Consider the following 72,089-nt stretch of genomic DNA (forward strand, 5'->3'; position numbering starts at 1 on the left):
GTTCAGGGTTTCAGGTCAGTTTCATCTGTAAAGATGCTTTTTTTGTCTTTGTTTTTTTAATCAAGCAGCAGCACGTTGCTCATCAGTCATCGCTCAAAATACTATATAAAGGACATCATTATTATCTGTTGCAATGTTACAGTAGTAATTTAGCTGAAAAAAAATTCTGATTTTTTTTTTATAGCCTAGGTTTAGGGGGAGCTACGACAGACAACAACACAACCCTTACGAAAATTAACATTTAAATATTTAACTAAAAATCCAGAGAAAATGGCTACTATTGTTTAACTGTGATAACCAGTTTATGTCAGGTCCATACAAAAAATAGTTTTGTCCATGAATTTGTTTGTATGAGTTTGAATTTTCCAGTCTGAATTTTTTCCCCCTTCCGCCCCTCCTGTAAATTAATGGCAAAGACATGGTTTCATTTACTACACATAGGCCTACTGAAGCTCGCAGTGTTTTCAACCTCTGCCGCCTCAATATAGGAGTACACAAGCACATAAACATAATTTCTAGAACTGTTTTATGTCACTTTATGTGCATTTTACTTTTTTTGAGAAAACGATCATCATATACAGAGACAGCAGTTTCAAAAAAACACCAATGTTTCAGGAGTTTATTACACAGAATACGTCACATGCTTATTAGATAACTGTATTGATAAGTTTATGTATATGCTTTCATTTATTATTCTTTAATTTTCACAAATTTAGAAAAGTAATCAAAAAGTACTCAAAAGTAATTAGTTACATTACTTTAATAAAGTAATTGAAAAAGTTACACTACTATTACATTTTAAACAGGGTAACTTGTAATCTGTAACCTATTACATTTCCAAAGTAACCTTCCCAACACTGTTTACCAGCCATTTATACATCTAAAACTCTCGTTAATTCAGTTACTGAATGATACGATTTACTTCTTTTGAGTCAAAATGGTTTTGTGAGAAGGCTCTCCAGGTGTGAGTAGCGCTCAGGTTGAGTGTGCTTCAGCATGATCATGGGATCAGTTTGCTTTAGTAAAGACTGAGCAACTCCCAGCTCACCCAACTCAATCAACTCCAGCACAATCTACACATACAACCAGACTTCACTCAGTTCGTTAAGAAAGCAGTATGAAACTGAGTAGTATAGTCTGCATAAAGACAAATTCTGCACTTAAGATATGCATGACAGTGATTGAATTGTAATGACACTTTTATGACAAACTTTACCTGTTCGTACAGGTCAATGAGCAGCTTGTCAGGAAGTTTCAGATACTGGATTGCTAGCAGCACTATATCCCATTGCCCGTTGTTGATATCGGAGATGAAGCTTTCGATGCTGTCGACTGTGTGGAGAGAGACTGCTGTCTCCTCTTGAAGCATCGCCAGAGTGCGATGCAAATGATTTTTCTTCAGGTATTGCATGATCAGACGAATCACGCTGCAAAAAGTGACCGGCGCCGTGAATACGAGATGTCACCTAAACTTCACAAAAACGGTATCTCTGTATTTCACTGAAGGGTTACATTACTTTTACAAGCTGTTGTGGTTGTGAAAAAGAAAAAAAAAATTCCTTAACTAAATGTGCTGAGACCGGTAACGTTGGCGGTTTTAATTATTAAATTCTACTCGAAACTTTATTTTAGCGCAGTGACTGATCAAATGTTTATTTTATTCCCGATGTCATCCAGTATGTGCTATTACAAAATAATAATTCCAAATCACAAACTTCGTTAGTTGTATCAGTCCTTAATAAAACATTTGTATTTTTTATTTTTCTGGATCTATAAGATCATTAAATGTAGTAAAGGTTAAAATCACATCCATTGCATTAGAGGTGAATAACGCTTTACTTACTCTGCGGATTCCACTTCAGGTCCATGGCTGCGAGGCTGTCGATGAAATAGATTCATCAATTCGGCAGCGCTGCATTGTTTTGGTCCTCAGCCACGTGAACACCGTGTGGCCGTGACCGCCCAATACACGTGCTGTTGTATTTATTTCTCACACAAATTGTTGAGGATTTTTGGGAGGGGGGATAATGACGCGTCTCGAGAAATAAATGGGTAAAAAAATACCCGTAAAGTTTCCATCAGGTGCGATCGCGAGACCGTGCGGTGCATCAAAGCCATAAAGCTGATGTAATATAATCAGCACAATGAGTATGGTTCAATCAACCATCATTTATAAAGAGCAAATACGCAACTTTACAGACGTTCATCATCTTTAACAGAATATATAAAAATATATTTTAGCAATCAAAAAAAAATTCTATTGTCCATTTTTTCAACAGAATACAGAAGAATCCATTTAGAATACAGAACACATCACAGAGGTCGCACCCCATCATGGTCTGATATGGCAAGCCATATCAAACATAAGTATCTGTTATGTTATTATTAATAATAGCCTACTTATTTTTCAGTTAATATGTCATTCAGTGACTTTTTCCACTTTAACTATTTATTAGAGCTACTAGTTATTCCAATTGTCTATTATCTATTCAAGTAGATGTTACTACTTGTTGCTTTCCTTTCCAAAGAATTTAGGATTACTCACTTTTAGCTAATAGTTTTACTATTATAAACACCTGCGACACTATTATCAAATACTATATAACCATGCACTGAATTCAGTGGCTAAAATACCTATGTGCTATTAATAAGGTTATGACTTGACTACTAGCATATATATACACACACACACACAGTGTGTGTGATTTTGTAAACTTATTTTTCTCTCTCCATAGGCGGAGGTGGACCCAACTCCAGAGTAAGGCTTTAAATTAACCTAATGTTAGTGTAATCTGTTGAAGCACATCATTAAACCAGTCTTTTTAGGCAAGTACCAAATAATGTGTCATGTCATTAAATATTTTTAATATGACGGAAACTGTAGGCTAATTAATGTGATGATTTAATAATAACATTAGGCCGATTATTTAATTTCCACGGTTATTCAAACTGCGAATCATTTTTATAAGTGAGCAAAGAAAATTAACAGTATCAACAGAGCTTTTAGAAACTCTGAATCAGTTGTGTCGCAAAATGATTCACTGTTTTGCAGCTCTCCCATCAGATCATGTATCACGAATCATTTGATTCAGTATTTTTTTGGAGTTTTCCCCAGACACAACACAAGCTGTGTGTACATATATAGGTAGGGATAGGTAGGGATTGAGTTAAGTCTATATTTTTGGACAATGATGTTGATCCAGCAACACGTCTTAACTTGGCAAAATCACAGGAAGCGTTAGTATACAGCATTAAATGTTAAATGGCCTTCCATATCTCTAGCGCCCACGTTTGTTAGTATGAACGCACTGCCCCCCTCTGGTAGCACAGAGAATACATTTACTCTATCAAAATTAGTGAAAACAGTAAAGCATAAACATTATTTTACAGTATTATGTCAGAATTATTGAAAAACGTTCTACATGCAAGAGCATTCAGAAAATGTCTTTGTGTCCGAGTTTGAATAGTTTGTAATTTTTTTTACATTTTGATCAGTAGGCTAGATCTGAACTTTATCATAATCCTCACATAAACCCCATTGAGAATTATGAATCATTTAAACTCGCTGGTTAAAAAGGGTATACAGCTGACCAAAGTCATCTTGATTGCCAACCCTCAATGTCTTACCTCAAAGTTAGTTGCAAAATAAAATGTAGAATGGCCAAAATAAACAGACTAACAAAATTCAACTTGTTACAAACGTACCACTTTACGGAGTAATGGAAAAACAATACACAATTTAGAACGTTCAACAAAATCATATTTTATTTGTGAGGCACATGTCTCACTTCTGGCTTGACTCGGACTTGGATGTGGAGGCTCTCAGAGAGGAGAGACGGCGTCTCTTGGCAACCTTTTCTTGACGTTTCTCTTTGGCATCCTATAAAAAAAAAAAAAAAACATTGATATCCTGCTTTTACTACACACTTTTCATTTACACAACGTGTGCCATTTCTGTAATGAGGAATCAATTGATGTATTTATTTTTCAGTAGTCAACAAAAAACTTTATTCATACATATAGCCAGGTTAAATTGTAGGAAGACACGCTCATTTGGAATAATCACTAAACAGCCTCGTACCTTCATCCTCTTGGCCAGCAGTTTGGTGTATTCTGCGGCCTCCTCCTTGTTCTTCAGTGTGCGCTGCTTCTTGAGAGCAATGCGTCTGCGCTTGTGCTGCAACACGCGAGGTGTAACCAGGCGCTGAATCTTAGGGGCCTTAGTTCTGGGCTTCTTGCCTGTCAGAAAGAGCATGGTCAGTCTCTGGATACATTTAAAATGTGACATTCTTGTCCATAGCTTCAGTAATTAATTAGATGCAGACAATCTAGTTAAAATGATTAATTGAATACAAGCTGAGAAGCCACTTGTGACAGTGCAAATGGCGAAAAATAAGCAATTGTTGCATTTATGTACAACAAATCTAAAAAGCCTGTATTTCCAAATGAAACATCACTCTAGAAAGTTTCCCTTCAGCTTTTATTATTTAGAATTAGAAAAAGCAGTATCACCAAAAGTTAACTCAAATGAATTTGGACAACTTTTAATGAATGTAAACCCAAAAGGACATTTGCATAAAGACTATACCCTAGTTATGTTAATGCACTGCAGAAAGTCTGACAGTCTAATTCAGTACGACCAGCCACTAATAACATGAATGGGGTTGTTATCCGGTTAGCAGCTCCACTGTTGCTGTTGGCACTACATTATCCCCTTCTTTAAGCAGCTGATCAGCCAAATAGGGCTTGCAATTGTGCCTCAAATTATGCATACCTTTCATAATACCTTTCACCTTTAAGCAACCATAATAAATCGATTGACTAAATATTCAAAAAATCAGGTTCAGTCTCTTGATGAAATATTACCTTCTTTAGTGAGAGGTCTCCTGACCACATACTGCCTGACATCATCCTCTTTGGACAGGTTGAAGAGCTTACGGATCCTGCTAGCTCTTTTGGGTCCAAGGCGGCGGGGGACCGTGCTATCAGTCAGCCCAGGAATGTCCTTCTCACCTAAAGGAAAGGGGGAAAATCTATCAAACAGATGATGTGGAACAGGCCACTTGTGGTGTAGACTGTAAAGAAACCAGTTTCTAGGGACAGAATCATCTAGTATAAAGCTTTGTCTCACTTGTGCACAGAGTAGTTACACTTTGTGTGAAAACATGGCAGAAAGATAGGTTTTAAAAGAGTGCTAAGGGAATTATTAGCATTAACTGCTGTTCCAAAATGGCCACCTAGTGTCAGAGAGTGGATTTACAGAGCGTTATGTTCACATTCAGCCCGAGCGGTTTTTGTCTGGTTAAAAAAAAGGGGGGCAGTATTTGCATGCCCTGCCAACCGGTTGAGAAAAACGAGCTTCTATGTCTCTAGAACTATTGATTAGTTATTTAATTGGATTAATTCATTATTATTAAACAGTTATATTGACATAACCCTTTATTTAAAGGCTGAAATGTGAGCTCTACCATTTTATTAAACCTTTTCACAGTTTTATTTGAACATCTCACACATTATTAGATAAACTGTTGTCAATTCATTAGTAATGCTATTAAGTGTTTATGCAAACAAAAACAATTTTATCAGGTTGTTGATTTTAAATAAAAAAGTGAGAATACTGATAACCGTAACCATTTTGGTCACTTTAATCCGAATTAAGAAATTTTCATACGGTTACATCTCTACTGGTTTCATGATTTCTATGTAGTCCCTGCTCCTATTCACAAACAATATGCAAAGCAATAATTTTGGCAGAGCAATGCAGTACAACCAGCCACTAAGAACATGATCAGGTCGTTATCCGTTAGCAACTCCACTGTTGCTGTAGGCACCACACTGTCCCCCCTTTGAGGTACCATTCAACCAGAAAGGGTCTGCTGGTGTGCCATCTATGAATCAGTAGTCCACCATTTGCCCTTTTAATGAAATGGTTCCTAAAGGTGCTGTATGTAAGATTGATACAAAGTGGTTGAACTAGGTTATTGCAGTAGAAACTCAAAATATTGGAGCATTTTTTTTTTTTTTTACCTGGTCACCCCTTATCAGACTTTATCCACACACAGGTTGCCAGATTGACGATACTAATGACGATTCGGGTTTCATAAAACAAAACAAAAGACCCACTTTCCAGCCCTCATTTTCAAAGGAGAATAACTGACTGTAGTATTGTTTTTCAGATAAACAAGTATGTTAACTTAGCCTGTTTCTTAAATATCTGCAAACATATTACGGTATTTGTATTTATTTTTTTTTTTATTTTTTTTTCACCATACATTAGGTGTCAATCGGATCTAAACTGTTTGGTAACCACCATCTTGCTAAATATCTTCTATTGTGTTCCACTGAAGTCAGTCAGTCATAGAGACTTAGTAAAGCGAGTAAAGTACTCTTATTTTTACACTATAGAACCTCGAGTAGCTCAGAGTATACTCACCCTTTCTGATAATGACCAAGTTGAGAACGCTGAGGTTGGCATCAACGATGCAGCCGCGGACAGACTTGCGTTTACGCTCACCAGTACGGCGAGGGCGGTAACAGGAGTGACCCTTGCTGAGGAGGAGACGCACACGTCCTTGGGTCAGCACACCCTGCTTCATGGGGAAGCCTTGTTTGTCATTGCCTCCACTGATGCGCACAACATATCCCTACAACATAAACACAGTTATGCCAATGTTCAGGTCAGTTTGAAGAAGTTTTTCAAGTTACAAGTGAAGCACTGTAAACACTGCCATTGTCAAGTCCACTTAAATCTGGAACACACTACAAAACTTTTGCCCCAAATTGCACTCTGGAGAAGATGAAGCTAGTTGCCAAATGTCAGAACAAGTTGCAGATTCTGAGCATTCGGCAGGGCAGCTCCGATCACAATCGGCTGATCGTTAATGCGCATCTCATCAGTAAAGCCGGTTCTCTAATCAGCTGTAAATTCCCTCAGGTGCATGATTTCACATAGAGCAGCTGTTACTACACAGAGCCGTTGTTAACTGAGAAGATGCACAAATAAACGCTGAAAATGAACGTGGATTTGCGCATCTTCTCAGTTAACAATGGCTCCGTGTAGTAACAGCTGCTCTATGTGAAATCACGCACCTGATGGAATTAACCGCTGATTAGAGAACCGGCTTTACTGACGAGATGCGCTTAACAATCGGCCGATCGTGATCGGAGTAGCCCTAGCATTCGGAGTTCACCAATTTCACAGAAAATCACACAGGGAGCAAAGAGCTTCAGATTATCATTACATTTAGTCAGAGGACATCAAACACGTTCGATATTTTGAGTTGATTTAAAGGCTGGACACTACACGACTTCTGCCAGATTTGGAGTGTGGGGGCAGTCTGCAGATTTTGAACAGTCCAAGTCGACAGATTTAACAAAAAGAGCATGATATAAGACTGAAATAAACTTTGACCAAAAGCCTGAACAATTCTCTGAACAATGCACTTAAGAACATTTGACAAAGCGATGCAATACAACCAGCCACTAATAATATGAACAGGTTGTTATCCGGATAGCAGCTCCACTGTTGCTTTTGGCACCACTGTCCCTCCTTTTAAGCTACTGATCAGCCAAAAAGGACTTGCTAAAGTGCCACAAAAATAAAACTCACTAGGCTGTGACCGTGATTTCAATCCACTAGACGACTTCATATTTTGACTCGATCTTAATGATGGAATGCACTACACACTTGTCATTGAATCGTTGCTAGTTTAGAAGTTGAAGTTCAACTTGGCAGTCCAAAGTTGACAGATTTTGACAGTAAACTGCATAGCATATTAACAGATTTTATTAGTTTCAAGTCTATGATTTCATCCAGTTTGAGCATAGCAAGCATGTTTGATATTTGAGCCGATTTTGGAATGCACAGTTCTCATCTGGCATGTTAATTTGATGCATTTAGAATGACTTGAAAGTGTGAGAGCCGTCGTTTAGATTACCCTTGTTTTCTAATATAATCAAATTAGCAAGAAAATACCAAGTGTTTATAATGTATTTAGATTAAGAAATCCTTTAGTGTATTTCAATATGTTGTTAAATGTACGGTCTTAACCATGTAGCATAGGTCAAAAGGGAATCTAAACAATCAAGACTTAATCAAGCGTTAAGCCTTTCTGCTTTACATGAAACATTAAAGTGTTGAAATATACACACGATTAAGGCTGCAATTACTTACCTTCCACTCATCGCCCAGAGAGTCTGCTGCTACCTCTGTGGCCATGCGCTTCTCATAGAAGATCCTCAGTTTGCGCTCATCATCGACTTCTATCAGCTTTTGACAGCCAGTGGCGGGGAACGAGATATTGAGCTAGGTGGAAAAGTAAAAAATATAGATAATTAAGCTGCATGCTGCAATTTAATAAAAAAAAAAAACTGGCCTCTTCATTTGACACGTATCTGCTAGCTAACAGGCGCTAATGCTACAGCAGCGGATGACAGTTCGACACTCAACACAGATCTGCTAGAACGTTTCCCAAAGTAATAACTCAAGCTAGGACATTGGCGACTTATTTCCCTCAGCTCGCATGAATTTTCTCTTTCTCTAATGTGTTCACTGCATGTCTGTTGCGGGCGCTGCCATGTTGCCTCACTTCCACCGCTGTGCTGCTAACCTAACAAAATCAACATCCATCCCTCATGCTGTTTGGGCCTAACCCGGTTACCAAAAACTCATCGGTTTGTTTGGAGACTGTAAAACTGAACTCTTTCGGTATTTCCGGCACAATGTGAAATATAAACTTATAATTTGACTTTGTCCAGTCCTCCTACCTTCATTATGGAGGACTTTCTCGTCTAGAGTCCGCCACCGAAAAGAGACCGGATATCCCACTCGTAGTCTCACATAGACTTCCAGGTTATCGCGAGAATAGAGGATAGGCATGACGTCACGGCTCTAGCGCAACGAAGGCTGATGGGAAAAATCTTTTTCATTCAGGTAAGAGTAAAAAATCACTAAGCAAATGATTGTGTTCTCATTTTGTTCTGTTCCATAGAGGAGTAGACTTAGGTTCCTTTTCGTTTTGTAACACTTAGCACTATTCTGTCGACATTGCGGCACAGTGAACAAGCTAAGTTAGGCTAGTTCAAATAAAGTGCGCTAAACGAATGTGCTAAAAAAAAAAAAGAATTTCTGAGGTGTAACGTTAACTTAACTCATCCAGAACTAGAGAGCTATTTTGATCAAGGTGACTGAAGCACGAGAAATTCTCTTAACACTTGTATGTTTGCCAACTGTGAGTATTGTTTGCCACACGAGTTAAGTTGGAACTGGAGTATATAGTATTTCCACTGTTGATTGCAATATTTTGTTTTAAATTCAAATAATTTTGTATCCCCAAAGTTAAACCAGCATATGAAATGGATGAGTCTCATCCAGACTGGACTCCAGCCCTGCACCTGGGTCACTCTGAAGACACAGCCACAGTGTCAGATCGGCTTGCCCTCACACAGCATAGATATCATTTGAGGGAATCTGAGGGAGGAGGCCACATTGAACAAAACATCATGAACAAAGATCAGAGAGACGACGTACAAGAAGATGCAGCAGAAGAAGAGGGATATAGGGATCAAGCAGAGGCAGGGGCTGCAGAAGAAGAGCATGGGGATCAAGCAGAGGCAGCTGTGGTAGAAGAGGAATACAGGGAAACGACAGAAACAGACGAAATAACGGATAAGAGACTAAGAGCAGAATGCCAGTTCTGTGAGCAAAGCAGTGCAGAAGTAACCCGCCTTTTGCAGGAAAATAGGGAGCTTAGGTCTGAGTTAAACAAACAGAAGATGGATGAAGAGTTTTTCAAAGATAATACAGAAAAAGTACAATATTATACAGGACTTCCATGTTTTGCAGTTTTGTTTTCAATGTTTACTACTGTTAAGCCCTTCCTGCCAGTTGCAAAGAAGCTGTCACAATTTCAAATGGTTTTACTGACACTCATTCGTCTAAGGCTTGATCTTCCAATCCAGCATCTTTCACACATTTTTAATGTGTCACATAGAACTCTTTCTGCTACCTTTGCTGACACCATAGATGTGCTGTATGCACACCTTACTCCCTTGTTGTACTGGCCTGAGCGACACTGTTTACAAGCCACAATGCCACACATCAATTTTTGGAAACTTTTGGAAAGCGTGTACCGATTATTGTTGACTGTTTTGAAATACGTACAGAGACCCCATCAAATTTAATGGCATGCACTCAATCCTCTTCCCACTACAAAGGTATACACACAATAAAATACTTGATACACCCCAAGGCCTAATTTCATTTGTTTCAAAGGGATGGGAGGGGCGAGCATCTGACAAGCACATAACTGAAAATTGTGGACTTCTTAACAAACTGTTGCCTGGTGATGTAGTGTTAGCAGACAGAGGCTTTGATATTAAAGGCAGAGTGGGAATGATGTGCGCGGAAGTTACAATTCCTCCATTCAATAAACGCAGATGTCAACTCGATACTAAGGATGAGGAAGACACACTTGCTATAGCACACATTAGGATACATGTAGAAAGGATAATAGGTAGCTTGCGCAGTAAGTACACACTATTACATAACACAATACCAATTAGTTTGTTGCTTCCCTGTAAGGATGAAGAATTTACCCTGCTTGATAAGATAGTTAATGTTTGTTGTATTCTAGTTAACATGTGTCCAAGTGTTGTTGTAAGGCCAGATGAAACAGAAAAGAGTGCATATTAAATGATAAAAAGATCCTTGGAGAAATGTGGTGTTTGTGAGTGTGTGGTACCCTCCTGATATTGAAAATGTTTGTATTTGGTGTGTGTATGTGTATGTACTTTCTTTAGGATGAACATGGTATGCTATTTGTACATTAAATACTTCAGATGAAAATGGATGACAATTTGAACATTATAATTTTTTTAATACAAAAAAAATCCTGCGAAGTGCAATGATTAGTTTCTTGTGTTGAACTACTTTGAAACACTGAATTTCAAGTAACAAGTTTCAAGTAACAACAGGCTGATACTCTGAATCAAGTAAAACACTTAAAAAAAACTAAACTGAGTAGGCCTAAGTACAATTCTTTCATGAACAACAGCCACTTCTTTACTACTGCTCTCTTTCATTTGGAACTTGCGGCTGCATGTCCTTTGAGTGATATTTTGCAACAAGTTTTGAGAGGCACACATTTTTGAAGAATTCTTGTGCTTTCTGTAGACGAGGTTCCCAGAACTCCTGGTCTGGAAAGACACGCACCACTGTGAAATCATTTTCGGTCCAAACAACAAGATCACAGTGATTTGATCTGTGTGTAGAAGCGATGGTGTCTTTTCAACTGAAGGTTGTCTGATGACAGCTGGAGACAAAAGTCGTTGTCCTTCATGTCCAATGCCTGTTGGATGTTGCAGGACCAATACTTGAAAGGACATTTCACCTCCAGGCAGCCCTTCCCACAGCATTCACACATAGTCAGGCCATCCGGTGATGCTCCGACTTCAGGGAAGCTACTGTTAATTATGAAGCCACACGGTTCGATTTTGAAGTTTGTGTGAGATGCAGCTCTGGATTCAGTGTAGACCTTTCTAGCAATCCCCTTCATGACTGTACCCCACCTGGTTTGGACAGTTGATACTGTGTGCTGTGCTGTGTGTGTAGGTAACACACCTACTTAAAAACTATCGGCTATCCCTGCCATGCAGGTACAGGGCACAGGCCACCTTCCCAGTGCTGCTCACAATGACCCAGGGCTTTAGAGGAGGCTCATTCAATCTCTGTGAGTGCATAACCTGTGTACATAAAGAACAACAGTAAATGAAAAGAGCAGTGGGCACAAGTATATATATATATATATTGGTTGAATTACAGTACAGACCAAAAGTTTGGAAACATTACTATTTTTAATGTTTTTGAAAAAAGTTTCTTCTGCTCATCAAGCCTGCATTTTTTTGATCAAAAATACAGAAAAAAATGTAATATTGTGAAATATTATTACAATTTAACAGAATTGTTTTTAAATTTATTATACTTTAAATTATCATTTATTTCTGTGATGCAAAGCTGAATTTTTAGGATCATTATCACATGATCCTTTAGAAATCATTCTAATATGATGATTCATTATCAAAGTTGGAAACAGTTCTGCTGCTTAATATTTTTTCAGAACATGTGATACTTTTTTAGGATACTTTGATGAATAAAAAGTAAAAAAAAATAAAAATAAAAAATAAAAGCTATGTTTTTAAAATATAAATATTTTGTAATAACAATATACACTACTGGTCAGTAATTTGGGGTCAGTAATTTTTTTTTCTTTTTTTTAAATAAAATTAATACTTTTATTCAGCAAGGATGTGTTAAATTGATAAAAAGTGATAGTAAAGAAAATATATTATTAGAATATATATTATTAGAATTTTTTTTTATAATAAATGCAGTTCTTTTTAACCTTTTATTCATCAAATATATTAGACAGCAGAACTGTTTCAACACTCATAATAAATCAGAATATTAGAATGATTTCTAAATGATCATGTGATCTTGTGACTGGATGTTACATGTGACACTGAAGGCTGGAGTAATGATGCTGAAAATTCAGCTTTGCATCACAGTAATAAATAATTTTTTTAAAGTATATTCAAATAGAAAACTATTATTTTAAGTTGTAATAATATTTCACAATATTACTGTTTTTTCTGTATTTTTTATCAAATAAATGCAGGCTTGATGAGCAGAAGAAACTTCTTTCAAAAACATTATAAATAGTAATGTTTCCAAACTTTATTATCTTTAGGTTTACTCTAGGTCTGTACTGTATATTTAAAAATAATAATAAATGGGTTGTGGTTATTATCTTTATAATAACCCTTTTAAGTTTTGTTTAATGAAAAAGTAATTTTTTGTTGTTGTTTTTTTTTTTTACTATTATTTACAAGCTCCTTTTTTTCCTTCTTGGGCCTGAAATGGAGGAATTTTGGTCAATATATTGACAATTAAACAATATTTTGCTAAATGTGCTTTTGTGCTAAAACCTTGCCTAACGACCAGTAGGTGGAAGCAAGCCCGTTTTGGTAAATTATATATTGAACCATTCAATTCAATTCAGTTCAAGTTTATTTGTATAGCGCTTTTTACAATACAAATCGTTACAAAGCAACTTTACAGAAAATTATGTTTCTACAATATTTAGTAGTAGCTTATAAGTGGTGACTGTCAGTTTGTGCACATATGACAGGACTTTTAGAAAAATTAATACAAGGTGTCGTCAGCCAGACGATGAACATTATTAATATTATTAATAATGAATAATTACTATATGATGCAGTCACGCTTGTAGCAATATTTGTTAGTTCTGTTTGTTGATTCAGGGTAAGCATCATCTGAGGTCCTCTGAGGGTCAACATCATCTCTTCTCAGGTGTTCTGGATCCAAACTGGAGCTTGTGTAAATCCTAGTTATCCTAGTAATCCTAAAACATAGAAACAAATAGAGACATCATTAGCATAGCTGCTGATCCAACAAAGTAAAATTAATTAGTTTAACCCAAGCTAAAGAATAATAATGCGCATTTGATCAGATGCAACTACACTCATAATTTAAAAGATACATTATTCGAATGCTTGGCGAAAGAGATGCGTTTTTAATCTAGATTTAAACAGAGAGAGTGTGTCTGAACCCCGAACATTATCAGGAAGGCTATTCCAGAGTTTGGGAGCCAAATCTGAAAAAGCTCTACCTCCTTTAGTGGACTTTGCTATCCTAGGAACTACCAAAAGTCCAGCGTTTTGTGACCTTAGGGAGCGTGATGGGTATGCAGGAGCTAAACCATTTAGGGCCTTATAGGTAAGTAATGATAATTTGTAACTGATACAGAACTTAATAGGTAGCCAGTGCAGAGACTGTAAAATTGGGGTAATATGATGATATTTTCTTGACCTCGTAAGGACTCTAGCTGCTGCATTTTGGACTACCTGTAGCTTGTTTATTGAAGAAGCAGGACAACCACCTAGCAGTGCATTACAATAGTCCAGTCTAGAGATCATGATTGCATGAACTAGCTTTTCTGCATCAGAAACAGACAACATGTTTTGTAGCTTGGCAATGTTTCAAAGATGGAAGAATGCAGTTTTTGTAACATGGGAAATATGATTTTCAAAAGACAAGTTGCTGTCTAATCTAACACCCAGATTTTTGACTGTAGAGGAAGTAACAGTACATCCGTCTAGTTGCAGATTGTAATCTACAAGATTCTGTGTAGTTTTTTTGTCCAATAATTAATACCTCTGTATAATTAATTAATATAATTAATATTCAAATCAAACGACTAATTCAAAACGGCTGATTCAATTAGAATCGAAACAAGCCAATTTGCATTGTGTACAATCCATCCTAAATTCTATGTCATATTAGTTATTTTCAATACTATTTAGGGCAGATAGACTGGATAGTATGCACACTGGGAGGCAGGAAAAATGTCCATCTGAATGGGCGATTGAATCACTGGCTCACTCGTTTCGTTCAAAACCTTTTTCATTCAAGTAACGAGACACCATGTTACTAAGCACTTTTGAATATAATTTATAGGCCATTTGTGATCGCGCATATTAAATATTGTGTAAAGATGTGTGTTTCACAAATTTTTGAATTTCCAGTGTTCAAATACGGTTTATAACATGCAAAGCTGATGTAAAGATATGAGTCCTACAGCAAACATTTACTATTCAACAGCAACCAGAAACAACAATATAAGACAATTGACACAGAAACAGTTCGTTTTATTTTATAACTTTTATTTTATTTACATTTTGTTTTTCTTTTGTTCTGTTGATATTATACGTTCATGTATTCATCCACTGCTTGCACACTGGCTAGTGCAAAAGGTGTAATCGTTCATTATATTTCATCGGTTTTAAAGGTAACTTAGCTACTGATGAACGTTTGGATCAACCAGCACTGGAATGTTATGATGTGAATATTATGCTTTTTTTGTTTTGCATTGACAGTCCTCTGTTATTTTCCCAACTTTCTTCTTTTCTGTGTTGTCAGAGCATTTCAGTTTCACAGTCTTGGAAGTGATGATAAGCGGTGAGCAGACAGAACAAGGAAAGGATCCTCCTTCATCGTCACTGGAGGGCAACTTGTCACATTTAACGAAACACACGTTGTTCAGCTCCAACGTTTCACAGTTTTCATGGAAGATCCTCTGTGAAATTAAAATTAATGTGTTAAATGTACAAAATAAAACATTTATAAGAAGAAAACATCTACATAATCTTTATGCAATATAAAACTTTTATGCAATATAAAAACTAACATTAAAATTCTCTGCCCACAGACAGTAACTGAGAGTGAGTGCTCGACACTTTTCTTGAAAGACCTCGATGTTCCTAATTGGCAAAACATATCTGAAGTCAGATTTTCCAACTGATTTCAGAATCCCCTTTGCGTTTGTAGAAGATGACCTGTGAGCTGAATTGACTACTGGATTGGAGATCTTAAATTTATACAGTTAAACAGTTGAGTTGCATTTCCCAACATCACCACACTTCTCAGATATCCAATCCTGCTGCCCCTTTTCAGATCGGGTGGTGAAATTTCACTTTATTTACCTGTGCGATGTGAGTCAAACTTTTCACCCAAATGTGACTGAAAGAAGATTCAGAATACCTGCATCTGTAAGATAAAAAAATACAATTAAATGAGCGGAAAGCGAGCTCTCTTTACGGAGGGTCGCAGTACAAATGTGAGGTCAGTGCAAGCGGTGTTTGCTTTATCAGGTGTGAAACCTTGCACCTTCGCAGACATCAGAGACACAATATCTGAGACTGGCATATTGAAGTGAAGTGAAAGTCAAATACAGCCAAGTATGGTGACACATACTCAGAATTTGTGCTCTGCATTTTACCCATCCAAAAGTGCACACACACAGCAGTGAACACACACACGCAGTTTCTTTCTTTCAAAGTATAGGGTCTAACTGGCATACATGTTTCACAAACAATATTATCAAAGCACCCATACTCACAGTAACATAAATAAAAATAAAGGTAATGTTGATGATGGTAATAAAATGGCAGAAAAGATTTTAAAATGAAATGCAAATAAAATATTTTCAAATAAAAAACAAATTAATGCTCCATAAGATAATGCTTATAAATATTCTAGTCTTTTATGTGACTTTAAAAAAGTATTATTGTGAGTTTGAATTTTAGAATGAATAGATGTTACTCAGTTATGCACAAATAAAATGTATTTACCACATTTTAGTTGCTTACGTGTAAGCACAATATTAGTTAATAACTAATAACTGTTAATAACTGTGGTAACTGTGGTGTGTTAATAACGGTGTGTGAAAAAGGTTTCTTTTACACAATTAAACCTTAAGAATTTTTTTTTTCTTTTTTGCATTCTGTTCCTAATGTGCTTGTCACTTCTACTTAAGAAGTGCGAGGGTTGAAAGTGTAGAAGTAGGCCTAAGGCAGTAACAGACCCATAAAAGCTCTCAATTAGTCTGGCATTAATGAAAGACACACTAAAGAGATCAAAGGATCATTTAACATAACAGAACAATAACATGATCACCAATACATGTTATTATGTATCAGAAGAAGAAAGGTGATTGAAAAATTTGTGGGGGCCTTTAGTTTAAACATTCATATTCTCATTTATTTTTAATTGACATGCTGTGTTCAAGGTACAAAGTCCCTTTTTATTAATGACCAAAATTAACCCTTCAAACACAAGTAATCAGGGACTGTAAATAATGATGATGCCTCTTGTCTTTTGTCTTTATGAATATGTTATGAATGAAACAATCAAAAAACTGATCTTATTTTTTATTTTATTTTTTGTCAGTCATTCTTAGAAATGAGAAGCAAACATTACTTTCTATTTTCATATTTCTTTTGTCACCTACAGTGAAATCACACAATGAACTCATTTTGAGACAGCATGTGTTAATCGAAATAAAACATTTAAAACTGATGAAAAAATCTTAAAAGCCTTAAAATCTCTAAACAAATAAAAATAATAAAGATCTGTACTTGACTGACTGGTTGGATCAGCAGCCAGGGGTGTGCTTGGCCTGTTGGTATGCGGACATACCTGTTTCCAGGAGGTCTCCACTTCATATGTGCCACATCCTGAGCGGAACAGAAGAGAAGAGCAAAGGACAGACAAGAGGTGCGTTTTTAAATGAGTATGTATGTAGGTGAATTTTTCTTTTAGATAATATTTCCATATACTCATATACTGTACTGAGTGTATATGAAGGTGTTTATGTAAGTTTGGGTTCTACTTTATGTAACTGTCCTTTCTGTAGAAGTGATGACATGTTATTGACTGAGATCATGAGATTCTACCTATTTTATAAATACAAGATATTTGTATGAATACTATTCATATTTTTGCTAACTTGCTTCTAATAAGAGACATTTGTCAGAAGATTATGGGCATGTTCACACCTGTCTTGTTTGGTTCGACTGAATCAAACTCAAGTTCGTTTCCCTCTTTGGTGTGGATCTTTTAGGCAGGTATGAAAACAGCAATCGCACCGGTCCGCTTTCAAACGAAATCTGGTACGGTTAAATGGATGAACAAATGAATGGATCACCTTAAGGATGTGTGGTTTTGTTTATAGTTTCTGATTCACTTGCAAAAAGGGCTGTGTGAAAGTGAACCACACCCAAAAAAATCTATAATATTTGGTCCAGACCAAAGCGAGGGAACTAACGGACTTTGCTGGTGTGAATACACCCATAATATAAGCATGTGGTTGTACTTTACTGCTAATTTTCCTTTAAGAAGAACTCATTTGTAATGATAAACTAAGAAGATTTCAGAGTATTTTCCCGCTCTTGGTTTTCTTAGATCTCAAGAAGGCTGCACCTATACCAGCTTTGTTGTATCTGTGTAGCTGGTCTGACTTCATTCCAACATTGTAGTTACTAGTTTAGAATAACTGAAAACTGTTCCCTTTTAATGGCAGTTTTAATACTTACATTAGACCATGACTGGGGCAGTCGTGGCCTAATGGATAGAGAGTCAGACTTGTAAGTTCAAGTTCACAGGTTTGAGTCTCAGGTCCGGCAGAAATTGTAGGTGGGAGGGAGTGAATGCACAGTGCTCTCTGCCACCATGACTGATGTGAGACCTTTGAGCAAGGCACTGAACCCCCAACCGTTCTGAGGGTGCCACAGCAATATGGCTGCCCACTGCTCCATGTGTGTGTGTTCACTGCTGGATGGGTTAAATGCAGAATATAAAGTCTGAGTATGGGTCACCATATTTGTCCACACGTCACTTCAGTTACTTGAAATGATTATATAGTAATATACACCACTAGTTACAATTTGGGAATAGTTTTTAAATGACATTTCTTATGCTCACTGTGGATGTGTATTATAAAATCTATTTTAAAATGTAATTTATTCCTGTGATGGCAAAGCTGAATTTTCAGCAGTCATTACTTCAATCTTCAGTGTCACACTGATCCTTCAGAAATGTGGTGCTCAAGAAACATTAAGTAGTAGTAGTAGTGGCAGTAGTATAAATGTTGTTTTAACTGTTTAATATTTGTGTCCCTTGACCACAAACCCAGTCTTAAATCGCAGGGGTATATTTTTAGCAATAGTCAACAATACATTGTATGGGTCAAAATCAATGATTCTTCTTTTATGACAAAAATCATTAGGATATTAAGCAGTGGCGTGGGCTACAAATCAGGAAACCGGTGCAAGTCAATCGCTGTCGTCAGTCACAAAATGTATTTTAAAAATATATATAAAGTAAATCAAATAAAATAGACTTTTAAAAAATTAATCTTTGTGAGGAAGACTGGCAACAGCTGATCATAAATTCTTTAGACACCACATAGTAACAACTTTAAACACCGACTGAAAACACTGAGCTCAAATGACATTCAGTGGTGTAGTGTGTTCCCGGCTTCACAGAATGAACCGGTTCACGTGTGGAACTAAAAGTCTTACCATTACTTGCAGACTGATGGATGGGCGCTCTCCCTCATCGGTGTTTTTGAAAGTCTTTATTTATTTTATTTATTTATTTTACAGAATTATGCATTGCTGGTGTTTTTCTGACATTTTCAGACACATGTGCAAATTACAGTCCAATCAAGCTCATCAAGAATTAGGTCTATGGAAAAACACATTTTATTTAGTTTTGCTATTTGAAATTATATAATAGTTATCTAATTGTGTGCAAATAGATTAAACAATAATTATTCAACAAATATTATATTTGTATAATAAACTGGGAGGGCCCTTTTATCAGAGTGGGCACAGGCCCGTCCACTGCCCTGATATTAAGTGAAAATCATGTTGCGTGAAGATATTTTGTAAATTTCCTACTGTAAATACATCAAACATTTATTTTTTAATAGTAATATACATTGCTAAGGACTTTGTTTGGACAACTGTAAAGATTATTTTCTCAATATTTCTATTTCTTTGCACCCTGAGATTTCAGATTTTCAAATAGTTGTATCTTGGCCAAATATTATCCTATCCTAACAAACCATACATCAATGGCTTATTTATTAAGCTTAAGTGACAGTAAAGAAATTTATCATTATCAAATAAATTTATTTTTTTAACCTTTCTATTTATCAAAGATTCCACAAAAATATTAAGCAGAATTTATATATATATATATTACTAATAATGAGAATGATATTTAATAGCTACAATACTAATTAATACAAATTGAACATCAAATCAGTATATCAGAATGATTTTTAAAGTATCATGTGACACTGAAGACTGGAGTAATGATGCTTTAAACTCTGCTTTGCCATCACAGGAATAAATAACATTTTAAAATATAAGAGATTTTGGATCAAATAACTACAGCCTTAGTTAACATAAGAGACTTCTTTCATTCTTTAAAATCATAATTATTCCAAACTGTAAATAATAATAATAATAATAATCTATATAGTGGTTAAGTGCAACAGTGACTGATGTGTTTGAGTGCACCTGTGTATTTTTTGTTTTTCAATCAGTCTGTTTGCTTTCAGATACACAATGTCAGTTCCTGGTGAATTCCTGTCAGAGGAGCAGTTTACCTGTTCTATTTGCTTAGATGTCTTCACCAATCCTGTCTCCATACCCTGCGGCCACAGCTTCTGCTCATCATGCATCACGTCCTACTGGGAGGGTCAGGGGAAAAGATGCTTCTGTCCTTTGTGCAAGGAAAGCTTCCGCAAGCGTCCTGAGCTCCACATCAATCACTCGCTCAAGGAGATCACAGAGAAGTTTAAATGGATGGCGGACACCACGATGAGTGCACCTGCAGATTCACCATCCAACTCTCTTTCTGCAGTGAAACCTGAAGCGCAGAACAGACCGGTAGAGCTGCCCAGAGGCCTCCTACCAGAAATGAGAACCCGCTTCCAAAGTACATCATCCACCCATGGTGCTCATTCTCTCCCTCCTGCCAAGACACCTAAGCGAAACTTAAGTGTGAGTGGAACAGGTTCCAATGGGCCAGAGTGTCCCAGACATGGGCATAGTTTGGAGCTACTCTGCAGGACTGACCAGACATGCATTTGTATAACATGTGCAGAGAAGGAACATTATGGGCATTCTGTGATAGATGCCAAAAGAGAGATGAATATTAAGAAGGTTAGTGTACGTATAATGCACGTGAATAAGAAGTAAATTCAATGTAGGACTAAAGGAAAAAGTTTATGTATGTGTTGCATCTGTATTAACAATTTGTATCTCTGCTTAAGTCCCAGTTGCGCATCTTGGAGGTGGAGCTACAAGGATTGATTACAGTCAGAGAGAGGAAGATAGAGGAGATCCAAACATCACTTGCAGAAATTCAAGTATGTATCTAACATTTTAAAGGAATAGCTCCAACACACTCACCTGATAATTTGTAGCTATTTTATGTTTGAGTAAATTGGTAGCTAATTTGTCTGAATTCATACAATCTCATTTGTATGTTTTCATACAATCTGCTTTCATGCCCCACTGATGACTGTTTAGGGTTGGGGTTACCGGTAGACCTTCATGCTTACTTTTAAAAGTTAAAAAACTGTTATGATTCACAGCATATGAATTCATACAAAATCACTACCTTGTAGTATTTTTAAATATGTTATAAGCTCTAAAAATTGGAGGGGGGAATAAAAAAACTTAAACTCACATTAAAGGATAGTTCACCCAAAAATGAAAATGCTGGCATCATTTACTTACCCTCAAATCTGTAGATCGTAGCCATTGACTTCCATTATATATTTTTTCCCTTTAGCAAAATGTGCAAAATTGGCAAAACAGTTCTATTGAATAGTGTAGCAATGTATGAAGAAGCTCAGATCACACCGAAGAAAATGACAAATCCCAAACTTCCCAACTGAGCAGGTGAAGGGTCACAGGTTCAAGGCTCAGTGCTAGCAGGAGTTGTAGGTGGGAGGGAGTGAATAAACAGCGCTCTCTTCCACCCTCAATACCCATGGCTGATGTGCCTTTGAGCAAGGCACTGAACCCCCAGTTGCTCCCCGGTCGCTGGATATACTGTAGCTGCCCACTGCTCCGTGTGTGTGTTCATGGTGTGTTCACTTCTCACTGCTGTTTGTGTTCACTTGGATGGGTTAAATTCTCCACTTTAACATCTTGCTTGGATAACTTTTGCCCACTGTTGTCTAGACCAGCACGCACCGCCCCATCTGCCCCCTGGCTGCCCGAGGTTCTCCGTGAACATCGCTCTAAACTCAGGGCTGCAGAGAGGAAATGGCAGAAATCAAGAAACTCTACCGACCTCAGTGTGTATCAGTCTCTCCTCTCTTCCTTTTCTGCAAATGTCTTCATGGCTAAAACATCCTACTACCACCACAAAATTAACAACTGTTGTGACGCTCGGACACTCTTCAAGACTTTCTCTTCTCTTCTTAATCCGCCGCCACCACCTCCTCCATCGACTCTTACAGCGGACCACTTTGCAGCTTTCTTCACAAATAAGACAAGATCCATCAGTGACCAATTCTCCACACCACAGACTGAGGACAACTTCACAATGACCGACGCACACTCTTTCTCCTCCTTCTCCCCACTCTCAGAGATGGACGTCTCCAAACTTCTCCTGTCCAATCATCCTACTACTTGTCCACTTGATCCAATCCCCACTCACCTCCTTCAAGCAATCTCTTCTTCAGTCATACCTTCGCTTACTCACATTATCAACTCCTCTCTTCACTCTGGAACATTTCCCTCAGCATTCAAGCAGGCTCGGGTAAGCCCACTGCTCAAGAAACCATCTCTAAATCCAGCGCTTCTTGAAAACTACAGATCGGTGTCCCTTCTTCCATTCATTGCAAAGACACTTGAGCGAGCTGTATTCAACCAGCTTTCTATGTTCCTTGTACAGAACAACCTCCTGGACAGCAACCAATCTGGCTTCAAAAGTGGCCACTCAACTAAGACTGCTCTGCTCTCGGTTACTGCAGCCCTGCGACTAGCAAGAGCAGCTTCAAAATCCTCGGTACTCATCTTACTGGACCTGTCTGCTGGTTTTGACACTGTTAATCACCAGATTCTCCTGTCCACCCTCAGAAAGATGGGCATCTCTGGAACTGCACTCCTGTGGGTTAAGTCCTTCCTCTCTGACAGATCCTTCAGTGTGTCTTGGAGGGGTGACGTTTCAATTGCAGTTCCGCTGCAGTTGATCCAGAATGCAGCAGCGAGGGTTGTCTTCAATGAGCTGAAAAAAGCTCACGTTACTCCTCTCCTCATCAGGTTACACTGGCTACCAGTAGCCGCTCGCATTAAATTCAAGGTACTGATGCTTGCCTACAAGATGACCACTGGCACGGCACCAACTTACCTAAACTCACTAGTTAAATCTTATGTGCCCTCCAGAAGTTTGCGCTCTGCAAGTGAATGATGCCTTGTGGTGCCATCCCAAAGAAGTTCAAAATCACTCTCACGGACCTTTTCCTGGACTGTGCCGAGCTGGTGGAATGACCTCCCACTCTCAATTCGTACAGCTGAGTCTTTACTCATTTTCAAGATACATCTAAAGACTCATCTTTTTTGCCTGCACTTAACCAACAAACACTAGCACTTACTATAAACACTATTAAAACAAACACTATTACACTTTATGTGTTCTATACTAGACTAATTGAGACTTGTCATGGCACTTGTATACTGTAGTTGTTCTCTTGTTGACCTAACTGCTTCTATTGTTCTCATTTGTAAGTCGCTTTGGATAAAAGCGTCTGCTAAATGATTAAATGTAAATGTAAATGCAGAGCACCAATTCCATGTATGGGTTACCATACTTGGCAAATGTCACGACTTTCACTTTCAGTCGCTACCACACCAAGAAGTGTAAAGTTTCCACTTCAAGGTGTACAGTTTTCTTGTGGCGGGAGCTCTGGACTTGAGTATGGTCTCAACAACCACGGTTAAGAGACCAGATGCTTAGAGCTATGCCCCCTCAGGGGCCACACCCACAGCTTCCATAACTCTGGGCGGGGGTAAATTATGGCACCCCCCACCTAAGAGAGGAGGTCCCTCCTGACCGGAATCTCCAGCGGAGAGCTGTCAAGACAGGACACAAGGTCCGAGAACCATACTCAAGCTGGCCAGAACAGGGCAACTAGCAGAAGACAGACCCCATCCCTCTCCAGAACTCCTGGGAGCAGAGTGATGGGGGAAAAAGCATACAGACGAAGCCTCGGCCACATCTGCACCATGGCATCCAGCCCAAGCAGAGCTGAATGCATGAGGGAGAACCAGAGTTGACAGTGTGTAATTTCCTGCAATGCAAACAGATCCATTCCATTCCCCGGCTTCAGCTGCTGTCTTGACAGGATGTCTGCTCCCTGATTGAGGTGTCCAGGGATGTACACTGCTGTCATGGAGAGGAGTTTTCCCTAGGCCCACAGGAGGATCTGTGTTCCCCATTAGGGAAAATCCCTTGGCCCTGAACCACCACTGCAAGGGTTTAATGTACAGCAGGCCAAAAGATATCATGTTGGACGCAGCTCCCATCAGACCAAACAGTCTCTGAAACAGTTTGACAGTAAACCTTGACTGACCTTCTCTCACTCCCTTCATGGCTGTGAGAATTGCTTCAATACAAGCAGGAGACAGCTGTGACTGCATCATCGTCAAATCCCACACCACGCCCAGATCCCTTATGAGACAAAAATATATTGCAGTATATTGGAAAATATCATGTAATACATTAGGCATATATTCTTATATATGTAATTCAATATTCGTCAGGATGAATAAGGTTTATCCCACAATCTCTACTATTCGTGTGGATATTGGGGAAAAACAGAAGGCCCCGCTGTGAAGGTTGCGTTCTGACTCACATGTAGCCCTCATCCAGTTTGCTCTTGGGATGAGTGTCCTGCTTCTTGGCTGGCAATTAGAAGTTTAATTTGGCTACAGTGCAAGTCACAAACTCCACAAGCTTCTCCCATGCGAAGGACTGTGGTGGCGAGTCCATAGTCTCCTTCGTGTTGACTCTCATCACAGTAAATTCCTTGTAGGAAGATAGATGAAGCACCTGGCTCTCTCTCTGGGGGGAAGAAACCGCATTGCGTGTTTCCGAGACCTGAGAGGGAGCCGTGGATCTAGTGGGTGAGGACCGAGATAAGGACGAGCCCGGTTAGGATCCCTCTGCTAAATCCACTTGTGTTCCTCACAATAGCCTCTGCTGTGCCTTGGCTGCAGCAAGATCGGGCTTAGTGGGATTTCATCTCCTAGTGGGTGTATTTGGCCACTTTCATTGAAGACGGCCAGGCGGGAGTGGAGCACTCGGAGTAGGACAAGCTCACAATCAAGCTCCCTTGAGGGCTGACTGTGCGTGCTCCACTCCCAAACAGATGATGCACAAATTGATTTGAAATGTCATCCACTCACCACTGAGTTTTATTTACACTTTGGCATTATTCTTGCTTTCTGTACAGGGGAATGCTGACTGACTGAGTGCTTTTGCAGACACACACACACACATACACCACAGATGCACTCGCTGAAGAGCAGAAGCTAATGTGCGTTTGCCGGATGCACCTTAGTTGCTCACATCACACCTTTTATTTCCATAAAAAAAGTCATGTGGGTTTGAAAAAAACATGGTTTCCTCATTCCCTTAAATATCCTAATTATTTGCTATATTTTCTCCATCGTCTCATTTGTATGCTTTAAGGTAAAAGCAGACCAAGAGAAAGCAGGTACTGTGAGTATGTTTGCTGAGTTAATGAAAGCTGTTGAGAAGTCCCAGGCTGAACTTCTGGAGGTGGTGGAGATGGGACAGCATGCTGCAGAACTTCGCTCTCAGGCCTTCATACGTGACCTGCAGATGGAGATCTCTGAACTTAGAAATAGATTTAGCGACATCAATCAGTTGGCCCAGTCCAAAGATCATGTTTCCTTCTTCAAGGTAAAACCAGACTTAAACTATTTTAATTATTGATATTTGAGAAATTGTCCCATGTATTCACCTTAAATAACGTAACCTGTCAGAAGCCAATTGTTTGTCTTATATTCATTACCCTGAAATACAACCAGTATTTAATTAATGTATTGCTGTTTTTTTAGACATATCCAGCCTACAGTACTTTACCTGAGACAAAGAGCTGGGCAGAAGTGGTCTTGACCCCTGACCCCACTGCAGGAGTAGTGCTGAGAAATGTCACTCAGATGGCGGAGGAGGTTCAGGAAGCCCTAAGAAGACTATCTGCGATCTGTAAGACAATGTTCCTTCATAAACTGCTCTTTAACCGATCATTTACCTACACTTTCATTGCAGTTCCAAACCCAAATGACTTTTATTTTTCCGTAGACTGGAAAGTGCATAACAATTTTTTTTCTTTTTCATATATTCCTTAAAATTAAATAATATATTTTAATGTGTTTGAATATTGTTAATGTAAACAAAATGACAATAATCCTGGACTCAAGAGCACTTCAGATACTTCATCTCACCAAACGTATTGTTTGTTTAAAATCAAGGAGATTTGATATTTTTTATTATTAATAATAAAAGTACTATTTAGTACTATTTTCAAATCTCTTTGTACAAAACTATAAACTGATCACACTTGTAATACCACTAGTCATTCTTTTAAAACTTGATCTCATGATTTCATTGTAGTTGCACATATTTTCATTCCACATAATCATTGTGATATGTATTGTGAACATTTGGTTTAATCATCAAAACACAACACTCTTCTTTCAATTTAGTACTTTTAACAATCAATTCATTCAACCGCAAACAATGCAAGATTAATGTTTTAAATCACCTTTGTTTCTGAAATAATTACAGTAGTACAGGCAAAACTGTCATGTTAGAAAATAATGAATAGAAAATGGCGGCTCATGGCTTTTAAAATAGAGGATGCAGAATTTAAAATGGCTTTTTTGTTGCTTTTAGTCATGTAAAGAAAATGACACACATACAGTAAGATAATATAACTTAACTTACCTGTTCTATCATTTGAAGCAAACATCCTTCCCTTCTTAAAAGTCTGTGGTAAAAGAGAGCTGCCTGTTGTGTTATTTTATTAAGCCGAATGCTGTAACATTAGTCCATATCAATCTAAGGTGTGTTCTCCCTTATTTTTAAATTTGTATATATACTGTTTGAATGGTAAATCTGTTGGCGATAAAATAGTCAATATCGCTACTCATCATAAGTACTGTTAAGTACATTATAAGTACTCAATCTCTGATCAGTTCCTCTCCCTTGTAAGAACATCAGCAGGCTGTATGTTCACAAATTACAAAACACAACCATTTTACAACTGAGGACATCCTCGAAGGGAGGTTTTTGGTGATTTTGTCAAGTTTTGCTCACTTCTGTATACCTATTTGTCTCCAAAATATGGTTAAGTAGGCACTCACACACACACACACACACACACACAAACACACAGGTATTCCTATCATCATCAGTGGCGGTTCTACATTGAATTAGAGACCCCCTTCGAAAACCCACAAAATTCTGCACAAACAGTTATATTTTATTATAACAACATAAGAGAAAGAGAAAATTATATTTCTCGGTTGCACAAATCCTTCATTAGAACATTTGAAAAACACACTCAAGAGAATCCAGTTATGAATGAATGAATGAATGAATGAATGAATGAATGAATGAAAGCTTTTATTGTCATTGTACACAAGATACAACAAAAGTGCAGAGCTTCTGCGCAAGGTGCGTGGCATAAAAAAAAAAAAAAAAAAGGTTGCATATGATATACACATATTGCACTGAATAAGATGGAAGAGGTGGGGTCAGTGTGTGTCAGTGCATGTTTGTGTTCAGCATAATTATAGCTCTGGGGAAGAAACTATACCTAAGTCTGTTTGTACATGATTTAATGCACCTGCAGCGCATGCCAGATGGCAGAAGGTTAAATTAAATTATTTCCTTTGTTTTGGTGGTGTTAAGTGTCAGGTTATTAGCTGAACACCACTCTGACAGTCTCAAGATCTCATCTCTGTGGACAGTCTCATCCCCTTTTGAAATTAGGCCCACCACTGTAGTATCATCGCGAATTTACTAATGGTATACTGGTGATGGGCTGGACGGCAGTCATGCGTGTAGAGAGAGTACAGAATTGGGCTTAGCACGCACTCCTGAGGGGAGCCAGTGCTGAGCATGTGGGTGGAAGAAAGATGGGGACCGAGTTTAACAGTCTGGGGGCGGTCTGTCAAGAAGTTTCTGATCCAAATGCAAGTGAGTGAGTGAAAGCCCAGATCTGTGAGTTTGCTGAAGAGAATGTCCGGTATGATGGTATTGAAGGCTGAGCTGTAGTCAATAAAAAGCATCCTCACATAGCTATCCCGATGTTCCAGATGGCTCAGCGCATTATGGAGAGCTATGGCTATTGCATCCTCAGTTGATCTGTTAGCTCTATAGGCAAATTGATGTGCATCAAAGGTAGAGGGGAGGCAGGTCTTCAGATGGTGTAGGACCAGCCTCTTGAAGCACTTCATGATAATTGGTGTGAGGGCAATTGGGCGATAGTCATTGAGGCTATCTGTGGCTGATTTCTTTGGTATGGGGATAATTATGGAAGTTTTCAGGCAGGATGGAATTGAGGCTTGTATCAGAGAGAGGTTGAAGAGGTTGGCGAGGACCCCTGAGAGCTGGTCAGCACATCCCTTAAGCACCTTCCCTGGGATGCCATCAGGGCCTGCAGCTTTCCTAGTGTTCACTGTTCTGTGCACCCGCCTCACTTCATGCTCCTGTGAGTGGGGGGGTTCTAGGGTCTGGTGTTGGCTGAGGTGATGTGGTTTTTTGCTGCTGTTGTGTGTCAAAATGAGCAAAAAGGCAGTTCATTTCTTCTGCCAGCAGAGGTGAGCTGTTCCCAGCTGCACCTCTGCTGCCTCTGAAGTTTGTTAGGTGCTTGGATCCCTGCCATACCTGTCGTGAATTGCCATCTGTGAAGTGATCTTCTACCTTCTTTTTGTAGTCTCTTTTTGCATCCTTAATTCCTCTCTTCAGGTTGGCTCTGGTGGCACTGTAAAGAGCTCTATCACCTGACCTAAAGGCAGCTTTCCGATCTTTAAGGAGTTTGTGGACTTGGCTGGTCATCCAGGGATTCTGGTTAGGAAAAAACCCGGATTATTTTATTCACTCTGACGTTGTCCATACAGTATTTAATGTAAGCCAGTACCACCTCAGTGTGAACAGCCAGGTCCTGATGTTGAAAAACTTCCCAGTCGGTATGTGTAAAACAGTCCTGAAGCTGAGGAAGTGCATTTTCGGGCCATATAGAAACAGTCATTGTGAGTGGTGTTGTTCTTCTTCTGAGGGGAGTATATGCTGGAATAAGAAGTATAGAGAGGTGGTCTGACTGGCCTAGGTGAGGGAGAGGGATAGCTCTATATGCATGTTTAATGTTGGTGTACACACGGTCAAGTGTGTTATCCCCTCTAGTCGGGCATTTAACATGCTGGAAGAAGTGTGGAAGTGCTGTTTTTAGATCTGCCTGATTAAAATCTCCAGCTATAATGTGTACTCCATTAGGATGAGCATGCTGCTGTTTATTTATGGAATCTAGCAAGAGAGTAAGAGCTATGCTGACATTAGCATTGGGTGGTATGTAAACATCACTACTGTTAACTCTCTCGGTAAAAAGAATGGGCGGCATTTGACAGTCATGAATTCCAAATCCGGAGAGCAGTGGCTATCTATGATTATACTATTTTTTGACCAATCATTGTGCACATATATACACACGCCGCCCCCTCTGATCTTACCAGAGTCTTTATTTCTGTCGCAGCGATGTAAAGTGCGACACGACAGGTGCACTGCTGCGTCAGGGATCCGTGGGTGGAGCCAGGTCTCAGATACTATCATGATGCAGCAGTCGAGGATGTGATGGTTCCCAGCGATATAAAGCCCCAGTTCGTCCATTTTGTGAACCAAGGATCTTGCATTGGTGAGATACATGCTTGGTAAAGGAGGCTTATGTGGTTGTTTTCTGAGTCTCACCAAAAGACCGGCCCAGCAGCCCCGCTTTTGTTTCCTTTCCCGACGCCGCCTGCTTCGGGGTCTGGCGAGACCAAAAACCGTCCACTGAGATCCACTGAGTTATTTAACTATTGCAATTACAACAGGAAACACACTTTTTAAGGTGCACAGTATCCACCTCCAACATTGCCAAAAGACAATGAACACAATTCTGCACAAAATATGACAGTGTAAGTTATCAAAACTTAAATAAATATACACTATATACATAAATGTGCCAAAAATATATAGTGCCAAAGAACGCTACTGATCATTATGGTGACATTCCATAGGGGTAATGGGTTTTATCCTGTACAAACTGTATATTCTAGCCCACTACACTAACCCTAACCCTACTCCTAAACCTATCCTTCAAAAATCCTGGGTTTTTCTCATAGAAAAATAAAAAATCTCCCACAAGAACAAGGATTTCAGATATCGCCATTTTTGTGGGGCCATTTTTGTATGACAAACAAGTTCTTTAGAAACTATTTCTATTGAATCTATATCTGTACCAAATTATTCACTGATTAACCATTAAGATGAGTCAGATTAAATAATAGAAAAATGTATTAAACTGAATGAGAAGACATGCAAATTAAGTTTGATAGTAAGAGCTTTATGAAAGCTAGTTACTATGAATGAAACATTTATATAGAGGAAACAATTATTTTGTGTAGTGAAAATGATATTTTGTGATTGTGTGTATTGTACTAAGACAATTGAAAATACGCTAAAATATTTGGGGGATAAAACTGCACTTTTGATAATCTGTTGTGATATTAGTACTATGAGTTTTGAAAATGTAACAGCTGCTTGTGAAAATAGTACAAAAGCAAAAAAAACAAACAAACAAAAAAATAAAATAAACTGTTAGACCAGATTTTAGATCTTTGCATGTACATGTCACTGTTTTCTCAGTCATGTTTATGGTATGTATTGTTGTGCTGTCAGGTTTGCGCCCTTCCACAGGAAACCCACAGGAAATATATCAACAAAGTACGTTTTTTATTCTCCTTTTTTCCGACTAGTACAGTTTTAGCTTTCCGTCAGTTTCAGTGCTGGTGGCTAAATCATATATATATATATATATATATATATATATATATATATTTTTTTTTTTTTTTTTTTTTTTTATGTCACTACAGAGAACTGCATTTTCTGTTACAGTCCACATTTCAAATCCAGGTACAAAACTAATCTTATAATTTAAACTTTTAAGATATTATTGACTATATATATTTGGCTCATATGACAAATTATTTGTTGATGTCAAATTAAATGCGAATACTCTTGTCTTACCCAAGAGTAGCATAAAAAAAGAAAATCATTCAGAAAATGCCGGTTTTCATGTATGCTGATAATATTATAACAAAATACACAACAGGTCAGAAGTTTGGAATAATTAAAATTTTAGAACTGTTTTCTGTTTTCATTGTTATTAATATAATAATCAAATTCATGTTATTTCAAAGCTTAATTTTCAGAAGCCATTAGTCTAGTCTTCAAACATGATCCTTCTGAAATCATTCTTAAATATAGCGGTTTGATCCTTAAGCATTAATAATGGTTCTTATTTTCAATGTTGAAAACAGTTTTTGCTCCCTAATATTCCAAACTTTTGACTGGTATTGTATATGATTGGAGTGACTCTGTACAGTCTTGTACAAAGCCATTTAATTCTGCATTTTTGTTAATTTATTATTATTATTTTCATTTTAAAAGTAATATTTTTTCTGCTTTCTTATAACTGTAGAAGTATGGAAAGTGCAGGAATATGCAAGTATGAGATCATTTTACATTTTCACCTTTTTCATTTGTATGTTTGCAAACATATTGTTTTCAACTCTGTCCTGTTTCTCTCCTCAGTGGACGTGACCCTAGATCGAGACTCAGCCCATCCGCGTCTGATAATCTCTGATGATGGTAAACAGGTGCACTGCAGTGACCGCTACCAGACGGTGCCAGACACAATTGAACGGTTTGACCGTGTTGTGTGTGTACTTGGCCACCAAGGTATTAGCTCTGGCTGCCATTACTGGGAGGTTGTTGTGGGTGAGAAGACAGACTGGGATTTGGGCATTGCTAGGTGCTCCATCGGCAGGAAAGGAAAAATAGTTGCAAACCCAGCTAATGGATTTTGGTTTCTAAGTCTACGAGACAAGCATGAATATGTCTTCCGCACAGAACCATCAATGCCTATAGTTGTACACCCAAAACCACAGCACATTGGCGTCTATGTTGACTATGAAAAAGGTCAATTGTCCTTTTATAATGCAGATACAACGTCACTGATATTTACCTTCACAGACTCCTTTGCAGAGACTTTATATCCTTTTTTCAGCCCATGCACGAACAAATCTGGCAAAAATGAGGCCCCGCTTATCATATGTCCTGCCTATCCAGCTAACCCAAGCTGGTATACTGAAAAATGAAATAATACTGGGATAGAACCAAAAAATAAAGCTCACAGGGTTTGTTTACTTTATTATTTAATTGCAAATTAATATGGTTTTAAATTTACAATCTATGAGATCATTCATTGGCCTGATGTTTTTTTTTATATATTCAACAAAATATAAACAGTTAATCCTTATAGACTATACCTTATAGAATATATTATGATATACCTAAAACAATAAGACTTATAAAAGGGAAATTATTAGCAAGGCTTGAAAGTTGGGATTTAATTTAACACTGAATACAAGATTGGATGGTGATGGAGATCTGATTGTAAAACAAATAACCTCTCATTAGTATTAAGCTTGACCAAGCATAAAAATGTATAATGTTCAAATATGTGTTTTGTACATTATAGTAAAACAAAAATAAATGTGAATACAAAATACTGAGTCCATATTATGAGATTATGGTCCTTTAAGTCAAACTAGAGACCAAAAGGTCTTTAAAAGAATTTGTACTGCAACTTTTGTAAGTTAGGGACTAGGGAGTAACTGTTTGTTATAAAGGTATAGCTCACCCATGAAGGTTCAGAAAGCTCTCAGATTTCATAAAAAATATCTTCATTAGTTTTCCAGAGATGGTGTTGACACAATTTTAATTTTTGGGTGAACTATCCCTTTAAATTACATATGCAATTGTGACTAATAATAATTATAATAATAATACAATAATTTTGCCTTTGATCATAATTGCAACTTTACATTTCAAAATATTTTTTTTAAAGGCAGCTATATTTCAAAACTGCAACTTCTTTGTTGGCTTATAAAAACTGAACTGATTTATGTGTGCAGTGTGATATCATGCATTATAATCAAAGCAGCTACAGCATTTTATTTATTGCATATTTGATTTCCAGTTGACCATTTTTTGTTGTTCATTCTATTTTCTTTCATCTATATCAGTTTTACATTTGCAGTGCTAGGTGAGGCCAATGTGGTCACCAGCACAGCTCAGCCCTGCTAAAAGCCAATGATAGTCAGAGAATGAGATTCTGCTGGGGTATGGAAAGCCATTTTAACATTTAATCTATAAACTGTACGAGTATATATTTTCATGGTACTAGTACTTATTTTTTAGATACTAGTATATTTTCCATTAAGTACTAGTACTTATTCATTAGGTACTAGTATTTGTTATTTAGCTACTAGTTCTTATTCTTTAGGTACTAGTGTTTATTCTTTAGGTACTAGTGTCTTTCTATACAGTTACTACTACTTATTCATTAGATACTAGTACTTAATCATTAGATACAAGTACTTATTCCAATAGTGACTAGTAATTAATTATACTTTTCTTGTTAAGAAAATAGAACTAGTATTTTATTTGTACACAAGCACATAGAAAACATATTTTTATCAGTTTTGTAAATACTGTAATTTCATAAACATTTCATAAAAATAGCCTAATATGGCAGGATGAAGATAAGAAACCATTTTATTATCTTTTATTTCCTATTTTTCCTCCAGTTAAAACAATTAATATCATACCAGGGATGTACATTAACTTTTTATTATTATTATTATTATTATTATTATTTTTGCATATAAATGCTACAGACATTGAATGTTTTTACATGAATGTTCTGTACAGCACACACAATCCAAACCTTATGGTTTTTACGCAAACATTTTCTTTATTTAGAAAAAAGGGCAAAAATTATTATTCTAAAAAAAAATTGCTATACTTGTTGGGCTTCACAAATCCCTTATATGGAGAAAGACATTCAGCTTTAGCTGTATGTGACGAGTGGGGCGGGGCCGAGGGACATGGGAGCGAGGCCGGGGGAGTGATTGGAGATGAACTACACCTGTTCGTCCCACCGGTCTCGAGGCCCATGGAGGAGATGGAAGGATATAAAACTGGAGCGACGACAGTGAAGGACGAGAGAGGACCAGGCCTGGGCTTTTAGTTGTGTTTTGGTTTTTATTTTATGCGCACCAGTCGTCCGTGAGGGGCTGGTGCGCTGTTTTGTGTTTATTTTGTTATTAAAATGTTTTTGATTGTCCGCCGGTTCCCGCCTCCTTCTTCCCGATGACTGGGAAGTCTTTTATCATTACAGTGGTGCCGAAGCCCGGGAGAAGGAGGGACGCGCTGCTGAAGATCCCTCGCCGCTGTGGTGAATCCGCGGTGCCAACGAGCTGGCGAGGAGTGTGCCGCCATGGACGCTCGAGGCGGTGGGCTGGAGCGAGTTGCCGGGGACGGGCGAGCTCGCTACCGGCCGCCCACGATGTGGAGGGACGGCTGCCGTCCGTGAGGGAGCGGAGGAGTCGGCGCCGTTCGCCAGGTGGCCGGAGCCTGCTGCCATCCGCCGGAACGGGGAGGAGCAGGGAACGGGGGACTCCTGCCGGCTGCCCAAAACCGGAGGAGCCGTCGCCGTCCACCGGGCGGCGGAGGAGTGTCGTGCCGTCCGCCGAGGGCCGTCCAGTGCCACCGCCAGGCACCGCGGAGGAGATCGCCCAGCTGGTGGAGGGCCGAGCAGCGGTGCGTCTGGGAACCGGAATTTTTTTTTTTTTTTTTTTTCCTCTCTCCCCTCTCTCGTCTCTGTCGCTCCTCCTTCCATCTCCTTTTCTCTCGCCTCGCCTGTCCTACCCCCAGGTTCCCGCAGGTCCCCGGGAGCGGCCCCCCCGGAGGGAGGGGGGGGGGGGGGAGTAGAGCGCAGTCTCGGGAGTACCCCCCGGCCTGCGAGGGGCGATGGGGGTATGTGACGAGTGGGGCGGGGCCGAGGGACATGGGAGCGAGGCCGGGGGCGTGATTGGAGATGAACTACACCTGTTCGTCCCACCGGTCTCGAGGCCCATGGAGGAGATGGAAGGATATAAAACTGGAGCGACGACAGTGAAGGACGAGAGAGGACCAGGCCTGGGCTTTTAGTTGTGTTTTGGTTTTTATTTTATGCGCACCAGTCGTCCGTGAGGGGCTGGTGCGCTGTTTTGTGTTTATTTTGGTTATTAAAATGTTTTTGATTGTCCGCCGGTTCCCGCCTCCTTCTTCCGGATGAATATAAAGGTTGATATCGTTACACTGTAGATGTAGCCTAGTAGCTGAATAACATGCAGATAGGTGTTTTACTGATGAAACAAGAAGAAAATAAACAATGACTGCAACAATATATGGTTTTATCTGTGCCCTTCAAGCCATCTCTGGTATTTTTATAAGAATAAAGTATATTTAAAATGCAATGCTAATCGACATAGCCTTTATCACTGTATAGAATAATATAAAGTGGCATGATTTCTCCCACATTCTGGTTAATGAAACCATGTCAGATTACAATAATAAGTTATTTCACAGGCTTGTTGTTGTGAAGTGAATTTGAACTAAAACATATCATTATACTTTTGTTGGACAACAGGTTTTCAATGTTTTCTTGTGTTTTCATGCTAACCAATAAGCAAATAGGCTAACATACAAAACCAGTTAGCCCTACTTAACAATCTAATTAATTCTGCATATTAATGTATTGTATTATCATGTGGACTCTGATTGTATGGTTGAGATGGAATCATGTTTATTTCACGAGTTCACATTTACTTTTAATTAAATAAAGGTTATGCGTATATGGCACACTGTCCGGGGAGAGAGCTGCGAGCCCGGCTAGATTCCCGAGCCTGGGTTTCCCTACTGCCTCTGTTCGGGGAGAGGGGTCTGAGCTCGGTGTCCGGCCCAGCCCAAAGTGCTCCCCCAAGTTCTTCTCCCTGAGCTAATCGGGGTGGCGGAGGGATTCTGAAAGTCGAGAGATAACGAATGTAGGATGTACTGATTATTTATAGGGTTTTTTTCTCTTGAGCTGATTGGTAAACGGTGTAATCACTAATGATGGACTGGCTGTGTTAATTATCCGTTCATGCTCCTCCCGAAATTTGTTTATGAAACATCACTTAATGATCTGTTTACATGAAGTTACCTCCAAATACATTCTCACTAGTTCCTTATGAGGTGGAAGATATCAAGTCAAAGTTATTCTGTTTTTGATATCATCTTTTAATTTCTGACTAATAATTATTTATATCTATTTAAACATAACTGCAATTATTAAATACTTGTACTAATTCATTAGATGCTAGTACCTATTTAATAGATACTAGTAGTTATTTATTAGGTACTAGTATTTATTTATTAGACACTAGTAGGGCTGCACGATAAATCGCATGTGATATTTAATGCGCATCTTAGTCAGTAGTCAGTAAAGCCGGTTTTGTAATCAGCGATAAATCTCCATTACCTGCACGCATTCAAATGGAGGAGCATTTACTACACAAAGGTTGTCTTAATCTATGACTAGTCCAAATGGCTGCAGTTCATTTTAAAAACAAATCGTACTAGTAACATTTAGAATAAGTACTAGTATGTAACAAATGTGTACTAGTATCTATTTAATAGGCACTAGTATCTATTGAATGAGTACTAGTTTCTAATACATAAGCACAAGTACCTAAGGAATAAGCACTAGTGTCTAATGAATAAGTACTAGTATCTAATACATAAGTAGTGTCTAATTAATAGGTACTAGTATCTAATTAATGAGTACTAGTACATAAAAATTAAGTACTAGTCACTACTGAAATAAGTAATAGTAATCTAATGAAAACGAAGGCTACTAGTTACTTTACAAAAGACACTAGTGCCTTAAGAATTTAAGTTAATAGAATTGAATAGAAAATAAGTTAATATTACTTAATGGAAAAGATAGTATAGATTCTAGTATCTAAAAAATAATTACTAGTAACGTTAAATTAGATACTAGTGCAGTTTATAGATTAAATGTTAAAGCGGTTTGCCATAGCTGGGGCACGGGCCCGGACCTCTTGTCTTGACTCCACATTTCATGCATGTACAATGATGGAGAGGTAGAAAAGCAGAGCTAGACGTTAAGTAACCAACAGTAACCAATGGCTGCAGCTCCTTTTTTGTGACCGCGCGCAGCGTCAGACCTCCACACGCTGCGTTCGAGGAGACTGATAGCACAGCGCTTCAGGCAACGCCACAAACCTGATCCACTGTACAGTAGCTACATGTAAGACAGGTAAGTTTGATTTCAGTGAATTTTCGATTAAAATTATTTTGATTTTCAACTATGTCCACGTGCACATTTAAGCTACCCTAACTGCACAATTTCAGGTTTTTTCTTTTTCTTAAATGGGTGCTAGAAGCCAATAGAAGCCTATATTAATGTGATAAAAAATAAGCGCCTTGCAGTCTTCAGAAGACATTTTTTTTCACCAGGTGTATTTATGATTTTGTCTATTAGACGACAAGTCAAACATAAGCTGTATGATTATTATACAAAATGTGCAGATTATGGTCAAACCACTTACTCTTTTAATGTCGAGTTGTAGATTTTTTTTCTCGCTGTCAATGGTGCCAAACGGGACACTGGCACGCGACGCAATATTGTCCCACATTAACACAGCTATACTTTAATAAATTATGAACGATACGTCAGGCGTTGCCTTCGAAGGGTTTGTTTAACCGTCAAAGGCGGACTACTAAGGACTGCCTATATCTAATGTAGACATCTCTATAACTTGCATCGTCCATATCAGCGATTATTGTTGCATAAGCCGCCTTTTTCTTATCGTCATGTTTGACGGGATTTTGCAGGGGTGCTTTGGAAGAATATCTGGAAATAAGTCAGTCGGGATGAGCTCGGTATCATAAGCCTCTTTGGTTTGAATGTGAGTGTCATTCTCTGAAATAACCTTGACTAAACTGGCGTAATGACACCGATTAAAGTCAAAGGTTTTCATGTGAAATTGTTGTTTATGGCACTATTAATCAGGATGGGCCTGGAGTCCCATCTGCGTGCATGATCTACAAATAAATCTACAGGGGGAAAAAATCAGGGTTTACCTCTCTGCAGGTCTGTACAGTACATAGAGTCCTACATCATTTATAGTACAAAAACTCAAAAAGTGTGAGGTGTGATTACAACAACAGCTTACAAGTTGACAGTTTTGGGGATTCATTCAGTAATTCGCCAAAACAATTTTAACTGCTATCTAAAGGTGCACACATTTTAAAATTCACAGCCATTTTGAGAAAAAAAAAAAAATATGTATATATATATATATATATATATATATTTATATATATATATATATATATATATATATGTGTGTGTGTGTGTGTGTGTGTGTGTGTGTGTGTGTGTGTTTTTTTTTTTTGTTTTGTTTTTTACATGGAGCGGGTCCACCCATCACGAGTTCACATGACCAGCTGTATCTTGCAGTTCTCACTTAAATAATAACAATATTAATATGTTTACTTTATAACCTATACCCTTATATGTTATATATGTGTCATGTGTCATGTGTATCTTTTCTTCCATGCAGCATATGGTTAGGGGACTGATTTGAAAAAAATTCCATTATGTGGATTTGTATATATGAGGAAGAGAGAAGCATAATTCAAAATGAATAAAATAAAACATAAACATATTTGATATGAAACAAAAGCAGTAAAATTCATGAACCTATGCTGAATGGTGTCAGTATAAAGTCTAAAACTGATTAGGGGCAAACAAGCAAGGATCCAAACCTAATTACAGGCCTCATAAATGATAACTAATGATTCGCCATATTAACCTCAGTTACTACTGTGGGGGACCTCCATCCTGTGGCATTGAACCCAGCAGGACTATGCTGCAAAGCCAATGAAATGCAAATCAAGAATGCTCATGGGATGCACAATTAATAATTTAGAAATTGGGGAAATAACCTGCATGCAGTTTAATATCTTTAAATCTCTCTTTCTCTCTCTCTATAGGGAATAGGACAGTACATAACATTACAAACTGATCATAGATTACATAATTCACAGCATTTTCTGTTCTTCTGCAGGGGTCATTCTCTCTAGAGATGATATCAAATTGATGCCAATAATCATCCCTGGATTTCCCTGGCCTTATGTTGAAATGGCAACAGGAAGGAAAAGTCAGTGTCTTTTCTGGGTTCATAACGTCTATCTGAATGTGTATACATTTTTTAAATAATATTTCGATTTTTCTGTACAACATCTAAATGTGCATTATATATTTATCCTTTCTCGTTGTCTTTGAACACTTCCAGTGTGTGTTTGTTCTCACAGCTCTCCCACACTGGGCTCAGTCTGCATTAATCATTGCAGCATGTATCTTCTGGTCCAGTATCCATCCCTGTGTTCTCAACTCCACCCTTGTTTTCTCTTTGCCAGGCTCCACTTCAAAAGGTGGAGTACATTTCACTGATGATGATGAAGACCTTCCCATTAACAAAAGCTGTGATGAAAAGCTTCAGGATAAAGTCATTGCAGCGCTACTAGAACCTGATGGTGCATATCTTGTTAAGGTGAAAGAAATGGCTTTCCAAAATAATAATAATAATAATAATTAAATAAACAAAAAAATTAAGTGAGAAAAGAAAAAAACTGTATACAAGATGTGTTGCATGCTGAAATTGTTGACCTCTAAATTCTGTATCTAGGTGGGATTTTTAAGGAGCCATCACAAATATGAAATCGTCTTTTCTTTGCCGCAAATCCCAACACTAGGCAAAGATGTCTGCCTTTCTCCCGCACTCCGCAGTACTGCAAAACCACGACTACGTGCAACACGCATTACACCATGCCCTGAGGGTATGTTTTTATAGTGTTCTTATGGCTTGTAATGGTCATGTCAGAAACGTTGTGTTTAGTTGCACACAAATGAAATTTGTACATGCAACTTATTTACTTTTTTTTTCATTTACAATGATTTGCATGCACACAAAAACTATAGTATTGTACAGTTACAAAAGAATATGGAATATATAACAATTCACAGCACCTTAATAAATGAAAAGCTTTACGAAATAAATGTTGCACTTGTAGGAGGAATGTTAAAAATGCATATAGAAAATAACCCATAAATATGTTATCATTTATTATATTTATATAAGGTATTTGGTATTTCCAGAAACATTAGATCATGTTTCGAAACATGGATTATATTTTTGACCAATATTTGAAATAATTTATAGATATTTCCTTATATTTAATAAACACAAAGAGCACTTTATTTCTTTGAATGTTGTCAAAAATAATACAAATGTAATACCATAAAATACCATATTGTACAGTGACGATAGAATATACAAAGTCTGCCTACAACCCTTGCATTCTCATTTATTCACATGAGCTCTATTAAAAGGTGTTCATTAGTTGAACAGACACTTTTTAAACTGAAGCTACATACTGGAGACTTATTACAGGGAGAGTCTCACTGGAGCAACCTGGGTTAAGTGCTCTGCTCCGGGGCACAAGATTAATGAGCAATGCGTGTGATCTTGGATTAAACAAGAACCCTTTAAGAAAACAGTCCAGATTAATATCCATTAGACTTCCCTGACTCAATAAATGATGAGAAGTTTCAGAAAACTAGATACATATAGCTTAAACTAAGCAATTACAAATAAAAAACAATTTAAACAAGGTTGTAAGCGCGATCAGAGCCGTTAATGTAGATCTAAGAAAGCTTGTACACCTGACTGGTAATAAAACATCAAGCCAAGACATCACGATACGATCAATAGTCACACTCCTATTTCAGTCTGTCATCGATCTCTCCATTAGCTGAAACTCACTTAGCGTGTTTATAGTAGTATCCTTTTTCCCACAGTTGAATCGCTAGGGAAATCTAAGCACGTTTGTGGTATCTGAGCATACAATTTAAATTCTAAAAGAAGCTGCAAGCACTTTGCAGTTAGGTGATTATTTCTCTATGATGATTTCCGTCTTCCAATCTTATTCTATTTCTTTTACCCATCTTTTTTATTGTCCTTGTCATTTTGTGTTATCCTTGTACTCTACTGTATCTGTACTGATTCCACACATTGCCATTCATCTTTCTGTGCTCTTTTAAGGGGGAGTGAGGGTGGTTTGTGAGTACATCTCTCAGCAGGACGGAGTGGTGCAAGAGGAACTCACCCTGCTCAACAGAAGCAGAAGGGACAGCAGTGTCCGAGTTCGATTACAGGCCAGAGTCATGGGTGAGATACACTCACCAACTGGTGACAGATCTCTAGTCATTCATAACAAAGCGTTCATGAAGTGATGTGTGTAGTTTCTGGACCAGTATATTTGCCTCTGCGTTTTCATTTCATTTCAATTGTTTCAAAGCAATTTTACGGAAATATTAAGCTGGGATGGGAGAAATCATTTATTTTTTTAATGAAATCCTTTCAAATCTCTTTTCATTTATACACCCTCATGCTGTTCCAGCTGTATTTATTTTTTAAAGAACACAAACAGAATTTTAGAAGAATAATCCATCTCTGTGAGTCCATATAGTTCAAGTGCATAGATCCCTCAAAGTTGTGCTTTAAAAACTATGCAGTTTTGATGCAAATAGAAAATCATCTCCACTAAAATAACTTTTTTTTTATACAGATCGTCACCACGGAACACCAATGTTGCTCGATGGAGTGCGGTGTGTTGGTGAAGAAAAACACACAAAATAATGACAGAGAAGATGTGATCAAATTGGTTTGCTTGTGTAAATGATGAAAATAAACCAAAACGATTGAATGCACATGGGAATGTGCCTCCAAATTTAAACAACCCACATCACAACCGTGGAGGATCACTGCACTAAAGCAAAAATAGAGCCACTGTTCTAGAGTCTACGCATCACAGGTCTGCTAATGACATCACAAATTCAACTTGAGTTTTTAACAGAATTTTAAAGGTTATGCGTTTGATAACATTAGAATTCAAACTTTTTTAAAAGAAAAGCAATACTGTCACAAACACGCCAGGTTCCTCCTCCACACAATCACGACGCACACCCTCACCTGAGTACTAATCACCACCACCTGATCTGCATCACCTTCATCCACCTCAGCACCACAAAAGCCACACACACGCACTCAGTCATTGTCCGGTCACGTTTGCGACAAGATAATTCCTCCGCTAACTATTAGGACTAAGCGGGCCTCCAAGCTGCCTCCACACCGGCCATGGGACTGTGCCATAGATCTGCTGCCGGGTGAACCAGTGCCTAGGGGACGGATCTATCCCCTATCCGTTCCCGAGGAGAAGGCCATGGAGGATTACATCAGGGAGGCGCTGGCTCAAGGATACATCCGCCCATCTACCTCCCCTGCTGCTTCGAGTTTCTTCTTCGTGGCCAAGAAGGATGGAGGTTTGCGGCCATGTATCGACTACAGAGCCCTGAATAAAATTACTCAGAAGTTTCGCTATCCTCTTCCCCTCGTCCCAGCGGCCCTAGAACATCTCTGTGGTGCCACTGTATTCTCCAAGTTGGACCTCCGCAGCGCGTATAACCTCATCCTGATACGCAAGGGGGCGAGTGGAAGACCGCCTTCATCACCCCTACTGGCCACTACGAGTACTGCGTGATGCCGTATGGGCTAGTAAACGCCCCCTCCGTATTCCAGGATTTCATGCATGAGGTTCTCCGAGATTTCCTCCATCAATTCGTCCTAGTGTATATCGATGACATCCTGATATATTCCCGGAGCCAGGCCGAACATCGACGCCACGTTGCGGAGGTCCTGCAACACCTGAGGGACTTCCAGCTCTACCTAAAAGCAGAGAAGTGCTCATTCCATCAGCCCTCAGTGCAGTTCCTTGGCTATACCATCGACCGCAGTGGCATCCGGATGGACGAGGGGAAGGTAAGCGCCGTCCGGGATTGGCCCGTTCCTACCACCATCAAGGAACTACAGCGATTCCTGGGCTTCGCAAACTTCTACAGACGATTCATTCAGAACTTTAGTACCATCACCAGTCCTCTAACCAACCTCATTCGTCAGAAGCCCAAGTCCCTGTCTTGGACTCCAGCCGCCACCGAAGACTTCCTGAAGACTTCGACTGCAACTTCCTCCCGAGTACCGGATTCACCCCACATTCCATGTCTCACTCCTGAAACCTCACCATACTTCTGTTCTTCCCTCCACCGAACCTGGCGAGACGGAAGCCCCCCCTCCTCTCCTCCTAGATGACGGCGCAGCCTACTCGGTCAAGGACATCCTGGACTCCCGGCGGCGTGGTGGGCAGCTTGAGTATCTAGTGGACTGGGAAGGCTACGGTCCAGAGGAACGCTCCTGGGTCCCACGCAACGACATCTTGGACCCCTCCTTGCTGGATACCTTCCACTCAAGACACCCCAACCGACCAGCTCCCAGGGGTAGAGGACGCCCACCACGACGTCGGGGTCCCCGGCCCTCAGGAGCGGGCCCTGGGGAGGGGGGTACTGTCACAAACACGCCAGGTTCCTCCTCCACACAATCACGACGCACACCCTCACCTGAGTACTAATCACCACCACCTGATCCGCATCACCTTCATCCACCTCAGCACCACAAAAGCCACACACACGCACTCAGTCATTGTCCGGTCACGTTCGCGACAAGATCATTCCTGCGCTAACTATTAGGACTAACTCCTCTTTACCTTCTCTCCAAGGGTAACCTCCGAAGTCTCTTCTTCCGTCTTCTCTCCAAGGATTACCTCCAAGATCCTCCCAAAGACCCCACGGTGCGTGTGTGTGGTACCCTCCTTCCCGGCACGGATCCCAGCACCCATCCACTCCTTACTTCCCGCTCCTCTGCTTGTGTCCATTTAATAAACTACATCTTTCATCTGTTACTCCTCTGTCTCCGAGTGATCCGTAACAAATACTAGTGCATCTGGCCAAGGACAACAAGGAAATAGTCATTAATTCACTAATGTTCACTATATATTGAGCTTCTCAGACGCCACAAACTGTTAAGAAAAATAGTTTGGCTTAGACGGTCATCATTAAATTTAGAATGTCTTTTAAGAACACTCAACCTACTTTTAACATTTAATTTATTTTGCAAGTACTTCCTGAACCTAATGCCTACCTGTAAATGTGGAATGTATGTATAATCATGTGCTTAGAATACACTGTATATAGATGATTATATAAAAAAATCATGCCATCCTTTTGCTTAACCATAATCAATAATTCCAACTTCTGTGTTACATTTATCAAATATTATGTATTTTGTTAATTAATAAAAAAAAAGTAAGCTGTATAAAATACTTGTTGAATGCTTCATGCACAAATAATTTTGGGATATGGATTGTAGTGCATTGGCCTACCCAAACATAACTTGGCAACTGACGTTATTGTCATACCCAGAGAGAATGAAGCAGTTTGAGGACAGTACCATCTAGTGGTCAAAAGAAATTACGCAAAAAACCTTCTAGAATCTTCTCAATAATTTAGAGACGTATAATTTTGATATCCTTGTTATATTCCTTAGGATTCCAGTGTCTTGGTCTAAAATATTTCCTGTACGTTTAACAGGATTCTTGTAACTCTTACTGTACAATTCATCTTCACCCCACAGCTGCTCTTTGAACCAACACAACAGACAAACTTCCAAATAAATAAAAAACAATACTTATAAGAAAGCCTATCAAAATACAGCCTAACATCTCATGCATCTCAGTTTTTCAATTTGAGATTTTTTACCAGACCAATACCTTCTGAAACCTTTTATGTATATTTTAATAACGTAGTTGCTTTACAGCATTTTTTTTTTTTGCTGGCAGTAACACACACACACACACACACACACACAATGTGTAAAAAAATAAATAAATAACAACACTTTCTCTAACAACACTAGATGGTGTTGCTGTCTACAACAGAAAAAAGGGGATTTGAAATCAAATGGCTGGCGTGCATATTCACATAATCTAGTGATGTGAAAACCACTTAAAATGATCTGAATCAACCAAAAAGGCACTCTAAACACACACACACAAACAATCACAAAACTGCGCTTAGTTATAATTACTATTAATTAATTACATTTGCTGGCTCTACTGGCATGAAATCATGTGTTCAGAATGTCCTTGAGAAAAGGTATAAGGAAGTGCATAGCAGAAGTGACATACCACCACAAGAAAACAAAAGGCTTAGAAAATCAACTGAATTAATTAAATATATCAGAGCAGTTGAGTTTTGTTTGAGGTCTGCAAATTGTAAATATAATTGTTAGAAGCTTCTTCTTGCTGACTAAATCCTAGGTTAACAATCACATATTCTCGGATTTTTGCTATTTGCTACAGTTATTTGAGCACTGTATTGTAGTAAATACAGCTTATAAAATCTGTTTCTGCTATATATATAATTTAAATAAATGGTTCTGCATCACTAAAACATCATTCTTTAAATCTGGGAGAGGTGTAGTTTTAGAAGATGTTTTTATGACATATATTGAATCTTTTAATCTGACCATGAATTTTAATGCACATAAGCATTTAATACATTCCTCCATTACTTTTAAATAGTTGATATATTTGATTGAATTAATATATTTATCAAAGATATGGGAATACAGTGGCCCCAAAAAGCACTGTGTACATACAAAAATGTATGTCATTGCATTATATAAAAAAATTTCAAACCATGTGGTACCTGTAAAGAAATGTTGAAGGACAAAAAATATAAAAATCCTTAATCTTAAAAATAATCTTATTGTGCATAATGTTGAATTAAAGTATTTATTGTAATATATTGTAATATATTGTTTGTAACAGAGCACTTTTCTAATGACAAACCCGCCATCACTTCTACTTAGAAGTTCCTTGAGGAACCTGTTTATCTCTTTTTAGGATGACTAATAGAAAGAATGCATTCCCTTCAGTTCAACCAGTTAAATCACCTCCAATTCGCCTGACAGTCAGCAACAGGATCATTCTCATTGGCTGTGCTGCTGCTGTTCATGCTTGAACATCATGCTCACTTGCATGACAGACGCATGTTTTGGACGTAGGAGGTAGCTGATAAACCTGACTGGAAATATCTAGCTGTTACTCTCCCAGATGATATCAGAAGCAAGTGTTCAAAGTCACGTGGCATGAGAGGGACTGGAAGATAAAATCAAAGTGTGATTACGTAAGAAAGCTATCTAGGAATATTGAATTTGAATATTTTGAATTTGAATAAACAAAATATTAGAATTTTGGTGTCTAGACTCCATATAGGGTCTTTCAATGTCAACTTAACCAGAGGTCTCTGGCTAAATGTTTTGTATTTTATCGTCTTTTTATTTTATTTTTTTTGGTGATGGAAATACATCATGGTTGAAAAATAATAATTACGTACATTTCAGACATTATACTTTGTATCATACTGCTATATTTGTCTCTAACACAACTGCTATAGGAGTTACAATAAATTAATTTTTTCTTCTAACTGCCACTACCAATCTCTCTGTATTTAAAATAAATAAATAAATAAATAATAATTACAAGTCAGGTTGTCAGACTCTGTTCGATGTCTGTGTGTGTTTTCTTCCCTCCATGTGCTACATGTTTGTTTCCATGCCCTTATTTGGTTTTCCTGTTCCTGTCCTCAGTTCTATTAGTTCCATGTATTCTCTGTTCTCAGTTCTGCCCCATATTTCCCATCTGCTGTTAAATATCTGTATGTCTTCAGTGAGTTTCTGTGTTTTCCATGTATTTGAATTAAATTTCATGTTGATGAAATCTGCAGCATCTCCTTGCTGGTCGATCCAGTGTAGAGTGACACATGTAGTTTTTCTTTTGTTATTTGACCAAATAGGATTATACAGTGCCCTCCACTAATATTGGCACCCTTGGTAAATATGAGCAAAGGCAGCTGTGAAAATAAATCTACATTGTTTATCCTTTTAATCTTTCATTCCAAAAAATTCACAAAATTCTGACTTATCATAGAAGTAAAACAATTGAAAGTGTGTGGAAAATCTTATTGTGAAATGGATACTTTCTCTAGTTTAATGTTGGCCTCGATTATTGGCACCCAAATATTGCAACATCCTTTTCCAAGGTAACAGCTCTGAGTTTTCTCCTATAATGCCTAAAGAGTTTGGAGAACACCTGATAAAATATCACAGACCATTCATTCATGTAGAATCTCTGGATTGGGATGGCCATGGCAGAAGCTTCATTTTGTGCTTGGTTACTAATTTTTGTGTTGCTTTTGATGTTTGTTTTGGAATAGGTTTCGATTTTTTTGTCTGTTGATATTTTATAGAACAATGATGCCATGTATCTGAATAAGATGTCCAGAACCTCTGGCAGTAAAACAGACCCACAACATTAAAGATCCAGCAGTATATTAAAACTGTGGGCATGGGATACTTTTTATACCTTTTTGTACTAAGCCATCTGGTGGGGCTTCCTGCCAAAAAGTCTCTTTTATTTTATTGACCATAGAAGCCAGTCCCATTTGAGTTCCAATCATGTCTGACAACTGAATATGCTGGAGTTCGTTTTTGGATGAGCTAGGAGAATTTTTCTAGAAACCCTCCCAAACAATATGTGGTGATGTAGGGGCTCTTTGATTATTTTTTTAGGCTTTCTGACCCCAAGACTCACCTAATCGCTGCAATTCTCCAGCTGTGATCCTTGAGAGTCTTTAGCCATTCCAACTATCCTCCTCACTGTGACAAACATCCTCATCCAGGCAGATTTGTAACATCTTTAATTGATTGGAACCTCTTAATTATTGCCCTGAAATTGGTGAAATGGTGATTTTCAATGCTTTAACTCTTTTCTTAAAGCCATTTTTATTTTTATTTTTTGAAGCTCAAAAGTCTTGTTCTGCACATCAGAACTATATTCTTTAGTTTTACTCCTTGTGGTGGATGATTAAGGGGTATTTGGCCATTTTGTTCCTCATATTTATAATCTCGTAGGACAGGAAGTCATGGCTGGACAATTTACATCAGTCTGTGGCACTGCTCAGGTATTATGAGAGCCCAGGTTGCTCTGATAGTGGCCTTCAGCTGTTATGCATTCTTGAGGGGCATATCGCATCTTCCTCTTCACAATACCCCATAGATTTTCTATGGAGTTAAGGTCAGGCGAGTTTGCTGGCCAATTAAGAACAGGGTCCTTAAACCAGGTACTGGAAGCTTTGGCACTGTATGCAGGTGTCAAGTCCTGTTGGAAAATGAAATATGCATCTCCATAAAGTTGGTCAGCAGCAGGAAGCATGAAGTGCTCTAAAACTTCCTGGTATATGGCTGCGTTCACCTTGGACCTCAGAAAACACAGTGGACCAACACCAACAGAAGACATAGCACCCCAAACCACTGACTGTGGAAACTTTACACTGGACCTCAAGCAACATGGACTGTGTGCCTCTCCTCTCTTCCTGCAGACTCCGGGACCCTGATTTCCAAAGGAAATCAGAGAACATAACTTTGGACCACTCAGAAGCAGTCCAGTCCTTTTTGTCTGAGAGATGCTTCTTACGCTGTCTGTTGTTCAAGAGTGGCTTGACACAAGGAATCCGACAGCTGAAACCCATGTCTTGCATACGTCTGTGTGTAGTGGCTCTTGAAGCACTGACTCCAGCTGCAGTCCACTCTTTGTGAATCTCCCCCACATTTTTGAATGCGTTTTGTTTCACAATCCTCTCCAGGGTGCGGTTATCCCTTTGGCTTGTACACTTGTTTTCCACATCTTTTCCTTCCCTTCGCCTCTCTATTAATGTGCTTGGACACAGAGCTCTGTGAACAGCCAGCCTCTTTTGCAATGACCTTTTGTGTCTTGACATCCTTGTGCAAGATGTCAATGGTCATCTTTTGGACAACTGTCATGTCAGCAGTCTTCCCCATGATTGTGTAGCCTACAGAAATAATAATTAGCTGATTATAGGTGTGGCACCAGGTGTCTTCATTATTGAACCTTTTCACAATATTCTAATTTTCTGAGATACTGAATTTGGGATTTTCCTTAGTTGTCAGTTATAATCATCAAAGTGAAAAGAAATAAACATTTGAAATCTATCAGTCTATGTGTAATGAATGAATATAATATACAAGTTTGACTTTTTGAATGAAATTAGTGAAATAAATCAACTTTTTGATGATATTCTAATTATATGACCAGCACCTGTATATATGCATGCACACATCTGGTGTATATTGTCTTTAAAGAAGTTATCTTCTTTTTCTTTCTATTAAAACGATCACATAGAACGTACCTGTGTAAGTGCTAAAAATATTCTTATTCCACACTTTCTGTGCGTGTAACTCACGTTTTAATATCCTTTTATATTCTAGTTTCAAAAAACCTTGATTTGGAATCTCAATTTTTAAGACCCTTTATTTCAACCCCAGAGATATGGAGATCTCAAGGCTCCATGTCCAAACTGTTTAATTTGACCCATTTTCAATGTTAAAAAACCAAATGTAGTTTTCTTTATCCAATCATGACTGTTGACACAACAAATGAGAATGTTAACCTTGGTTTTGGGAACGTGTGTATGTAGGATTTATATATTCTGGTGGGGACTTAAACCTGAATACACACAGACTCATGGGGACTCGTGTCACAAAAAAGCTTATAATTCATACGAAATGTTTTTTGTGTGTGTGTTTTTTTTTGAGAATGTAAAAATTTAGAAAGTTTCCTGTGAGAGATAGCTGCAGGGTTGGTGTAGGGTGATAGAAAATATGATTTGTACAGTATAAAAAACATTACGTCTATGGAGAGTCCCTACAAGGATAGCAGACGTATATGTGTGTGTGTGTGTTTACTTATTTGTTTGTTTGTTTTTAGGATTATTATGTTTGAAATATTGACTTTAGGATTGCTTAAATATCAGATAATTCACCTCACATTTACTTATTCAAAGGTTGACATTTCTCTCAAGAACAAAGGAGGCCTATGCCATAGATGTTCAGGTTTTATAATCTGAAATAATCTGTCATAGGGTCAAAATACAGCAAAGTGTTCCCTAATGCAGAAAAACCTCAATCCACACTAAAGCTATTTTGACCAGGAAGCATTGCTTTTATATTTACATGCATTTTTGAACACAAGCCTGAAATTACATATATATTTTGCTCATATATATACGTATATGTATGTATATGTATATATTTTCCTCTATAAAAACAACTGCATGGAACATACCTGTCTAAGTGCCAAACTATGCATACCTGTTATTCAAGTCCCAAAGTTTGCATGCACACATCTGGTGTATATCGTCTTTAAAGAAGAATTTGTTTGAACTAGAAATGTATCTTCTTTTTCTCTTTGATTACATAGAACGTACCTGTGTAAGTGCTAAAAATATTCTTATTCCACAGTTTCTGTGCCTGTAACTGACATATCTTAGTATTATTTTATATTCTAGCTCCTATATTATTTTGGAATCTTAATTTTTAAGACCCTTTATTTCAACCCCAGAGATATGGAGATCTCAAGGCTCCATGTCAAAATTGTTTAATTTTACCCATTTTCAATGTTTAAAAACCAAATGAGATTTTGTTTATCCAATCATGACTGATGACACAACAAATGAGAATGTTAACCTTGGTTTTAGGAATGTAGAGCGTGGCACGTCTGATTATAAATACACAGTATTGATGGTTAAAAACAGAATCAGTTAAACTGAACAAAATCCCTTGTTCCAAATATCCCTGAAACAGATTCAAATATAGAATCTTATAATTGCAGTACTGAGAGCAAGTTAGTGTGCCTAAGTCTGACCATTTCAGTGTGTTCTTGGAACTCAGACAAGAATGTTCTGTGCTTTTTTTTTTTTTTTGATAGAAGGAAACAAGATAAATTTCTACTTTCAGTATTATTTTTCTCTAGATATTCCATTAGTATTAGCTGTGTGAAAGGTGACGCACGTTGGGTTTTTCGACTGCATGGGTTGAAAAGTGTAAAATATAACAATTTGAGCCGCATTGTTGAGATTCTCATATTTATCAAATTGATCTATATTTCTGTTTACTCAGCGTACTCAGTAAATATACATGCATGTCATTAAATGTGTTGAGGTTTCCTCTCTATTTACATTTTTTTTTCTTTAAAAAACAAAATCTTGTGTTGTTTTTAGGGAAAGTTTAAAAATTTGGTTGATTTGACATGAAATGACCCCATAGACAAACCAATCCAACCAGTTTCAGTTAAACTTTATCTGTCAGTGTCATTTATTACCTTAGTTCTTAACAAGTATTTGTCTGTCAACAACTTGTCTGTAAGACCTTTGCACATTTATCCACTCTTTTTATGTCTTTTTATCCAAACTCCCACTTGAGTACAGAGCAAGTTAATATCACCTCTTATTCATTACATTTCTGTAAAAGTGCTGACCTTTAAGAGCGCCGCACCCTTCAGCATCTGTCACTATGACAGAATTTATTGTTATACAGTTTTAAGAGTTTCAGAAAAGAAAAATACCAAGCCAAATATTTTTTTTTAACATTTGTGTAGGTTGTATCTTTTGGCGATAGATGGCGTCAGTGTTTACCTGCAAGTGGAATCTTCCAAACAGAACTGTATATGTGTGTGTGTGTGTGTAGGTTTTATATATCCTGGTGGGGACTTAAACCTGAATACATACAGACTCATGGGAACTCGTGTCACAGTGGGGACCTAAACTGAGGTCCCCATGGGTACAAAAGCTTATAAATCATACAAAAGTAGTTTTTTTTGAGAATGTAAAAATGCAGAAAGTTTTTTTGTGAGAGATAGCTGCAGGGTTGCTGTAGGGTGATAGAAAAATATGATTTGTACAGTATAAAAAACATTATGCCTATGGAGAGTCCCAACAAGGATAGCAGACCTACAGTATATGTGTGTGTGTGTGTGTGTGTGTGTGTGTATTTATTTATTTCTTTGTTTTTAGGATTATTAGGTTTGAAATATTGACTTTAGGATTGCTTAAATATCTGATAATTCAGCTCACATTTACTTATTCAAAGGTGGACATTTCTCTCAAGAACAAAGGAGACCCATGCCATAGATGTTCAGGTTTTATAATCTGAAATAATCTGTCATAGGGTCAAAATACAGCAAAGTGTTCCCTAATGCAGAAAAACCTCAATCCACACTAAAGCTATTTTGACCAGGAAGCATTGCTTTTATATTTACATGCATTTTTGAACACAAGCCTGAAATTACATGCTTAGAATACTTTCATTTTATGAATATTTTGTATATTACACAATTCTAGTCCTGCAAATTACATTGAAATGAAAATGAAAATTTATTTAAATTTAAAGATTTAAAGAAATTGATGCTTGGTAAAAAATGGCTGGAAGACCCCTCTCTAATGTTTCATTAAAAACGTCTAGAAGGAAAATGAAAATGAAATTTTCATTCAAATCAAATTTCATTCCTTTTCATTTATCGATCTTCAGCTGATATGCAACTGAAAATAAAGGCAAGCCGAGTATTTATCATTATTATCATAACAGCAACATTTAACATTGTATATCACTATAAAAACACAACTTACTGTAATAATACATTAAAATTAATCTTAAAATCCTGTTTAAAATACCATTGGTAGTTGGGATAAAGGTCTTTGTATACTTGGCCTTTTACACTAAAGGCACTTTATACTTTATACTGCCAGATGAAAGTATGCAGGGCATGAGAAGAGTCTCCGACGATAATAGAGGCTTTCTTTTGATGCCAGAGTACAGAGATCAGTGAGAGGTATTTGTCTCTAACCAGTTATTTTACTCGCCACAATTATAATCCTTAAAAAATCAGAGAGTGAGGTTGACATCTTCAACTCCATGCCCAACTCTGTAAGCAAACAGCAAAGAATCAAGTTTCCCAGTAATTTTACAAGATGTTCCTTGCTGACATCACCCCATCCCTCTACATGTTTTTAATGAAACATTAGAGAGGGATCTTCTTCCAGCCATATTTTACCAAGCATCCATTTCTTTACTCCATAAAAAAGGAACGGACCCACTTGTTCCAGCATCATAAAGGCCAGTTTACTAAATATTGACAACAAAATATTAGCTAAAATAATGGAAATTAGGTTAGAAAATATATTCCCAACAATAATAAATGAAGATCAGATAGGTTTAATCAAAAATAGACAAATGGTTCACAACATTCGCAGATTATTTGATATAATATACTCTTCTCACTCAAGATCTTATTCAGAAATCATTATTTAATTTAATGCTGAAAGACTTTTGATAGGGTTGAGTGGGATTATCTCTTCCCGGCCCTGTCAAGGTTTGGTTTTAGATCTACATTTATTTCATGGATAAGGCTCCTTTATGCATCCCCAATGTCATCAGTACAGGCAAAATAAATTAAGGTCTGATTGCTTTATGTTTGAACATTCTTATTAGACTAGGCTGCCCATCATCTCTGATGCTTTTTTGCATTGGCAATTGAACCTCTAGCAATCTCTTTATGAAATTTAACAGTCTACATTGGGAGGTGTGGGGGAGCATTTATTTTTACAGTTTTGTAAATATATTTTGGATAGTTATATGTGAGATGTGAGTAAATGTTTTAGTTAATTTGAGTGCTTTTTGTAATTTGAGTATTCTTTTTAATAGTTCAGCGATTTACTGATGAACTGTTCTTAACTCTTAGATATTTTGCCATAGCTAAAGGCGGGCGTACACGGTGTGAATTCGGATGGTCGGAAGATCGTATGTCCACGCACATGGCACGAGTGAGTTTATCTGAAAATCGTACGGACGAGATGATATACGACACGATTTTACAACCTGCGAATTCCAGAAGCAATCGCACGAAGTTGAGAAACGCGTTCGACTTGAAGCACCCCTGAACGCACAGAAGGATCACTGTATGACATTAAAGTACCGCGAGAGCGATAAGAGAGCACACATATCCAAAGCATTCGAATCGCTCTCGCGGTACTTTGATGTCATACAGTGATCCTTCTGTGCGTTCAGGGGTGCTTCAAGTCGAACGCGCCTTATAAAACTGCTCTCCCTCTCTCATAACTGCATATAAAATATTGATACGAGCCGTGACTGTTTCCTACAGGTACAGGTTATTTTTCAGCAATCGGAAACCGGGACGTTTGGTCACCCTGTGTGTGTTCTTGTATATGGTTTATAAATATCTGAAATAGGTATTATAATGTAAACATGGTTTGTGAGGACAATTCCTGTGCCCTCGTAAACCAAATGGCTTAAAAATACTATACAGTGTTTAATAGAAATTTTAAACATGCATTTTCCGTGATGGATAGAGGTAGTGTATGGGATATACAGTATAGAATACCGTTACGTCTATGGAGAGTCCCTGTAAACTACATATGCGTGTGTTATTAGAGAGAGAGAACTAAAAAGGCATTGGAACACGTTGCTAGAAACATCATACAGCGCTCGCTGTTCCTGTCAGACTTCAGCGAGTTTATCCTCCTGGTCAATAGTCCACATTCGCCGTGGCGCTTCCGTCTTCGTCTTTCTTCTTCTGTGGTTTTCCTAGTTCGTGATTGGTCAACTTCAGATAAATCAACAAATCTGCTCGTTCAACCGCACACACGTCACAAATTCAAACCGATTGCTCACAAACTTTTTAGACATGTTTAAAGGGTAACTAAACCCCTGGTCAGAGCCTAACTCCACCCACTGGCAAAATTTGAAAAATGCTGAAAAGTGGGCAGAGCACAGCGGAGATAGAGGGGATGAACCGAGGGCGGGGCTGAGTGCGTGGGGCGTGAACCTGCAGACCCGCAGTGACGGATTGATTGACAGCTGCTGTCAGAGTGGCTAAAATGGAGAGTAGTGGGTATGACTGTAGTGACGCAAGTAGCTTTGCAACGGAGCGTTCATTTGAAGTAGAGGACTTTTCTCCCCCACCTTCACCTGAAAGTGGATGATGTCGAGGTGTCTGTGGCCTGAGCCATATCAATTCGAGCCGCTGGTCGCACCGCATCACTTTTCAGCGCGAGCTGTGTGGAGAAGCCCATTTCCACCTCCATTGCATTGGAGAAGCAATCCCGCGTAAAATGCAGTTTGCACACTCCAGCTCTAGGCGGGAACTCGCGGTCTTCCAGGCCAAGTGCATGCAACCACTGCAGCCTAATTTTAAAGTCTGCTGGAAAACTATGCAGGTCAGCAGTGCGGTCGCAACCAGCAACACTACACATACGTACCATCCTGACCACTGTACTAAATACAGATAAATCTACGCTAACTTGAAGCTATCCTAACTGATGCAATACTATGCTACTAACTATGCTTCTAACAATACTAACGTTACACTAACAATTATGCTAATTAACTACATAGGCTACACGAAATAATCTAAATAACTATATAAATGCTATGCTAAATAGATGCTATAATAGTCTATCCTGGTCGTTTTCAATACTCGCACTTCCAACTTCTGACTCACTACTACAGTAATTTTGACGTAACAAGATGGTTTTATACTGCCAAGGGCGTGATAGCTTGTACCAAGGGGCGTGGTGAGCTGGAAACTGCTTACGTCACCTGCCACTGCTTACGTCACTTGCCACCGCAACATCCAATAGGAAAAATCAACTGCAGTAGCCACCGTTCAACCTGAAGAGGGCAGCACTTAGACGTTTTTACACCACATATTGTAGAATTAAAACACTTTATACTCAAATGTCAAAAAAGTTACTTGAATCAATGAGCAGCACAAATAAAGCCCCATTCTTACAGATCATTAACTAAAAAAAGTTGGTTTAGGGTTTAGTTACTCTTTAAAAATGATCGGGAGGTCGGGAAGTGCTCGTAAGCCACTCTGCTCGGCTCGTAATTCATCGCAAATGATACGAGTCGCGACCATACGAGCATACGCGATTTCCACACGATTGAAAAAAATCACATGCGAACTCGTACAACGGCAAAAATCGCACCTTGTACGCCCGCCTTAAATTAAATGGCAAATTGTACATAATAGAGAACAGAAATCAAATTAAGAGCTGAATTCAAATTATTTTGGGAGAATGGTTTCTTCTGAAACATTTCAACATTACAAATGAGTTAATCTGCTTTAAAAGCATTAGATGTGCTAGGCCAACTAGTGCTTCAACTTTACTATGGCACTTTACTAACTGCACCTGAATAAACATGCTTCTTGTCTTTGTGAAGAAACTGTGAAAAAGTAACTATTTAGGTCACACTGGTCATTATTTCTTTAGTAAACAAATGAAAAAGAAAAGAAAAACTTGTGTCCTCAAATATTTGTGTCGGGAAAACAAACTTCAAAGTCTTAACAAAGGCACTCAAAGGCAAAAAATTGTGTAAATAAACCAGCTTGCCGCTGTTAGGGAAGCTTAGAATTTTAGATTTGCTTATTGAAATAGAAGTTCAGCAGACTATATTCAAGTTATCGATCTTTAATTTAAATGGGCCTATAAATTATATATTTTACACTGCTTGGCCAAAAAGTTGCCATTTAGATTTAAGAATTTAGGATTGGATCATAATTGCAGTGATTAACACATCTATCTTTTTTTCCCCCAGGCAATGTATTATACCACTTTAACAAGAATTGTCCGCAGTTTTCCGCATTAAAAGAATGTTCTTTGCGCATTATAAGAATGGTATGTAAAATGTCCCTGATTGCTTAAACATCTGATTCTGCCAGTCCAAACATTACTTGTTACTTTTGCTTTAATGTTTTCTGCAAATGGCTGTAGAAATCTATCCTCATAAAGCATAGATTTAGCCATGTTCTCATTCAAAACACACATGCATTCTTTCTAATTAAATCAGGCTAATATATGCAAGTTAATATGTTATTATTTGCACTTCAAGGCAGAAACTAACAATGAGCAACAATGAATAATAAATGGCTTGTAGTGTTGGTATATGATATGTAGATGATTTGAATGATTATGAAGACTGTTAGCAATTCAGACATTGACAATATAAGCACTAGTTCAGTCAGAAGAGAAAACAAAATCGAGACAATTTTCTTTGCACGCACCACAAAAACAGGTTTTGCATGTTATGCAGCTGACAGGGTTTAAATGCTCATCAAAGAGGATATTATTTCAGGATATAATAATATTTAGACAGCACATTCATACAAGTATGAGTCTCACAAGAGGTGATGTGTTGGCCTTTGACCAGTACAGCACATGATAGGATATATTATAGTTTACACATATATTATCTGAGATATTATCTGAACAATTTCGGTATTAATATAGATATTTTTTGTTGATTTAATTCAAATAATGGTTGCATTTTATTTGCGTTTACTTGTAATTACAGTGTTCTTACCCTAGAAAGTATAAGATAATATGTGGTAATTAGTTGGGTTAGGTTTAGGAGTAGGTTCAAGGTTAGTATTGTCATTACTAGAGCATGTAGATGTGGAACAGGACTGTAAAATAAAGTGCTACCCAAATAACAATACAATTTAATTCCTAATAATCTCCAAATAAAGGTTAATGCTTTCAAATCCATTAACACAGATAGCTAAAGTAAAACCATATTCTGAAATCCACAAGCTGTCACATTGATATAATAATTAATATTGTATTAATATCTTCTGGGTTAATAATACACACACAAGGTGCTACCTGTTTTTCCACCATGAAGCTAAGAAGGTTACCTTCCTGACTGGGATCATGTCTTGTATATGAAACTGCTTATGTATTTCAATATTATTATTGTATCATGTTTCATGTTATCTTTATCAGGCGTTGCTACCACAATAGAATTCACGAGTTCGCCTTACAGATAATAAAGCAGAATGAATGGTATGCATATTTGGTGTGCTGTCCCAGAGCACTCCCCCCAAGTGCATACCCACACAGAGATCTGATCTCACCATCATCCAGTCTGTCTGGAATAACATGAAGAAACAGAACACACTGAGACAGACTCAATACAGAAGAACTGTCTCCAATTTCAACCAATATTAAAATGATTTGTGCATTTCATTGCAGTAGTGTGACACAGTCCATTCTTTCATAATTGTAAGGGTAGTTATGAAGAAAGAAAAATGGGGAGGAAAGAATTCAGTTTGAATATGGCTGTTGGGTAAAAGCTATTTCTGAATCTGGAGGTGTGACTCTTTAAAGCTCTGTAGCGTCTTCCAGATGGCAGTAGTGCAAACAGATTGTGAAAAGAGTGAGTGCTGTCCTTGATAATAGTACAGGCTCTGCTCTGACAGCGAAGCCTGTAGATGTCTTCAAGAGGGGTAGTGAAAGTCTGATAATCTTTTTTAATAACCCTTTGCAGTGCAGCTCTTTCAGCCATTGAATAATTTCCGTACCAGACTGTAATGCAGTATGTTAGTATACTTTCTACTGTACAGTGGTAGAACGGCTTCTACAGTCTGGCAGAGAGATGGGCCTTTCTCAAAGTTTGGAGAAAGTAAAGTCTCTGTTAGGCCTTTTTGACAAGAGCAGCAGTGTTAACAGTCCACTTAAGGTCCTCACTTACACAGATGCCCAAGAACTTAAAACTGGAATCTCTCTGCACCTCCTCTCCCTTTATTTCCAAGGGCTGAAGTTCCACTCGATGTAGCTTGAAGTCTATTACTAGCTCCTTTGTCTTTTTGATGTTAAGAGACAAATTGTTGTCTGTGCACCATTCAACCAATCTATACTCTTCATCTCCATTTGCAACCTTGTTGCCATTTGATTGTCTAACTAAATTACTTAAATTTCAAATAGAATAACAGGAATAAAGGTGTGCGTGTCTTAGTTAATTGAAAATATGTATATTTAGGGGTTCAAACACGTAGTGCTGAAACCCTGTTGTAATTGTAAGGATTTCTTTTACTATAATTATTATTCTTTGCCAGTAAAAATGATCGTGCAGCCCAAACCGTAAGTCCTAAGAGAAATGAAACTTGGTCAGATCATAGTAGTATTGCTCACTACTCAGATCCAAAGACTTGCCACAATCAGCCAAAAGGGGATGCTACAGCGCAAAAAAAACACTAACTAGTCCTAGGGTTTTCGCCCGGAACCATACGACTGCAGAAATATTCTCTGGACAGTGAATATCAATAATTACATATAAAAAAGTTGAAATTTCAACTTGCAGTCGCATACGAACACCAAAACGTTTGATGCTAGTTTTAGCTAATTGTTCAATTTAGCTATCTTCGGTACACATGTATGAGCTGAACCGTTTGTCCAATAAACTTGAAAATTGGTATGCAGTGTCTATGAGGACAAACAAGGCCACCATTGACCAAAGAAGATTAAACACCTATTTGTCACGGCAGGGATCCAATGAGGCACGGAGATAGAACCAATTGCGAGTAAGTCTTTTATTAAGGGCAATCCAAAAGGGTAAACAGTCCAGGCAGAGGTCGATACCAAACATAAACAAACAAGGACACAAGGCAAGAGCACGACAAGATGACGGACATGAATTAAACAACGACTCCGTGACACATACTAAGACAGACCGGGTTATATACACAAAAGGATAATGGGGAAACAGGAGACAGGTGGGGAACAATCAATTAACTAAACAAGGAGGAAGGTGACCAAATAAGGAGACAGGAAGTGATAATATGATAAACACCGTGGGAACTGAGGACACCTAGTGGAACCCCAGGGAACACAACCCAGACACTGTGACAGTACCCCCCTTCTACGGAGCGGCTCCCAGACGCTCCAAGACAGACACAAAACAGAGACCAGGAGGGAGGTGGATAGGTGGAGGCTCAGGGGGAGGGACGGAGGGCCAGAAAAGAAAAACATGGGGAACAGGCACCAGAATGTAAACACAACACAGAAAGACCAGGAGGGAGGAGGACAGGAGGAGGTTCAGGGGGAGGGACGGAAGGCCAGACTAACAGAAAGGAACAGGGACAGACATTAACACAAAAACCAAAGGAAAAAACAACATGAAGCCCCCCAGGGCGGAGCAGAAGACCACCACACCCTTGTGGTCAAGGCCAGAGCCCTCCAGGGCGGAGCGGAAGACCACCACAACCGTGTAGTCAGGGCAAGCGCCCCCCAGGGCGGAGCGGAAGACCACCATGTCCGTGTGGTCAGAGCGGAAGCCCCCCAGGGCGGAGCAGAAGACCACCACAACCTTGTGGTCGAGGCCAGAGTTCCCCAGGGCGGATCAGAAGCCCACCACTTCCGTGCGGCCGCATCAACGGGAGGACGAGACTCTGGTAATTCCATGGTGTCTCTACTGGACTCCAGAAGATCGGTGCTGGCCTGACACTGCTCATGAAGATTATTGGTGACTTGCATTTGCTCATGAAGATCAATGGTGACTTGCCTTTGTTCATGAAGATCAGAGGTGACTTGCCTTTGTTCATGAAGATCAGAGGTGACTTGACTCAGTCCATGAAGATCAGAGGTGACTTGACTCAGTCCATGAAGATCAGAGGTGACTTGACTCAGTCCATGAAGATCAGAGGTGACTTGACTCAGTCCATGAAGATCAGAGGTGACTTGACTCAGTCCATGAAGATCAGAGGTGACTTCGGTGACTAGCCCTGACTCTGGAGGGTCATCGGTGACTAGCCCTGACTCTGGAGGGTCATCGGTGACTAGCCCTGACTCTGGAGGGTCATCGGTGACTAGCCCTGACTCTGGAGGGTCATCGGTGACTAGCCCTGACTCTGGAGGGTCATCGGTGACTAGCCCTGACTCTGGAGGGTCATCGGTGACTAGCCCTGACTCTGGAGGGTCATCGGTGACTAGCCCTGACTCTGGAGGGTCATCGGTGACTAGCCCTGACTCTGGAGGGTCATCGGTGACTAGCCCTGACTCTGGAGGGTCATCGGTGACTAGCCCTGACTCTGGAGGGTCATCGGTGACTAGCCCTGACTCTGGAGGGTCATCGGTGACTAGCCCTGACTCTGGAGGGTCATCGGTGACTAGCCCTGACTCTGGAGGGTCATCGGTGACTAGCCCTGACTCTGGAGGGTCATCGGTGACTAGCCCTGACTCTGGAGGGTCATCGGTAATAAGCCCTAACTCTGGAGAGTTCCCTGGCACCTGACTCGACTCTGGAGGATCAGCGGTGACTAGCCCTGACTCTGGAGGATCAGCGGTGACTGGCACCTGACTCGACTCCGGAGGGTCCACTGGCACCTGACTCGACTCCGGAGGGTCCACTGGCACCTGACTCGACTCCGGAGGGTCCACTCTGGAGGGTCCACGACTCTGGAGGATCAGCGGTGACTGGCACCTGACTCGACTCCGGAGGGTCCACTGGCACCTGACTCGACTCCGGAGGGTCCACGGGCACCTGACTCGACTCCGGAGGGTCCACGGGCACCTGACTCGACTCCGGAGGGTCCACGGGCACCTGACTCGACTCCGGAGGGTCCACGGGCACCTGACTCGACTCCGGAGGGTCCACGGGCACCTGACTCGACTCCGGAGGGTCCACGGGCACCTGACTCGACTCTGGAGGGTCAGCTGAGACTCTCATCCTGTGCAGCGGCAATGGGCAAGCAGCCATCTTGGGCCATGACTCTGGACAGGCGGCCATCTTGTACTGTAGTGCTGGGCTGGCGGCCATCTGGGGTTGTGGTGCTGGACTGGTGGCCATCTTGTACTGTGGCGCTGGACCGGTGGCCAATTTGGGCATTGGCGCTGGGTTAGCGGACATCTTGTGCTGTGGCTCTAGGCTGACGGCCATCTTGGGCTGTGGCACTGAACCGTTGGCCAAAGTGGGCATTGGCGCTGGGCTGGCGGCCATCTTGTACTGTGGCGCTGGACTGGTGGCCAATTTGGGCATTGGCGCTGGGTTGGCGGCCATCTTGGGCTGTGGCGCTGGAACGGTGGCCAATTTGGGCATTGGCGCTGGGTTAGCGGCCATCTTGTGCTGTGGCGCTTGGCTGGTAGCCATCCTGGGCAGTGATGCTGGACTGGCGGCCATCTTGGATGGTGGCGCTTGGCTGGTAGCCATCCTGGGCAGTGGTGCTGGACTGGCGGCCATCTTGGGTTGTGGCGCTGGAACGGTGGCCAATTTGGGCATTGGCGCTGGGTTAGCGGCCATCTTGTGCTGTGGCGCTTGGCTGGTAGCCATCCTGGGCAGTGGTGCTGGACTGGCGGCCATCTTGGGTTGTGGTGCTTGGTTGGTAGCCATCCTGGGCAGTGGTGCTGGGCTGACGACCACCCCGCCGGAAGAGACAGAAGTGGCTGGGGCATCCCACCGAAGCCGATGCTGCAGGTAGCGCACGAATTCCCAGAATTCCAGTGTCTCTAACTGCGCCATCTCCTCCTGAGACACTGGATCATCCAGCCCGCCATTGAAATAGTCCTTGAGGGCCGCATCATTGTAGCCCATGCCCTCGGCCAGGGACCAGAACACCTGAGCCAGGGCACCCACTTCATTTCCCTCTTGGCGGAGGGCGATCAACCGAAGATACTTGGCTCGCCGCTCCGCCATCTTGGCTGGGGAACGGAAAGACGACATACCGCTGGTTCCTAGAAGGACGGAGTCGTTCTGTCACGGCAGGGATCCAATGAGGCACGGAGATAGAACCAATTGCGAGTAAGTCTTTTATTAAGGGCAATCCAAAAGGGTAAACAGTCCAGGCAGAGGTCGATACCAAACAAAACCAAACATAAACAAACAAGGACACAAGGCAAGAGCACGACAAGATGACGGACATGAATTAAACAACGACTCCGTGACACATACTAAGACAGACCGGGTTATATACACAAAAGGATAATGGGGAAACAGGAGACAGGTGGGGAACAATCAATTAACTAAACAAGGAGGAAGGTGACCAAATAAGGAGACAGGAAGTGATAATATGATAAACACCGTGGGAACTGAGGACACCTAGTGGAACCCCAGGGAACACAACCCAGACACTGTGACACTATTAGACAAGGTTAACAGAGGTTGACCGGAACGAAAAGTGGTGGGCATGTTCAATTCCTGGCTCTAAAAGTCTGTAAGAATTTTTAAAGAAATCGGCCACTCACACATACACTAAATCTTCATATCATTATATCCCCTCATGCTGAGCAACTTTTCCTCAAGAACACTGCTGTCAATCAAATGGTTCATTAGTTATTCTCAATTAAGTTAAAAACCTACTTTAACTAGGATTTTTGCACAGTCTCGATCAAACCACTGCAACATGATTCTCTAGACTCTCTATATCAATAATTACAGAAAAAATGTTGAATTTTGTTCTTTAGTTACCTATAACAGGGTCATTTAGAAAAGGGGTGTGGCTATATATACCCAAAAGCCTATTAAACCTAAACAATAACTCAAAACTTTACGAAACTATGTGAAAACATGTGTCAGATGACTCTTAACAAGCATGAACAGTTTCATGGAGATTGAACGATATGTGGCACTATAACAGTTAAAAAAGGCCTCAAAAACACAATATTTCTATAGAAAATGACATCAAATTGTAGGACATGTTCATATATTCACACAGACACCAGATCTTCATATCATATGATAGATTTTCTCATTCTGAACAACTTTTCCTCTAGGATCACTGCTAACAATCCAACTGTTCTTTAAATATTAGAGATTAGACTCAGTGCCTTATTCTTGCACTTATATAGTTATTTTCTCAGGTTTCACAATTTTTTTTTTTTTTGTATATTTAAAGTCACATTTAGTCAAGAATTACCACTTAATTTATACAGACAAATCAGTTTTGAAAATTATGCTACGTTATGATTAAATTTAAACCTGAAAAAAAAAAATAATAGAACTGTATAAACAGGACAATTCTAGTAAGCATTTTATTACCTAAACATCTATATCTATAACAAATATCTATACCTATCAACTTTTTACAGCCAGTCTGTGTCTGATCACATTTATACATGTATATAAAAAATATTGAAGAATTGAATCTCTGGACTTTGGAACAAAAATGCAAAGAGATTATGCAATTAAAAAACTGAATGAAACTAACATTGACCAGCTGACATCAAGATTTTACTAATACTTCTAGAATGAGAAGAATAGAAAAAAATAAAAATAAAAAAAGCCAGTTTGACCCGTTTGTTCTGTTCAACTTTCTTCATCATCTCCCTAGCAAAATGAAGAGAAAATGTATTTTCCCCAGCCCTTCAGGCATTGACATTTTTGTGACTGGTTATACAAAATACAACTGAGCTGAAAGTAAAGAAATCTGATAACATCACCAGCATCAATATAAGCATAAACACTTAAAATGGAATTCAGAAAAATTAATACGGAAAACAATTAATATGAAAACAATAAAAATAAATAAAACTCATTTTATAAGGCTCTTTCTTCTTCTTCTTCTTCTTCTTCTTCTTCTTTATTTTGTATTACTTAATAAATTGTGGCTAAATTGTTTAAGTTTTATGATTTCATTTATTTGCTATTTGATTACTAGTTTACAACCAGAGTCCAGAAAAAACTGATCCCAGAAGTTCTTATCTCCAGTGGCTACTAGGAGTACAAACTGTAGTGTAGTCTTAGTCACTATTATAATTATGAAGAAGACCTTGAAAAAAAATTCTCCTTTGCAAAAAGGTTTGAGAACTCTAGAATTTTACTTTTAAGATTTTTTGCCTTGTCTAATAGACTCAATGCATTAATTTTTTTCTTAATGCAAAATAATATATTAACAATAATAAAAAAAAAAATCAGGAGAGGACCACTAGTTATTTACAGAAAGTACTGGTACTTTCTTTTTTTTTTTTACCCGTTTTAGAAATAGGTAAGAAATTAATATTAAAGAAATTTTCTCAATTTCATTAAACCCTGTGTAAAGCCTGATGTCAGATATTTTGTATTTTAATATATTTTATATATCAGTTTTGGATGTTCGGAAAACTGAACATATCAGCAAACAAAAGATCACCACAAGACAAATATCAGAAACCACAAGAGAGCTTCAAACTTCAGCAGTGCCAGCAACAATCACCACTTCAAAAACAACAGTCTTACCAACTACCAACTCAAGACAACAAACAACCATTACACATTCTACAACTTCAGCAATGCTACCAAATACTACCACTTCAAACAATATAAGCATTAGAAACCCCAGCACAACTAACATCCAAGTCATCAAAGCTCACAATGTTTGTTTTTCCAGGAACAGCCACTCCATTGAACACACCAGCAACTACTGCAATACAGCTAACAGGCAAAATAAATACTACAACCACTAGAAATACACTGGGATTGACATTTAATTGGACACCAGTGGATACTGAAACATCAAGGGGTGTTTCAACCAGTACACAGGCAAAAACTTTAAAGGATGGCTCAAACGCTCCAAAAATAACAACTGCTATTTCATCTGCAAATCTGCCAGCTACATCAGGTGCGGGAGTTAGTTTTGAAAGTACAACAGCTAAAAGAACATCCAAAACTGAGACACTGGTTTCAGATACAACTTTATGGTCTACAGTGGCACCTGGAACAACAAACGCAGTGCCCCAAACAGGTTTGACAAACTATGTTATGATGACTATTCATGGGTTTCAATCATGTGACTTTTTTGTTTTGCCGCTGCCATCATTAGGAGCTTGCATAGCCTCTTTCAGTGATTGAAAACCAAAATAACACCCCACCAACAATAGAAAACTATAGATACTTTAGGTTTAGATCATTATTTTCTGTCAAGCGAACTGCTGACTCCACTAAAGTCTAGTTAAAACTTACCAATTTGACGTTTGCTGATAGGCTATTTACATCTACCTCATGCACAAACCCTCGGGCCATTTTCAGTAAAAATTTTCACCTGCTAGAGAATTTTCCATCAGCCTCGATCCATCTGCCACACCCAGCCTGGATGCCTGTGTACTCACTAACAGATTTTGGGCTGAATCGACCAAATGAGTTAGCCATAACTTACCGACACTGAAGCCGGACTTGGCCCGTGTGCAGCACGCCAGACTTAGCCGTTTCATTTCTATATCTACTGTACTGTTCATTGATATTTCAACCTTTGTACCAGTGACATCAACATTGCCAGCAATTGCATCAAGGACAACAGCAACAGCAACTGTTGGAAATAAACCAGAATTAACCAAGACTACACTTGCTAAGGGTTCATCTACTGTATTAAATTCGACAACAGTATATTCAACAATATCGACAACAACAACAACACTAACATCAGTAAAGCCAGTGACAGAGGTTTAGACTTCAAATATGTCCACCACTGTAAATACTGATCCTCCTACCCTCGACGAGGGAAGTATACAGTACACTTAAGATACAGTCTAAATTAATTTCAGTGAAAAATATAACAACCACTCATCCCCTGAATTTATTGCATTGGCATCCCGTGTGGTAACTGTGGTAAGTTTAACTTGTTTCATACATTTACAATCATAAATACCAATCACAACAGTTTTTCTTGACTACTGACACACAATTCATAAAGCAATTCACAATTTTCTTACACCTAGAAACAGAATCTCAAAACTACACACCAATTTGTACAAATCTCAAATTTCTGAATCCAAATATTTAAGATAAAATATTTTAGGCAAAACCCTCTTTTGTCAGAATCAAACTCTGGCCTCAGATGACACACAAACATGACAAACACAAAGACTACTCCACTAGTGAGATCAGGTCAAAACACTATTATAGGCTCCTTTTGGCACACAGATGTTTAGTATTTTCTCATAATTAGCATTCTCTGATGTTCTAAGAGAGACATTTCTTAAGTATTTTGCGAGTCTGTATCAGAGGGACAAAGCAACGAAACCAACAATGTTGGGGCTTTGATGAAATGAAAGGGAACCTTGATGCACAAACCTTAATTTCTCCAATTTAATGCAAATATATATACATAAATATGTGTGTATGTGTGTATGTGTGTGTGTGTGTGTGTGTGTGTGTGTGTGTGTGTGTGTGTGTGTGTGTGTGTGTGTCTTGTATACATCTATTGTGAGTAGGGGAAGTGGCACCCCTCCATTTAAGAGGAATGTTCCTTTAGCTAATAGAGTAGTAAAAGCAACCATGAGCAATGGGACTAAAGTAAATAGTGCATGGTAGAACACCAAAAACAACTGTCAATGGATTGGAACTCATCAAATAAACAACCAACTAAACATGAAAAGTCATGATTCCTGTTATACTAAGTTCAACATGTCTGCATGTCATGATCGAATAAGCATTTTTATTCAAATGAGGGGAGTGCATATTATTAATATAATATTAGGATACATTTCAGTCTGTACTCTATTTTTAGAAAAAAAAATATTTTCATCACTTGCAGATAAACAGAATTTACAGGGCAAGCAATCTCAGAGGATACAAGTAATGCAAGTCAACTCATTCGTGTAAGCATGCCAGCTGTGATCTTTCAAATTCATCATAAAGATGTCCAGGATATTTTAAATAACTGGATCTCATTTTTATAGGATACTTGGGGTTATTATTATTATTGATTAATTAATTAATTAATTAATTAATTTTGTTCTTTTTTTCAGGAGGGGCTCCATTAAAGTTGATATGACTCTTTTTGATCTTTGAGAATTCTTCTACAGTTCCAAGCGCATTTGAGGTCGAGAAAATACTTAAAGGGACCGCTGTGAATGGTACTATACCGTTGGACGTAATACTTGATAATATCAAAGCAGGTGAGTGTGTGAAGTACAATTCACAAATTAACATAATGTTGTCATGTGTGCTGCACATTTTATATTACAGGGGAAGTAGTTACTTCTAGTACACCACCGCCTGCCACAAATGCAACTTTTGAATCTTCCACCATGAAATCGAGTACCACATTTTTATTATTATACCTTTATTTAACCAGGATGTCCCATTGAGATTCAGAATCTCTTTTGCAAGAGAGACCTGGCCAAGGTAGCAGCCAAATCACAACAAATGCATACATAACAAACACCAAATTACATTTTCACGATAAAAGAAGTATTAAAATAAACAAAATATTAAAATAAAAATATAAAACACAATGAGACTCTTAAGAAAACCAAGAACATGTATCCATCACAACACTCTTTAGAGTAGTTTTAAATTCATTTATGGACATAAGGATTTCTAACTTTAGCTCTTTTTGTAGATTATTCTGACCCCAAGGTGCTAAATAAGTAAAGGCAGTTTTTCCCAATTCGTTTGTAACTCGTGGCACATTAAAAAGCAACCACTTTGAGGAGCGCAGCTGATAGGTACCAGAGCAAACAGAGAGGAGGTTACAGAGGTACAGTGGAAATTTGCCAAGTATAGCTTTATAAATAAAGATATAACAGTTGTCTATGAATTTTAAGTGATGTCCAACCAACCAAATCATAAAGAATGCAGTGATGGGTAAGGGACTTTGTATTTGTTATGAATCGTAGTAATGCATGGTAAACTGAATCTACATGACGCAGGATGGAAAATGCAGCATGCATGTACAATATATCACCATAATCAATTACAGGCAGAAAAGTAGCTTCCACAAGTTTCTTCCTAGCACCAAAAGTAAAGCAAGATTTGTTTCTGTAATAGAAGCCGAGCTTGACTTTAAGTTTCTTAACTAAAGCAGTAATATGTTCATTGAAGGATAGCTTATCATCTATCCATATCCCCAAACATTTTAGCAATAAGCTTTCAGAAATAATTAAAAAAAAATCCCCCAATATTTTTATTGGCCTTTTATCAGGACAGTATGGACTTCACTTACATCAAAATTATCAATAAACAACAAAATGTCCTTACCATGTAAAACCCCAAAACTTAAACATCCCTACCAACGGAGAGGAAAGAAATAATCAATTACAGGCAGAAAAGTAGCTTCCACAAGTTTCTTCCTAGCACTAAAAGTAAAGCAAGATTTGTTTCTGTAATAGAAGCCGAGCTTGACTTTAAGTTTCTTAACTAAAGCAGTAATATGTTCATTGAAGGATAGCTTATCATCTATCCATATCCCCAAGTACTTGTATGAAGACACTCTCTCAATTGATTTCCCATCTAATGACAAAATGCCACAATTGTAAGTAGCTGTGTTCGAGCTTTTGAGAAGACCATAAACTTTGTTTTCTGTATATTTAAAACCATTTTTAGACTCAATAATGTGTATTGCAATGCCTGAAATGCAGTCTGAAGTTCCTGCACTGCTACTGAAATGGTGGAAGCATGGGTGTAAACCACTGTATCATCAGCGTATAAATGTAATTTGGCTTGAACATCTCTATCCAAATCATTTAAAAAAAATTGAAAACAGAATGGGTCCTAAGATTGATCCTTGAGGGACACCTTTAGTTATCTCAAGAAAATCTGATTTATTACCTTCAGCATAAACACATTGAATACGATCTACCAAATAATTCTGGAACCATGCAACAGCCTTCTGATCTCGGGGTTTTTCACTATGTGGGTGAAGTCTGTGTGTTACGCGTCAGCACTGATTGTTTCTTGTGGGCGTCTCTGCTAATTGTCATCAGCAACAGCTGTCACTCATTACTCCTCCCTATATATTGCCCTGTCTAGCGTCTTGAGTTTGTCAGAGCGTTGTTTCAGTTCCTCGTCTCATGTTCTGCTCTCTTTGTGTTGTTTCTTCGTTGGATTGTCTTGTCTCCCCGGAACCCCGTCCACTCATCTCATCTCACCGTTGGATTCATCACTTACCTCTCGGCTCGCTTCCCCGCAGTTCCTGTGTCACCCTCTCCTTCTGCCAACTCATCACAGCACTTCGGATCCTCCACTCACCTGCATCTACTCGGACTGTGTATCCCCGACCAAGTATCACCTGTGTTCCTGTCTTCATGTACTGTGTCTTTCATTATATTAAAAACCCATTAACTCACACTTGCTTCCTGCCACTCCTTTCACCAGTTGTTACACCTTCTCACTAAAACCAACTGAATGTAGTTTGGTCAATAACAATCCATGATCAACCGAATCAAATGCCTTAGAAAGATCAACAAATAATGCAGCAGAATGTTGCTTCTTATCTAAGTCCCCAATAATATCATTTGTCACTAATGTAGCAGCAGTTATAGTGCTATGGCCACTTCTGAACCCTGACTGAAAATTATTTAAAATATTTTTGTCAGTCAAATACTGTCACATAGTATTTTATTTAATAATTTTAAATATATAACATACACTATTTAGAATATATCATGTAGTGTGTAGTGTACTGAACACATCTTAGAACTGTGTCATAGTGTCATAGCCAGTATTCTTATTTGATATTTTTCTGTACTTCTTACTTTTTCAGAGTATACAAACACCATGTCTAGTGCCTTTCCATGAATGGTACACTGGTCACTAATGACCATATCTCCAGCTATTACTGTTTTATTAGCACAAACTTTCATGTGTTTGTAATTTAAAGTGTACTAGGAAAGTTCACAAAAGATATAAAATGAAAAATACTTTGTTTAATACAATATTTAAGCTGATTTTGTGAATGGACAAATGTTGTAGAAGTCTATTTTTCTGTAGTTTTTTAGTACCATCAAGTACTAAAACTAAAACTATCTGGTTGGGTATATATTATACCTATATATATTCTCTAGCATGATAGATATAGTATATACCCTATGTAATACTATATAGTACTGTATGTATATGTATATTATATAGTATTCACCGACCACAAGTTACTATCCACACATTACTAATACTAAAGTTAATATGAATTAAAAACTGCTACTAAATAAAATAACGTATTACATCATTGTTAGTTAAATATTAGTTATGGCTTCTTCATCTGAGAAGGACTATTCATCTGGGATTTGTGTAAATGTATTTGTTTGTGTCAGATTAAAATAATATATATGTTGGTTTGAAATAAAGTGTACAAATAAAGGTGCTTCACTTCAATTGTTTATACTTATTGAAAGCTATTATCTTTAGTTAACATTATTTAGCTTCCTGTTGTTATATATTGTAATTTATTTGTTATTAAAGTTAATGCATTCTGACATGTACCTATTTTTATTTTTTTCATCTTGGCTTTCTATAATTAACCCTGGTACCATTAGTGCATTTTTGATCACACATATTAGGGTTTACACAATAGCAGGAAAAGGAAAGAATATACGATATAGGAGGCTAGGAATGTTCTTACATGATCAGTTTAAGCCTCTGTTTGACATAGTGACTAAAGAGTATTAACACGCCCTGCTTTTTTATTGTTGCTTCATGTTTCCCACCCCACCTATTTTTCCAACCCGCCCTGGAAAATGGAAGAAACTAAATCACTCAAATTTTGCTTGTAAATTACAAAGAAACAGCAAGCAACACCAATCTTTGTTTTATTCAAACTTTTTTACAGTGTAGGGTAGGTTGTAACAAACTCCTTTTGCAGTTTAAAGATTTAAAAACCAATGTAATTTGCAGCAGATATATGATAAAAATGTATATCAACGTTTGGGACAGTCAAAAAAAAGTGGCTGAACTTTGTATTATATTGCACTTGACCGCTTGCCCACATCTCCCTGCAATTTTGTGTGATGTGATGTTTTCTAAAAGTAATTTTGAAGATATGGGAACAGACCGAATGTCAGTTCTTCATGCTGTCACAGATCAAAAAGTTGATTTGTTTGAATACAGTCTTTATTCGTAAAGTTTTTGCAGCACTGAATTTACAACGGAACAGGATTCCACCTTCATTTTATTAAACATAAGTACTTCATAAAACATAATACAGAACATTTACTAGAACATCTTTCATTAACTTAAAGGTTAAATACATAAATTTCACATCTTCAGAATCAAACTAATACATTGGTAAATGTATTTCCTGTTCAATCCATTTTCAAAAGCACAAAGCGATCTCAATTTTGAATTTCAACCTAACTCTATAGGTAACTTTCACTTGTGCCATTTCTGTGGCATAGAGAAATGTTCAGATGTGGTTTCAATAAACCAATCCTCATTAATCCTCCAGCCCAGTGTACACATGCACAAACAGTGTGCTTTTTTGTAAATCAGAAACCAAAATACCATAACTTACACATATCACCAGGCTCTATATGTGGCAAGAAAGACTAGTAAATGTTACAGGTAGATCATAACTTGGCTTGTTTTAATTTGTGACCTGCTGATTCTAAATGTGGCCAAAATGATCCAAAATGTCACAATCATTTTGCAGTCGCATGATTTTATGTGTGAAGGTGATGCTTAGTGCATCGCAGCTGACAACAGAAGTGATGCTAGCGTCATCCAGAAAGCAGTGAGAATACTAGCCAAGACTGGAGACTTGTTAGCTGTGAAAAGAAAAAGAAAAGAAATATTAAAAGCATATTAAAACATCATAAAACATCATTCATTTATAGTATGTCTTTGCTGATTTTAGACACAACAGGTTATCTTCCTGCCCCCACTACTTTCATTCTCATTTAAGTGTTGGCCTGGTCTATCATGTAATACTATTTGAGCTGATAAACCCATAACAGAGAATATGTAAGAGTCATTACATGAAAACTTGTCAATAAATGTATACTGACCAGTCACTGAAGGGTCTGTAACTTGTATAGTTAGTGCAT

General features: G+C 38.5%; 4 protein-coding genes and 1 long non-coding RNA gene across 6 annotated transcripts in view; 3 read left to right on the forward strand and 2 right to left on the reverse strand.

Annotated features, from left to right (window-relative positions):
• Positions 1-3,738: 3,738 nt before the first annotated feature.
• Positions 3,739-8,888, reverse strand: LOC132143888 (small ribosomal subunit protein eS6). Its single transcript, XM_059554494.1, has 6 exons — positions 8,767-8,888; positions 8,174-8,305; positions 6,434-6,644; positions 4,867-5,013; positions 4,082-4,239; positions 3,739-3,880 (listed from the first exon to the last, which is right to left on the reverse strand). The coding sequence occupies exons 1-6, from the start codon at positions 8,770-8,772 to the stop codon at positions 3,785-3,787; spliced, it is 750 nt and encodes a 249-aa protein (XP_059410477.1). The 5' UTR covers positions 8,773-8,888; the 3' UTR covers positions 3,739-3,784.
• A 4-nt stretch (positions 8,889-8,892) lies between these two features.
• On the forward strand, positions 8,893-10,846 carry LOC132143889 (uncharacterized). The gene is made up of 2 exons (XR_009434293.1): positions 8,893-8,932; positions 9,338-10,846. It is a non-coding gene; the product is annotated as an uncharacterized LOC132143889 (long non-coding RNA).
• A 6,182-nt stretch (positions 10,847-17,028) lies between these two features.
• On the forward strand, positions 17,029-31,958 carry LOC132143890 (E3 ubiquitin-protein ligase TRIM58-like). Of its 2 annotated transcripts, none has more exons than XM_059554495.1 (8): positions 17,029-17,134; positions 19,989-20,595; positions 20,706-20,801; positions 25,142-25,375; positions 25,534-25,681; positions 30,416-30,460; positions 31,218-31,244; positions 31,331-31,958. In XM_059554495.1, exons 2-8 carry the CDS (start codon positions 19,996-19,998, stop codon positions 31,894-31,896), a joined length of 1,716 nt encoding a protein of 571 aa, XP_059410478.1. In that variant the 5' UTR covers positions 17,029-17,134; positions 19,989-19,995; the 3' UTR covers positions 31,897-31,958. The 2 variants fall into 2 exon arrangements, with proteins under 2 accessions (XP_059410478.1, XP_059410479.1); XM_059554496.1 differs by having other exon boundaries at positions 17,097-17,150.
• A 6,782-nt stretch (positions 31,959-38,740) lies between these two features.
• On the forward strand, positions 38,741-41,669 carry LOC132143149 (adipose-secreted signaling protein-like). The gene is made up of 5 exons (XM_059553298.1): positions 38,741-38,856; positions 39,116-39,249; positions 39,385-39,535; positions 40,801-40,926; positions 41,327-41,669. The coding sequence occupies exons 1-5, from the start codon at positions 38,796-38,798 to the stop codon at positions 41,395-41,397; spliced, it is 543 nt and encodes a 180-aa protein (XP_059409281.1). The 5' UTR covers positions 38,741-38,795; the 3' UTR covers positions 41,398-41,669.
• A 29,528-nt stretch (positions 41,670-71,197) lies between these two features.
• The window catches only part of LOC132144240 (uncharacterized), a 3,728-nt gene continuing 2,836 nt past the window's right edge, over positions 71,198-72,089 (reverse strand). The window contains exons 8-9 of the mRNA XM_059555023.1: positions 72,051-72,089; positions 71,198-71,810 (exon numbers count right to left, since the gene is read on the reverse strand). The exon at positions 72,051-72,089 is cut by the window's right edge and continues 122 nt beyond it. Of these exons, the coding sequence (XP_059411006.1) occupies positions 71,725-71,810; positions 72,051-72,089 (125 nt within the window). The 3' untranslated portion in view covers positions 71,198-71,724. The remainder of the gene's footprint in view (positions 71,811-72,050) is intronic.

The sequence above is a fragment of the Carassius carassius genome, chromosome 7 (genome assembly GCF_963082965.1).
Source record: "Carassius carassius chromosome 7, fCarCar2.1, whole genome shotgun sequence".
Taxonomy (NCBI): domain Eukaryota; kingdom Metazoa; phylum Chordata; class Actinopteri; order Cypriniformes; family Cyprinidae; genus Carassius; species Carassius carassius.

Bases quoted from the DNA above. Each gene is read 5' to 3' on its own strand.
- LOC132143890 (XM_059554495.1), top strand. From the start codon at position 19,996: ATGTCAGTTCCTGGTGAATTCCTGTCAGAGGAGCAGTTTACCTGTTCT. The intron at 30,461-31,217 runs GTACGTTTTTTA...TTATAACTGTAG, and splicing joins ACAGGAAATATATCAACAAA to AAGTATGGAAAGTGCAGGAA. The intron at 31,245-31,330 runs GTATGAGATCAT...TTCTCTCCTCAG, and splicing joins GAAAGTGCAGGAATATGCAA to TGGACGTGACCCTAGATCGA.
- LOC132143888 (XM_059554494.1), bottom strand. The intron at 5,014-6,433 runs GTGAGTATACTC...CCTTTCCTTTAG, and splicing joins CTTGGTCATTATCAGAAAGG to GTGAGAAGGACATTCCTGGG. The intron at 3,881-4,081 runs GTACGAGGCTGT...TTTTTTTTATAG, and splicing joins TGCTGGCCAAGAGGATGAAG to GATGCCAAAGAGAAACGTCA.
- LOC132143149 (XM_059553298.1), top strand. From the start codon at position 38,796: ATGCCAATAATCATCCCTGGATTTCCCTGGCCTTATGTTGAAATGGCA. The intron at 38,857-39,115 runs GTCAGTGTCTTT...TCTCTTTGCCAG, and splicing joins AATGGCAACAGGAAGGAAAA to GCTCCACTTCAAAAGGTGGA. The intron at 39,536-40,800 runs GTATGTTTTTAT...TGCTCTTTTAAG, and splicing joins CATTACACCATGCCCTGAGG to GGGGAGTGAGGGTGGTTTGT.